Raw genomic sequence first — 62677 nt, forward strand, 5'->3', positions numbered from 1 at the left:
CATAACGAATTCCTAGTATGTATGCCAAGTGTTTGTGAAAATGGCAATTGGTTGCAGGTGCACATTTTACATGTAGATTTTCTTATATATGCATTTGAAAAGACCCAAAGAAGTGCAATTGCACGCAGTTTCTTTCTAAGACAATGTAGTGTTAATTTGCAAGCATTTGAAACCATTTTGAAGCAATCAAAAATTAATATGAAAACAAATAACAACAAATTAGAGGTTTCATGGTAAGTGTTTGACAATATTCATTGAGTCTTAAATCAACAAGTTAAGGGTAGCTTTGCAAGGGATGTTGTAGTGGTATTATAGTGGTTTCCTACCATCATGAGGGGGAAGCCTCTTACAATCAGGACAAATGGTTTATGAGACTAATGGGTAAAATGAACCCTAAGTAAGATCTTATTCCATACTTATCTCACAAGATTATAATTATGTCTTTTGGGATTATAATAATGAAAAATTATTAGGACCTTGACAACACCTGGAGATTTTGGATCCTTTTTTGCAAACAAAACAGAGGAAAATGCTTATCCACATTCCAATAAAAATCATAAATTTTATGAGTACCTTTCTTGAGTGTAATCATGTTGTTGATGGCATTACAAGAGTGGGGAATGTTGTGAGTGTTGCCTTGAGTGTTGAGATGTAAGATGGGAGTGACAGACATGAACAATTCTCATAAAAATATAACTTATCACGATTCTTATTTTAACGATAGTCACGAGTGGTATTTGTATTATCCTAGGGCAGCAATAATATATCAGGTGGATGACATTGATATTTGAAATTTAGGTAATCATGATGCAATTTTTTTAGTAAATAGATTTTTCACTTATATTAACTCTTCAAATGCCCAATATTTCTAAATAATGATTTATTACAATAGTTGGGAAATTATGGTTAAATGACTAATTTCCCTCTAAATTTATAGGTATAGCTCCCTTATGGTTATGATTTGCAACAAATTTGTCTGTTCCTAATTCTAAATGGGATTTGTTCTTGACCAAAGAACAGGAGAGGTAAACCAAGTTAGGCCTAAAGAGGAACTAACTTAGGCAAGGATTTAGGTCTTAATTCTAATCAAATTTGTGAACTCATACATCTTATGAACCCACAAAATTTGATGATGCAATAATGAAATATATCTATGAATTAGCTACTTAATAGAATGCTTCTAACTCTAACATGCAAGGGACTAACTTAAGGAATGATGCAGAATAGAATCTCTTTTAACCTTCAATAACACCACTATCATCTTTAGTTTGCTACATTGAACAAGGGAACAAAACTCTGTTTATTCCATAACTCAAGTCAACTGAAAGAGATATCTTAAACTATCATAAACAATGGAACAATAAATAATTGATATAAAACACATTCATCTTGTCTCTGCAACATGAAGTGTTTCACATGAAAAATTATTCCACCTTTTCATTAATTTTTAAATGAGTACATATAGGATTCCGAGATGACCGTTACAAAAATGATAAGTTGGTTCATCTCCTTTTTCAAAATTGACAAATGGAAAGAAACCAATTATCAGTTACAAATATATGGCCAAAATACAAAAGGGCGAGAGAAAGATCACTTCACCTTCTTTCCCTTTTCTGACTTCACCTTATAGGCCTTGGCAACGACAATGATTGGAATAAGCTCTTCATGTCTATGGACAAGAACATTGGTGTATCTCAAGAGCCACTTGGATTGTTCTTTGGCCAAGTCTTTAACTACATTCAACTATTCTTGTGTTTTCTCCATCACCACGTGTATACACCCAATGAGATGTTGGAGATCTTACACTATGTTCTGATGATTAGTAGATTTCTCTGTTAGATTATCCAAATAACTAGAGAAATTCTTTTGCATGACAGAAACTCCTACTACTCCTTTCCCTTGTCCACTATTTTGAGAGTTAGTGTGTAGGACTTTTAGAAACTCATAGTTCTTGTCTTGTTCCTCCTTAACTTTTATCTCTGTTTCTTTTGAGCCTACTTCTCCAGCCAAAATCATTTCATCTTTGAATTGCAATCTATGTTTCCATTCAAACAAAGGCTCATCTCCTTTTGGTAGAATCTTTTCTTCCACCACTTCCTTGGTCTTCATTTGGATGACCATATTCAAGAGGGAGATGCAATCCTCACTCTTTTCCCTTTCTGTTGACAAAGTAGCGTAGTTGGACACGATGTTATCTTTTTATGTTTCCAACCTCAGCACTATATTACCGAGTTGCTTCATGATTGGAAGTCCTTCAAACTTGAGATTTTCACTCCTCTCTGCCAATTTTCCCAAAGTGCTTGTCTTCTTGCAGTTGGGAGATGATAGCATGAATATATGTGGCTATAGGGTCACTAGTAGGTGGCACTCCTGAAAGACTTACTAGTGGGGCAATTAGTTGCCTAATAAAGAAATTAAATTCATGGATTTTTGCCTTCATCCTAACTTTGGCAAGTTTGAGACCTTTGAGTTGTCCCTTTATCACTTCATTTGTTGATTTCCACAGACCCACTTTGGTGTCATGCCTAACTTCTCCAAGATCCAGAGACTATAATGTGAAGTCATCTATGGTTAGGTCTTCAATCCTACCCTTCTTGTTAGGCTTCGCTATCTCCATAGTTAAGTGCCTAGTATCTAGATCTTGGATGAGGATGGATAAAGTCTTCTCCTTCTTCACCTTGCCCAATGTTGATCTAGAACGGATGCCAAGAGATAGAGTCTCTTTGTTTGGGGCTCCCTCCTCTATCCTCTTTCTCTTTGTGTCTAGGGTATTCTCGAGCCATGATTCAGTCCCAACTACCTTAGACACAATCCCAAGTATCTCCACACAAAAAATTTTCCTATTAACTAGATTTAATGTCTTTGAAGCTGAAGAGAAAGGATTCTTTGGAGCTTGGGAAATAAGTTTTGAAGCTTCGGGTCCCTTCTCTACTTCTGTTTTCTTCCTTATTGCTTCATCAAACTCTGTAGATTCACTCTCACTACTTCCCTCATCTCTGAGGTCAACCACTTGTATTTGGGGGCTACTTGTTAGGAGTAATGGGATAATTATGGATGGAATAGGATTGTTCTCAAGTGAGAGAGCCATCATGACTACACTATCCTTCATCTCCTCTACCTTCTTCTTTTCGGCCTCTATTTTTGTTCCAATCATTGGTGTTGAACCATCCTAACAAGTTATATCAAGTGGGATGTTGTTGTCAGGAGGTTGTTGACCTCCACTAGCTAGTTGGGAAATTCCTTGAGTGATAGGCAATGAAACCAACATTTAAATCAAGAAGGAAGACATGTAGAATGTATTTTGTAACTTGGATGTCTAGAGAGAATTGGATAGAATCTCACTTACCTCTTGCACCCAATTAATGTATTGGGTTTCTGAGCATATAACTTAAACTAGAAAGAAGTATTGATCAATTAAATTTAAGGCTTCTACCTCACCTATCAACCTATGCAGAAGGACAAAAATGTCAATTATTTCTAGCTTAAGATTGGTTGTGAACAAATTTTTAGGAACTTTGCTCTTATCACTCTATGGCTTCTAAAACCAAGTTCTCATGATCTCCTTCCTCTAGATCATATTCTTTGCCAAGAATTTTGAGACAACTCCTCCAAAGGTTAAGTCAAAGAACTCCTCCCACTTTGGCAAACCAAGGCAATTTACCACTATTTTCCTATCGATTGAAATTAATATTGTATCATCAAGCAGAACAATTTTCCTAGTTTTTGGATTGTAGTGATGAATGCATTCATAAATAAGCTCAGGGGCATGGACTTCAATCAAAAAACCAGTGGCCTCGAGACTAAACCACATCCTCAAAGCTTTTCTATGATAGGATGAATCCATTCAGATTTGACCCTCTAAAGAAATCTGCCATGTCATAGAAGTGGAGGGAGGTGCCTGTGAAATTCTGAAGTTGGGACTTGATCCCAGTCAAACCATCAAAAACCGTGGACTTGATTTCCATAATCTTATGAATAAAATTTTGAATCAAAAAGTTGAATAAAATAGAAAATGCAACAATCACAGGCTTTCAAAAGGTTGTGTGTATTGATAGAATAAGAAATCAAAGAAATGAGGTATCTCTTCCAATTGCTTGTGTACCTTTATATGAGAGTCTCAATTCATCTGTTATTCTTCAAAATTCGTGCCACATGGATGAAATTTAAGGAAATACCTATTGGATAGTAAATGCAAAAGCTCAATGGACATTTAGGGGTCTTCTCATTGTTTCATTAAGGAGAATGGTAACATTCTATAAGCCCATTACTTACTTTTTCGTTTTCTTTTAAGTTTCAGAAAGTTGTCATTGGGGTACTTCATTGATGAAAATCTGTCATGTGAGGTTCTAACTATATCATCTTTCCATTATGGTTTGATTTGTTCTAATACCATTCTGACATACTCCAAATCTAGTGCAGGCAACAAATTCACTTGTTAGCTTGATTTTTCTTGTACAAGGAGAAAATTGCCTACATGGGTTGGAAACCCACCAAGGAGAAGGAAACTTTCATTTTTCCACTAACACTTCCTTATAGGTTGAATCTTTGACAACTACATTCCTAGCTGTCAAGGATGCTTAATTAAGGCATACAAATCTGTTTGAGTAACATCTAACATCCTGTTTTTTTCCTTTAATTGCTTTGCAGAAAACCATCTTCATGGGTTGGGAACCCACCATGGAGAAGACATTTTTAGGTTTTTCGCCAAGGCTAAATATTTGAGTGATGAAAAATTCAAATCATGTTTAGGAGATTCATCTTGGATTCAAACCTTGATTTCCTATAGAATTCCATGCCATTTTCATGCTTTTAAGCTATATATGTCTCAGAGTGGTCTTTTGCAGGAAATCGCCTTCATGGGTAGGAAACCCAACACGGAGAAGGTAATTTCCAAATTTCCACCAAGGCTTTTTTATCAAGAGATGGTATTCCATGAGCAAACAGAGAACGTGTTTGATCTGCAACGAGTAAATTTGATCTCTATCAAATCAGGTACTAACTTACCCGAACAACCATAAGGTAAAACAAACACCCACCTGGCAATAAAGAAAGAGAAGGAAAAGTGGGAAAATCCAATAGAGATCACCTAGCCTTTAGGGATCTAGACCTAGACTCAAATAATAATGAGGACTAGAATCACTGCATCTACTACTAAAAACTCACTTTTGTTGATAGGTTAAAAAAAAAAAGTGGTGCAACAGTTGGCTCTGTCTGGGGACTTGGACAATCTATGTCCAAGCAAGGAATCCAAGATCTCTAGTTTTGTAGAACTAAAAAAAAAGGTGGCTACACAACAAAACTAAAGTAGGAAAAACAAGGGAAACCTAACTCAGAAAAGCAAAAATGGGAACTTAACATAACTATGATACAATACAGGGGTTGATTATTTTCAATTTGAAATTTGATACAGGTTCAACTCCTGAGCATTGTGTGTCTAATTTCCCATGTATGTCTTTTGGTGCCCTTCATTTATCGCATAGCACCATAGCATCTCCTATCATTAACTTTCATAGCCTAGTCTTCTTGTTGAACAAATTCTTTACCCACATATCATGTTGTGTAATATGATCCACAATTTCTTCTCTTTCTTCTTCAAGCTTCCTCAGAAGGATCCTTTTTCCCTATCAATCTTTATAGATGTCATCTTTGATAACTATCCTTAATCTTCTTGTACCCAATTCCAGAGGTAAGGAAAGACTAGCTTTCACCCCGTAGACTAGTTCAAAAGGAGAAATCCATATCGCTCTCTTTGGGGTCACTTTTTCCACCCAAAGTGCCTCATGAATCTTCTTGTGCCAAGTCCTTTGATTATTTGATACCATCTTTTGCATGATGTTTACCAAGTTCTTGTTGATGGACTCAACGTGACTATTCCCTTGTGAAAAATAATGAGATGAGTGACTAACTATTATGCCATACTCAAAACAAAACTTAGTAATTTCAACTGAAGAAAAATATATTGCGTTATACATTACTAGTTTAATGGGTACATCAAACCTAACTAGTATATTTTCCTTTATGAATTTGTAGACTACTTAAGAAGTGGTTTGGTTAGTTTCCTTATCCTCCAGCCATTTTGTGAAGTAATTAGTTGCAGTGATGATGTAAGTGTGACCAGTGCTAGATGTAGGATTAATTGGACCAATGAAATCGAAGCCCCACTATTGGAAAGGACTATCGATTACAACGGGGCTGAGAGGCAATGCAACTAACTGAGGTCTGCCCATGAACATTTTGCATTTTTCACATTTTGACACCCAGTAGTAGGAATCTTTATACATTCTAGGTCAATAATAACATTGCCGCAATATCTTAAAAGCAATGACTGAGGATGAGAAATTCCCGCTGCATGCTTTATCGTGAAACATTTTTAGCAATCTCTATTGTTGTTGTTTATGTACGCATCTGAGGAAAGCTCCATCTATGGATATTTTGAAAATTTTATCATCCCAAATCACATACTCAGCAACTTTTAATTTGAGATCTCTTCTTTGTTTTGTTGTCAATCCTTCAGGACATTCACCATATCTTAAGAGGTATGTAATAGTTTGAACCAAGAATCTTGTAGACTCACTGCCAAAACTAATTTTTTTTCATCTGATCTTCAACATTTCCATTTTATGTTATAGATTTGCATAAGGTGTTACCTCTTACTTTCTTTGTAGGCTTAATTTCAATGTCATACTCTTGTGTTTTAGTTATCTGCATCTCTCTGGTATTGTATCCTACATCTTGTTGAGTCAACATGCTATTTACTTTCATGTCAGGTACATAAACCACAAAATGAGAGTGCAGAATATAGAATCTAAAAAATTTCAAATCTTTAACCATGGTGAAGGCATTTTTTTCAATCTAAAATTATTTTAGCTCATTACTCTTCAGGGGTATACTCATGAAGGCAATAGAGGCTTGTACTCCTTTGTTATCCTGCATGAGGATAGCTGACAAGGTGTGTTCAGAAGCATAACAATAAATCATAAAATCTAATTTATAATCAGGATAACATAGGATTGGGGCATTAGCAATGGTAGTCTTTATATTCTGGAAGGCTTATTTTGTAGCATCATCCCATTTAAAACTTGAATTCCCTTTCATCATATCTACAATACATTTAGTGGTTTCAGTGAAATCAAGCACAAACCTTCTAAAGAAATTCACTTGACCAAAAAAGGACTTTCCTTCTATCATGCAAAAGATGGATTTCTTAGGATTCAAAGAGATTTCATGCTTTTGGCATCTTTGCAACACTTTTCGCAAATCTTCTATGTGATTTTTCCTCTTCTTTGAGAATACAGTAAGGTCATCCAAGTATATGATGATGATTCTATCCTTTAGATTAGAAAAAGATGTATTCATACACATTTCAAAAGTGGCGCCAATGTTGATAGGGCCAAATGGAATCCTATGGTATGCGAATGTACCCCAAGGAGTGGTAAACATTGTCTTGTGTTGATCTTTCTCTTCCACTTCTATGTGGTTGTCACCATTTGTAATAAATGGTCTATATTTGGGGAGTGTAATTATCCTTCAAAGATGCCTAGTTTAGATTTGTAAAAGCAACACAGATCCTTATCTCTTTGTTCTTCTTTCTGATTGGTACTATGTTTGCTATCCAGGTAGAGTGAAGAATAGGGTAAATGATTCTTTCCCTCAGCATCTTGTCAACCTCTTGAAATATGGTGTCAGCTACCTTCATATTATAGTTTCTCTGCTTCTATCAGAAAGGAGTTGCATCAGGTTTCAAGGGAATCTGATGTTTCATTTTCATGTCTCTATAGCTTTTCAAATCCTCATAACTCCATGAGAATACATCTTGATATTCTATGAAAAGTTTTATGGCGGCTTCCTTTTCCACAGACGTGCAACATTTTTTGATATTGATCATTTTGGGACTTTGCATGTCTCCAATGTTTACCCCCTCATACTCAACACTAGTAGGTCCTTTTCTATCCTATTTTCCTTAATGTAAGTATCATGTCTATTAAACAACTTTTCCAATAATAAAAAGTATCGAGGAATGATATTCCCTTGTAATTGGATTGCATTAGTTCCATCTTATTTTTTCTTCTTGCGAGGATCTTTTTGAATGGTTTCATTAGAATGATCTTCATGAACAGTTCTAGCATTTTCTAAAAATAACTGCAGACTTTTTCATCTTTGAATACTTGTCAGGCTTCTAAATTGTCAGGCACTAAAGGTCTATATACAATTTCTACCTAATACTATTTGTTTTTCAATTATGGATGAGGAAGCAGTAAGGAGGTAGAAATGACCAATGAATCCACTTTAGAGTTCATCTCCCTTAGCACTAATTCAATTAAGAATGTGTCCAACCCTTCGATTTCATCCCAGACCCTATTTCTATAATTCTTCAATTTATAATTCTTTATAGAGTATTTCCCTTTTATTTGTCGCACAACAAGCTCTGCATCACCCCGTGCTCTCAGTAAATTTATTCCCTTTTCTTTTGCAACTATTATCCCAAGTAACAAGGCTCATATTCTGTCGTGTTGTTCATGTTCCCAAATTCTAACTTCACCACCATAGGTTGAGGTTCTCCCTTAGGTGATATCAATACCACTCCTACACTAGAACTAGATGAGGAACAACTTTCGTCAAATTCTAGTGTCCATATTGATGATGATTCTTCTTCCTCAATAAGAATTTGATCTCCTAGCCCTTTGACATCTTGGTCATTTGAGACCTCTTCAATGAACAAAATATAATTACCAAATTATAATTCTTGGTAGAGGATTTGAGCTTTGGGATCATCTAACTTTAGAACTGTGAACTTGGCTTTCTCTTCAAGGTCTAACTTTACTTTCTTGCTCCCTATAGGTATGACCACCTAAGACCAATCCGGTTTTATTTCTCCTTTGAGGGCTCTACAAATAAAATTTCTTAGAAGAAAACATAGTTGGTCGGAATATCTATGACTAGGATAGTTAGCGGCAATTTCTTTTTTGCGTGGGAGGCCAATGCTACTTGCGTATCTTTGATTTTCCCAAGTAGCAGGACTTGTTTGACATCCATAGAACAACACCTACCATGAACTTTGGTAAGAGTAAGGCCTAGAGCTTTAGCTATAGGATAAGGGAATCACATTTTCTGAGGTGCCTGAATCAATTATACAATTGCTTAGTTTGCACCCATTAATGTATAATGACACATAAAATGGATCGGGTTTCTATCGGAGAAAGGTTGCTAAGATTGTGGACTCTTCTTGATCAAAAAGGTTAGATGTCAAGGATTCATCTTCTTCTTTAGTCATGACATTATGATTCGGGTTTTATATCATCCCCTTTACAACAATCTACCAATCTTTTTAATTCTAAGGGATGAGACTTTAAGTAATCTATAGGCGAAATTTGAATTCTGGAATCTTTACAAAATTGAATGAAATCAAAAGAGGCCTTTTCCTTACTAGACTGAGAAATCTTGGCCCCTTGGTCAACATTTGAAACATCTAAAGTAGAAGCCTCATCACTACCTGGATGATGACCATAAATATGACTCTTATTTTTTTGACTTCTAGTCAACATAGTATATGCAATCCCATCAATAGTAGCATAGCATTCACCTCATCCTTCTAAATCTGACTCACTCTAAAAATTAATTTTCGGAGTTGCCATTCAAGTACTAATCTGATTTGAGGCCAAAGGCTGCAACATTCATCTCATTAATGGATAGCAACTACATCAGACAGGTTTTCTCAGGACAAATTATGTTATCATGATCCATAGTTAAGTGAATGACACACATATTTCCCTTTCAGGGTGCCACTTCAATAGCCAGTCTTTGTGGCAGACCGGCAAGCTGTAGAGTTTTCCCATCAATATTCCTTCCAGGTTAATTTTTGAAATTTCATTGGTAAGTAATATTGAATCCGAGGAGTTGTCTCTTTATAGCAACTAGATCATTTGATAATTTTTGCAACATCTCATCAAACGAAGTGGTGTTACTAGTGCTTGCCTTGGTCTAAAATTCTCGATTCCACTTCTCGACAGAGAGCAAGTCGTCTTCTAGTTCAACTACTTTCTTCTAGGCATCTATCAAGTCAGTGGGATAGGATCTTCTCAAATCATAGTTAATATCTAGTGGCATCACAGCTATAAAGAATGTCTTTAAATTACCTACAGTAGGTCTATCAGTAGTAGGGATTCTATTAGTGATCTTATTGAAATTAGCAACAAAATCCCTCATACTTACAGTAGCATATTTTTTGATACATGTCAACTATTCTAGTAGGGCATATTCATCTTCTGTAGTTTTGAATCTCGTTTTGAAAGTTTTTCTCATCGTAGCCCAACTTGTAATTGAGGCATCATCTAAGTGATAAAACCAATCCAATGCGCTTTCTGTTAGAGTCTCCACAAATAGCCTTACAGCTATGTCTCCATGTGTTACTCCCAAGATATGAGTTGTTGCAAAGAAAGCCTTGATGTGTTCATCGGTAGTAACCTTCCCATCACCTGAAAACTTGGGAAAGTTCTTTCTTGACCTAGACGGGAGTGGATGATATGTTGTGAAGTCCAGCGGGCTAGTCGCTATAGCCCAGGGAGAAACCATAATTATCCTAGCAAAGTGTGGTGGAAATGACAACTAGAGGAGCAACTATTCCATGTAAAGCCAATACTTGACAAGTTGTGAGTGAAAAAAATTAATTTATTAGGGGTGAAGATGGCATGCTCCTACTCTTCTTGTCACCCTTCTGTCGAGGTGTTTCTAGGATGGGAAAACCAAGTTCTGCAAGTCTTTCAAAAATAGGGCCTCGCCCACCATGATATCTTCTTGGTCGTCTTGGAATCCAAGGTTGGGTTGGAGTACGTGGAATATGTTCTCATGGGGTAGCACCATCTTTCTTCATGTTATAGCTCTTCTAGTTTAGCGACTATTCGTTTCCCTAGCAAAGTTGCCAAATCTGTTAGTAAACAGATTTTTCACTTTAATTAACTCTTTGAATGTCCAATATTTTTTAACAATAACTAATTACAACAATTGGGAAATCATGGTTAAATGACTAATTTCCCTCTGAATTTTACAGGTATAGCTCCCTTATGGTTATGATTTGCAATGAATTTGTTTGTTCCTCATTCTAAATAGGGTTTGTTCTTGACCAAAGAATGGGAGAGGCAAACCAAGTTAGGCCTACACAGGAACTAACTTGGCAAGGATTTAGGTCTTAATACTAATCAAACTTGTGAACTCATACATCTTATGAACCCACAGAATTTGATGATCCAGTAATGAAATCTATCTATGAATTAGCTATTTAACAGAATGCTTCTAACTCTAACATGCAAGGGACTAACTTAAGGAATGATGCAAGAAAAAATCTCTTTTAACCTTCAATAACACTATTATTATATTTAGTTTGTTGCATTGAATAGGGGAACAAAACTTTGTTTATTCATAACTCAAGTCAATTGAAAGAGATATCTTAAACTATCATAAACAATGGAACAGTAAATAATTGATATAAGTCACATTCAACTTGTCTCTGCAACATGAAGTATTTCACACCAAAAATTATCCAACCTTTTCATTAATTTTCAAATGAGTACATATAGAATTCTAAGATGACCATTACAAAAAGGACTAGTAGTTTCATCTCCTTTTTCAAAATTGACAAGTGGAAAGAAGCCAATTATCAGTTACAAATACATAGCCAAAATAAAAAAGGTTAGGAGAAAGATCGCTTTGCCTTCTTTCCCTTTTCCAAATTTTCCTTATAGGCCTTGGTAGTGATGATGATTGGAATAAGTTCTTTGTGTCTGTGGACATGAATGTTTGTGTATCTCAAGAGCCACTTGGAGTGTTCTTTGGCTAAGTCTTAAATTGCATTCAAGCGTTGTTGTGTTTCCTCCGTTGCCACGTGTATACACCCATTGAGTCATTGGAGATTCGACACTATGTTCTATTGATTAGTAGATTTATCTGTTAGATTATCTAGATAACTAGAGAAAAAAATTTGCATGACAACTCCTACTACTCCTTTCCGTTGTCCACTCCTTTTAGATTCAGTGTGTAGGCCTTTTAGTAACTCATAGTTATTTTCTTGTTCCTCCTTAACTTTGATCTCTATCTCTTTTAATCCTACTTTTGCCACCGAAATCATTTCAGCTTTGAATATCAAGCTCTATTGCCATTCAAACAAGGGCTCGTCTCCATTTGGTAGAATCTTTGCTTCCACTGCTTCCTTGGTCTTCATTTGGATGACAATATTCAAGAGGAATATACAGTCCTCACTATTTTCCCTTTCTATTGACAAAGTAGCCCTGTTGGACATGATGTTATCTTTTTCCCTTTCCAGCCTCAACACTACATTACCGAGTTGCTCTATGACTGCAAGTCCTTCAGACTTAGAGTTTTTTACTCCTCTCTGCCAGTTTTCCCAAAGTGTTTGTCTTCTTGTAGCTAGGAGATGATAGCCTGAATATATGTGGCTGTAGAGTCACTAGTAGATAGCACTCCCAAAACACTTGCTAGCGGGGCAATGAGTTGCATGATGAAGTTATTAAGTTCATGGATTTCTGCCTTCATCTTAACTTTGGCAAGTTTGAGACCTTTGAGTTGTCCCTCTATCACTTCATTTGTTGATTTCCACAGACCCATTTTGGTGTCATGCCTAACTTCTCCATGATCTTGAGATTGTAATGTGAATTCATCTATGGTTAGGTCTTCAATCCTACCCTCCTTGTTAGGCTTGGCTATCTCCATAGTTAAGTACCTAGTATCTGGATCTTGGTCAAGGATGGATAAAGTCTTATGCTTCTTCACCTTGCTCAATGTTGGTCCAAAACAAATGACAAGAGACATAGTCTCTTTGTTTGGGGCTCCCACCTCTATCCTCTTTCTCTTTGTGTCTAGTGTATTCTCGAGCCATGATTCAATTCCAATTACCTTAGACGCAGTCCTGATTGTATCCACATTGAACATTTTCCTCTTAACTAGAGTTAATGTCTTTTTAGCTAAAGAGAAAGGATTCTTTGGAGCCTAGGAAATAAGTTATGAAGCTTCAGATCCCTTCTCTACTTCTATTGTCTTCCTTATTGCTTCATCAAACTCTGTAGATTCACTCTCACTATTCCCCCCATCTTTGAGGTCAACCACTTGTATTTGGGGGCTACTTGGTAGGAGTAATGGGGTACTTATGGATGGAATAGGACTATTGTCAGGTGAGAGATCCATCGTGACTACACTATCTTTCATATCATATGCCTTCTTCTTTTTGGCCTCTATTTTTGTTCCAATCACTGGTGTCGAACCATCCTAACAAGTTACATCGAGTGGGGTGTTGTTACCAGGAGGTTGTTCACCTCCACTAGCTGGTTGGGCAATTCCTTGAGTGATAGGCAATGAGACCAGCATGTAAATCAAGAAGAAAGACATGTAGAATGTATTTTAAAACTTGGACGTCTAGAGAGAATTGGACAGAATCTCACTTACCTCTTGCACCCAATCAATGTATTGGGTGTCTGAGCATATAACTTGAACTAGAAAGAAGTATTGATCAATGAAATTTAAGGCTTCTACCTCACCTTTCAACCTATGCAGAAGGACAAAAATGTCAATTATTTCTAACTTGAGATTGGTTCTGAACAAAGTTTTAGGAACTTTTCTCTTATCACTCTATGGCTTTTGAAACCAAGTTCTCATGATCTCCTTCCTCCATATCATATTCTTCGCCAAGAATTCTAAGACGGCTCCTCCAAAGGTTAAGTCAGAGAACTCCTCCGACTCTGGCCCACCAAGGCAATTTACCAATATTTTCCTATCAATTAAAATTAATACTGTATCATCAGGCAGAACAATTTGCCTAGTTTTTGGATTATAGTGATGAATACATTCGTAAATAAGCTCAAGTGCTTGGACTTCAATCGAAAAATTGGCAGCCTCGAGAATAAACCACATCCTCAAAGCTTTTCTCTAATAGGATGAATTTGTTTAGATTTAACCCTCCTTTGGGTATCTACCATGTCATAGAAGCAGAGGGAGGTGTCTATGAAATTCTAAAGTTGGGACTTGATCCAGTCAAACCATCAAAAAATACAGACTTTGTTGCCATAAGCTTATGAATAAGATTTTGAGTCGAAAAGGTGAATAAAATAGCAAATGCAATAGTCACAGGATTTCAAAACGTTGTGTGTATTGATAGAATGAGGAATCAAAGAAATGAGGTATCTCTTCCAACTTCTTTTGTACTTGTACAGAGTCTTGATTCATCCATTATTCTTCAAAATTAGCACCACACGGATGAAATTTAAGGAAATACCCGTTGGATAGTAAATGGAAAGATCAACAGACATTTAGGGGTCTTTTCACTGTTCCATTGAGTGCAATGGTAACTTTCTATAAGCTCATTACTTACTTTTTTGTTTTCCTTTAATTTTTGAAAAGTTGCCATTGGGGTACTCTATTGATGAAAATCTGTCGTCTTAGATTCTGATTATATTTTCTTTCCATAATAGTTTGATCCATTCTAATACTATTCTAACATACTCCAAGTCCAGTGTGGGGAACAAATTCACTTGTTAGCTCGATCTTTCTTGTATAAGTTGAAAATTGCCTGCATGGATTGGAAACCCACCAAGGAGAATGCAACTTCTGTTTTTCCTCTAACACTTCCTTATAGGTTGAATCTTCGACAACTACATTACTTTTTGTTAAGGATGCTTAATTAAGGCATACGGATCTATTTGAGTAACATTTAACATCCTATTTTAGTGCCTTTAATTGCTTTGCAGAAAACCATCTTCATGGGTTGGGAACTCGCCATGGAGAAGACATTTTTAGGTTTTTCACCAAGGTTGAATGTTTGAGTGATGAAGATTTCAAATCATGTTTAGGAGATTTGTCTTGGATTCAAACCTCAATAACCTGTAGAATTTTGTGCCCTTTGCATGCTTTTAAGCTATATATGTCTCCAAGTGCTCTTTTGCGGGAAATTGCCTTCATGGGTTGGAAATCGATCGACGAGAAGGCAATTTCCAAATTTCCGCTAAGGCTTGTTCATCAAGAAATGGTATGTCGCAAGAAAATAGAGAACATGTTTGATCTACATTAAGTAAATTTGATCTCTATCAAATCAAGTACTAACTTAAATTCAATCTCTATCAAATCAAGTACTAACTTACTCGAACAAACACAAGGCAAAATAAACAGCCACCCGACAATAAAGAAAGAGAAGGAAAAGTGCGAAAAATCTGATAGAGATCACCTAGCCTTTAGGGATCCAGACCTAGACTCAAACAATAATGAGGACTAGACTCACTGCATCTACTACTTAAAACTCACTTTCGCTGATAGGTCAAAAAACAAAAGTGGGGCAACAAATTTATGAGGAAGAATCATGTTGCAATGGGTTTGATTTTTCATATCAAACCTTAGAAGATGAATATGAAAATTCATTTATGGGTAAAGATTCCCAAGATTGTGACTTAAGAGGATTTTCAATTACATTGGAAGTGGGAGTGTGGAAGAGATTGTCATAAGAGCAACTTCCTCTTTATCAAATAATTCATATGTTGAGATGCTTAGCGGTAGCACCTATGTTGTTGATGTGTGCTCTTATGATACCACATGCGATGCTACTTGTTATAAGGTGGTTGGAGTTTGCAAGTTGTCACAACTTCCATAGGGTCATGACATCATTATATAGCTACTGCTATGTTTCCCCAACATTTTACGGAGAGTTTAATTGTATTAATTAATTGAAAAGAGAGAGATTAATACTCAAGAAAATTCAAACTTCCTCTCTTCTCATACTTTTCTCTCTCCACGTACTAAAACCTTTAGAGAGAAGTACGGGTTAAGGTTTTGGGTTTGAGTTTTCACTCTCTCTCCTCCAATTTTTCTCTCTCCACGTACTAAAACCTTTAGAGAGAAGTATGGGTTAAGGTTTTAAGTTTGAGTTTCACTTTTTCTCTCTCCACGTACTTGCCATACTCTCTCTCCCCATACTCCAACTTTTTAACCTAATTCTAACCTGAACCTCCTAACCTAAACTTCAACTTGAAAATAACCACTGGCTGGAAGCAAGAAAAACAAGCACCAAGTTACATTAAAATGCATTTGAGATGGAGAAATACAAGGATGGATGATGATGGATGATTTCGTTTATATAAATATGAGTCCTCAAACAAATACACAGGAGTGTTGAGCAACTCTGCAGGCGGCAATCTCAGAAGATGGCTGAGTAGATACAGTTTTGACCGTTCCCTTGTATTTATCGATGATGTCAATGAAAAAGAGTGGTTTGAGTTCCTCCTATTCAAGGACATCTTAGGATTGCGCAGTCTAGTTATTGTCACAACCTGCGACAAAGGCTTGCTAATAAGCATTGGTATTACTGCTTGTTACGAGGATAAAGAAATGAGAACACATGCAGGCAGCAAACCTTTTGTAGGCACGCATTCGGCCATCCTCGCCCAGACAAGGGTTATAAGAATTTGGTCTTCATTTCGCAGAAGTGTGCAGGAGAAATTGTTTCATGATTAGAAGGACCTCGTGAGACTTGTCTGGGACGTGCCACAAGGAGCACAAGGTGGTCGCAAATGTTAGCACCAAGTCACAAAAAATGATAGCTGTATCGTTTCTCAGTATTATCATTCAGTTGTCTCCCATATTTGCGGCATTTGAAAATGATTTCTGTACCACTTTTTGTGTATTTCCTCCAAAGGCAGCGAAAGATTGTTTGCAGACATGTTCTCAGGATTGGAAAATCATGGATTTCATTGAAGAGACAGATACTGAAGGCGATACCATACAGTCAGCGGAGTGAATGAAGAACACTTGCATTCCATTGTTTGAATAAACTCTGCCTTGAAGCAGGCTTGTCTAAGCTGCTAATAGAAACCTCGAACCAACACAAGAGCGGACATTTGAAGATAATTTGAAGACCAAACAAAAGTAGGCAACCCGTCATCAGGAAGAAGCGCATATTTTTAAAGGTGCCTACTATCTGTTTGACAAAATGAATAACCTGATTGCGAACAGGAACACTTCTAAGCTACCGCATGTTGGAGAATAAATGTGGAAATATTGAAGACCTTAGCCAAGCATCATAATTTAAAGTGGTCAATGCTATCAAAATAAAGTGTTTTGACATGTCTTCATATAACCCGCACTGTCCAACAAAGAGGTAATATGTCAAGAAGAGAAAGCATGTGAATTGTTTGACAATTTGATCTCTCATTTCAGCTTTTGTTAGAGGTCATAGGAGTAGTAATGGTGGAGTATCTAATGTGGCTTATGAACCATTTGATGAAATGTTGCACTCCTTAAGAAAATTAGGAACTAATCTATGCTACGAGAAAGCCCAATTGTTAAAATATCAATCTTAACCTTGTTCCAACTGATAACTTGAAACAGAAGAAGCAAAACCATACATATTTCAAGAGAATTGTTTGATGAAATGCTTGCATTTGTGGCATATGAGAGTTGAATTCTCCAAATGAAGAAAAGATTTTAATGAAGTTGCATGGTTGCCTGAAGAAAACACAACACCAAGTTTAATACAAAGAGAAGTGACAATTGACTCTGCACTATTGCCGGGACAGCCCTTGACAGGTGACAGTATGAGGTATAATTTTCAGGGTAAGGAAGAAGCACATATTTTTAAAGGTGCTTACTATCTGTTTGACAAAATGAATAACCTGATTGTGAACAGGAACACTTCTAAGCTGCCGCATGTTGGAGAATAAATGTGGAAATATTGAAGACCTTAGCCAAGCATCATAATTTAAAGTGCTCAACGCTATCAAAATAAAGTGTTTTGACATGTCTTCATATAACCCGCACTGTCCAACAAAGAGGTAATATGTCAAGAATAGAAAGCATGTGAATTGTTTGACAATTTGATCTCTCATTTCAGCTTTCGTTATAGGTCATAGGAGTAGTAATGGTGGAGTATCTGATGTGGCTTATGAACCATTTGATGAAATGTTGTACTCCTCAAGCAAATTAGGAACTAATCTATGCTACGAGAAAGCCCAATTGTTAAAATATCAATCTTAACCTTGTTCCAGCTGATAACTTGAAACAGAAGAAGCAAAACCATACATATTTCAGGAGAATTGTTTGATGAAATGCTTGCCTCTGTGGCATATGAGAGTTGAATTCTCCAAATGAAGAAAAGATTTTAAAAGTTGCATGGTTGCCTGAAGAAAACACAACAACAAGTTTAATACAAAGAGAAGTGACAATTGACTCCGCACTATTGTCGGGACAGCCCTTGATAGGTGACAGTATGAGGTATAATTTTCAGGGTAAGGAACCTCCTGTAATACTAAAAAGCACGCTCCCTGAAATATCTGACACAAAGATGGGGCATTTAGAAATTGCAGACTTCTGGAAGGTGATGAGCAAAGAAGATAAATCACCCCTGGCACGTCGAACGCTGGAAAGTGGTTTGGCCCATGCAAGAGGACATCCACTTGCAGTTCAATGTGTGGAATTGGTTTTAGAATGTATCAAGGCATATGATCAGAATTTGAGGGACATCAAGACTGCAGGAGGTAATGTCATAGCAAGGTTGGACCCAATATCTATATCCATCACTTTCAGATTGCCAGTAAGAGAAGAATTTATAGAAATTTTTAAAGAAGGTGCCTAGGGTTATTTCCATCAGAATAAGAAAACATGGCTCAATGTTATTGCTAAAAGTCGGCTCGATCAACCCAGGCGAGGACAATCGCAGTTGCCAAGAATGTTACGCAGGAATATCTTCAATGAAGACATTTCTGATATGATAGTTCTTCTCAATAGAGTGGTGGGAAATCAGGCAGCTAAAGATTTTCAAGATTGGATGTTTTTGTATATTAATACCATCACCACTGGGAAACAATTTATAGACTGGGGAGAAATGATTAGCGATGCTCTCCATTACCAGTTGACAGGATTCAATGCAAATCAAGGATTACATGTCCTCATATCTAATGTACGCAATTGCAAGTATAAAGTCATGGCCCGGTCTAAATCCTTATGGGGAGTATAGCTTAACGACTCAAATTTATAACTATTACCCCCAGTTGCAATTGAAACAAAGCAATGCACACTTCCGCAGGGTGAATGATGATTTTTCTATGCTCACTGCCAGGGAACTACAAGGAGACATAGGACTTCGAATTTCTCCTGAAGCGACCAGTCTCATTAGTATTTATGGTAGCTTCTTCATACAATATCCTTGATTCACTTACATCCGCATCGGAGGTTTCCAAGATTGTCCTCTCATGTTGCCTCGCTTTGTAGATGACAGGTTGGTACTTTCAGAAGTCTGCAGGCAAATTGGTCAAGTAAACAAAAAGTGCAGGAACAAAAGATCAATCCCTTTCCCAATTGCCATTGGACATTACAGTTGTTTGTCTTCTTCGGATGCTCAAAATATTGAGAGATCCATTGTGAACATAACTCTACACTCTTTCTACAATCGCTTTCCATTTGATGGTAGCGGGTATGTTAAAAATAACTTGGCACTTGGACCTGGCTATCTTCATTTTCCCACATTGGAAGATTATTGGGTGAATTGTGAGAATGATTTTGAAGTTAGAAAAAGGGACTGGATGAGATTTACAATACAACAAATCATTGATTACAAAATGAGATGGGATGTGACAGGCGTAACGGAGGACGGGTCAAACTTGATTGATCCTTACTTCTTTGAGCGGATACAATTACTAGAATTGCCATATATCAATTGGTCGCTGCCAGAACTGAAAGACCTCAAGGAAAGGACTTTCTTTGTGATTCAACGAACTGAGACTTGGTTAAAGAATAAAGTCAAAGAAGCCACTACTACTACTAAGTCAACAAGAAGTAGTGTAAATAATAATAATACTTCTCAAGAAGGAACATCAGTTTCATCCATTCTGTCCTCTATTCCTACATCCTCGGGCTCTTTGCATAGCACACAAGGGGGAGATGATGGTGAAGATCCAGATGAACGAGTTAACCTAGTTTCAGCATGTGAACTCAATGTGATCACTAGGAAGAAGAGATCAAAACCCAAGGAGAAGACCTTAAAGCCAATTCAACAAATGATTGATGAAGCTCCTGAGATGAATGCTTTACCCTCATTTGTAGATGAGATGATTCAATACATAGCATCTCCTTCATGCTCATTGTCTCCTGAAAGCACAGAAGCCATCCAAGAGGAGCCAGTTGTAGAAAATGTGCATAACTTGAACTTATCATCTACAGTGTTACAGGTTCCTTCAGTAATCGGCTCATCCGCTAGTATTTCAACATCTTGGTTACAACAAAGCTTAGAGAGAAAGAAGAAAAGGATGATTCAATTGGAGGCGCCCAATCTAGATGTTGTAGCTAACTTAATGCACAGAAGTACAAAGATAAAGAAGACTAAAATGGATTCCAGACTAACAATGAACCCAGCTTCAGGTAATTTATCTGTTGAGATTGCACAACCAGTCACAAAGACGGACATAAATAAGACAAATGAATCTGATTTTAGCATCACTAAAGTGGATCTAGGCCGGACTACCCGTGAGGGGAAAGAACACAATTTTCAAGTGTCAGCTGCTGTCCTAATAGAACAATCAAGGAGAGATAAGCAAGTTAAGAATCAACTCAAGTGTCAAGTCCGAGCTCTTTCTTCATGCATCAAATTGATGGTTGGTGACTCCTTTCCAGATCCTAGTTCATCCATAGAAAGTACAGAAGATCCAAAGAAGATGTTTGATGAAGAAACCATTCAAAACATAGGAGAATGCCAAACGTATGGTAAGATGGTGAAAGCATGGGTACAAAGCATGAAAGAACAAGCATCAAGTTTATTTCAGGATGTTCAAGGTACATTTACCAAAGCGGATCATATACAACAAAGCATTCAAAAAGAACTGGCAACTCTCAAGGAACAACAAACATTCTGGAGAGAAATTGATGCCAATTTAGTAGAGATTAAAAGCATGGATAGCAATATAATCAAGTCACTAAGGTTAATCAGCACTGGAGAAGAAGAGCAAATTGATATATGGCTAGAAAATATCCGATGGAAGAATGATAGTATGAATGAACAATTGAGTGAAGGAGAACAATTCTTAAACTCATGCAAGTTACTAAAAAAGAGGGCCTTGGGAGAAATACCAATGATCATAGAAGGTATTCCTATTAATGAACATACTCAAAACCCAGACATATCTTCCATCTTGAAATGCATAGAAACAAAAATCAACACCGAACTTGGCAGTAAACAAAGTTCAAATGCTAGTGTTATGATGAAATTGAGCAGTCTCTCAGTAGCATTGAACTCCTGTACTCAAAACTTGTCAGGTTGTGTGACAAAATTGGATGAAATTAGAAAGAGACATGAGTTGTGTAAGCTAAAGATGCAAAGTTTAATCGTCATTAAGAACAAAACTTTGGCTCAAGTCATCAAATCATTCAGAGCGTACAAGGCAAACTTGACTCAATTGCTGGTACCACCTACAGATCAAGGAACGAGTTCAAAGAATTAAAAGTTAGAAGTATTTCTATCTAAAGTTGTCTTAGAATTTTATTGATGTAATTTGTAAAAAAGTCAACTTTAGAATTAACTCTAGTTTTTATTTTTCTAACCATAATTAAGCTTCAAGGGTTAGAGTTGGTTATGAATCATCTTCAAGTAGTCCAAACTCTAACTTTTTGGGTAGTTATGAACCCGAAAAGTTGGTTATTCTAGATTGGCTATAAATTTTTAGAGATCAATGTAATAAAGGACTTTTTGGACTTGGATACAGGGGGAACACTTATGCTCTGATCATAAAGCAATTTTTGGAAAGTGTTTACAATTGTTGTTTTTGTGTAATCAATTATTTCTTTCTTTCTTGGTGCAAGAAATAAAATGAAGTACATTTAGCGTCCTCTCTCCAAGGGATCAAAATTGTTAAAGTGTTGATTCATCTATGATTACTTTCATGGTATGATGTAAGTATTTGTGGATGATTGAATTAGCATTGTGTTGGTGAAAGTTCTCAAGCGTAGGCCTTGATAGCTCTCATTAATAGTTTACATCATTTTTATGAAAACGTTGGAGGCATATGGTGCATTCGTTGTCAATGGTTTTCCTTCCTATTTTCTAAGTTCTTATCTTTATTGAAAAATCTAAAATTTCATCTTACGAGGGAGTTGCCCCTCTAAACGCAGAGGAAGGCCGAATATCAAAGGCCTATCCAACTGTTGTGAACGATTTGCCACATACACTCCGTTGGGCAATTTCTTTAGTGACAAATATGTTTACCAACATGCTATAGCGAAGGAACAATTTGCATTTCCAAGTGTAAGGCATGTTTTGCTTTGAGGTTGTCATCATCACATTAGAGAACTTTACATTTCCAAAGGGTCCTCTTCTATCGGATTACATTTTCAAGCATTAACATTAGACAACTCATATTACTAAGTTCACCATATTATGTGCTTACTAGATTCGTATTACAATATTTGCACTAAATAAAATTGTAAGCAAATTGTAATCAAAACAAGTTATATGGTTGCACAACAATTGTTTGTTAGAAAGTCTTTATAGTCATTCATTACAATTCATTATTAGCTCCTAATATGCATAGCAGGAATTTGTGAAAATGATTGTCATAGATGCACATTTTACATGTAAATTTATGCATTTCAAAAGGCCCAAAGAAATTACATTTGCACCTAGTTTCCCACTAAGACATTGTACTATTAATTTGCTAACATTTGAACATCATTTGAAACTATTTGAAACAATAAACTATCAATCTAAAAACAAATTATAGCAAATTATAGATTTCATTACAAGTGTTTGTCAATGTTAGGTTAGTGAGTTCTTATTCCATGACTCTCAACCCCAAGTCTAAATCCAAATGAATTCTTCAAAGAAAATTCCGATACTTAAGTTCATAAATAGGATAGGATAGACATGCATACAGAAATAAACATATTTGTGTACTTACAATTTCTTGATTCCCCCTTATCATTATTATAATGTTCAAACCGACTCCATTCCTCCCGTCATTCCGACTTGGCAATTCACAAATAGCTTTGTTTGGTATACAAAAATTGCCCTTTCCGATTCAAACCTTTTAACTTAATATGCTCGACCATTTTTCACAAATTTTAAGTAAAATATTAAAAGTAATACCACGCACTGCAGCCTCTTTGGTTTCTATCATAGGACTATAGACATTTCATTTATTTGGAAGCATACACAATAAATCCATTTAGACTTGATGGTATTGCATTTAACTTTAAAGATAATTGTTTTCCTGATTAAGCAAAAGCAGAAGGAAATGAAAGCCAATCTACAAAATGCCAGTCGTGCACACAAATCATGTTCAAATATCAAACACCATACCATATAATTAAAGGCATACAATATACATAGAATTTCTAACATATCTTATGTTCCCCAGTCCAATATGCATATTAATATATAAATAAAGTCAACAAGCAAGTATATCGCAGCTCTTGACCCTCAAGGCCTCCTACTGGAGTTCTTTCAAGAAGTCGGCATTGTCAACAAACACCTACAAAAGAAAACATAACTCACAGTTAATTCAAATGAGCTAAGATACAAAATATTGATTTCTACACGAACAATATATTCATTTGTATGAAAATACAAAAGTGAATTGACAAACACCTACATAAGAAAACATAACTCAGTTAATTCAAATGAGGTAAGATGCAAAATATTGATTTCTACTCGAACAATATATTCATTTGTATGAAAATACAAAAGTGAATTGTGTCCGAAACAGGATATATTTACAGTTGATATGAAAAGCTTACTAGTCAGTGATATCTGTTCATGCTGTGCAATTCAAATGCATTGATTGCTAGTAAGTTGTTCAAGATTTCAGCCACATTTTTTTTATAGTTCACAGCACTTTTCACAATCTATGCAAATTGAACCTAATTGCTTCTGGATTCAATTGTGATTTTTTACATCAACATTTGGATCACATCCAGATTACCCTCCGTGATCCATCATCAGAATGTGTTAGAGCCACCAGAATGAAGAATGATTGTGTGATTTTTTGCATTTTCAGATCACACTCTGCGATCCATCATCAGGATGTATTAGAGCACCAGAATGAAGAATGATATCCATTTATGTTCATATTGGCTCAGATATCCATTCTCAATCAGTAGGCACTTTCTATTGTTCATTCCAACCATATACATACTGTACACGTACACACCATATACATAATGCATGCACATACAGAGTTGCCACAATTTTAAGTGTCTCAAGCATTCACTTCTATGTTCTTATAATTAGTGAGGTCTAACTGCAACCCTGTTCCTATGCATTTATTTCAAATGGTCGGCATCTGGGTCCCCTAAAATATCAGCTCATTCAGAAAGAGAGGAAAATTGATGCAGGAGCATCCCCGGTTAGAAAGTGAAATTCCACTTCTGAATGAAACTGAAGATACACGTGTATAATAAATCGAAGGTTTATATATATGATTTTCTTAATTTTATATATATATATACACAAAAAAATTGTTAAATCATTTTATAATATAGCACTTCGTCATTGATCAATGGCAATGCCAAAGATAAATATTAAATATCATTTTATAGTTCAAAAATATTCAAATTAGCTTGTCTATATCCATAACTTGAAAGGATGTGTTTTATAAAGAGTTGTGTATATTTTCATAATTACCAACTAATATTTACTATTCTTAACAATAGTAATCTGACATTAGCGTTAATACTTTCCAGATGATATTATTTGCGGCTAACATCAACGGTCATTGTTATGTGGAATCTATATTGAATTCGCTGTGGAAAGTAATATTTGGCCAATCACAGAGTCTGAATTCCACCATGGGTAAAATAATTATTACCAATTTACCAGGCCAGAATAAGATTTAAGCAGTTGTGTTGGGATTATCATCATACACTTGAATTAGGAGCTTTAAATATTATATTGATGGAACAAATTAAATAAACATCTCCAAAACCTGGCCATCGGGAGCTGCCTCTCTGCCTGCTCCCACTACATACGGCATATGAAATATATATTTGATGAGATTAATCATTAATATCATGCCAATAATACTAAAGCCTGTAGACTGTCCAGCATCTGAGCTGTGTATCCCGTAACTTAGTTTCAAATACTAATTTTAGCAGATCAAAGAATAAACATTGGGGACATTGCCTTAAAAAGTTGTCCGATTTAAGAGAATCCTTCCCTTCGACCCAAACCAAGGCAGGAGAGAGAAAAATGTGATAAGATCTAAGGGTTAGAGAAAAGAGAACCGGGAAGATTACTGAAAAAGGTATCTGAAGAGACTAGTAGTATAGATTCAAATCCAAAGTCAATCACAACATTTAGGTCAAACTCGTAATCAAAAGATATCAAAGCATTCAACCTGCTACAAATAACCACATAAAGGAGGAAGTGGATGCAAAACATCTTCACTTGCCAAATAAAGAATGCATTGACCTTGCAAGCCAAGTTAATACAAAGAATCAATATTGCGTCCTCTAAATGAGGGAAGTCTTCAACATGAAAGACTTCTTCACAAACAGAAGGAAGCATTAAAGAATGGTTAATAGAAGCGGCTAAGGCAAAAAATATAAGAGAAATGTTGGAGCGTACAAAAAAGAAGCAAAAAAATGCTGAACAAATGTGCTCAACAAACTCAGTACTGCATAATTTACACAACTTAGCAAACATTGCATACATAACATTACATCTACTTTTTTTTGAACAAATGTGCTCAACAAACTCAGTACTGCATAATTTACATAACTTAGCAAACATTGCATACATAACATTACATCTACTGTTTACTGATGCTCAGAATCGTATAGAAGCGCAAGAGCAGAGCAGACAAAAATATTTGGAGACTCTCTAAGACCCTATAGTAAAGGAGACTACAAGACTTCATAATCTCTTTGATGTCTCAAATGAGCTCATGAGGCCTCCGTTTATAGAAATTCTAGGCCAAGGGTATATGAGTGGTAGTTGAATAACCAGTACATGTAGGTTTGAAAGGATGAGTAACTAGTACATGTAGACTTCATTTAAAGGATGATGGTTGTGGAAAAAATCAAAATGGCGTGGTACTTTGCAGATTATGTAAGCTCATGTAGGAGCATTTTTTATATTATACATATTTAAAGAGAGTCCTTAAAAGTTTAACTTTTCCCCAATGACCTATTATTATTACTATCACTTTTAGTATACCCATGAAGTGAGAACAGTCAGATTAACATCTAGAAGTGGCTACAAGTGTCTTAATTCTTATGATAGGGTTGCATCCTATTATCAGATCATAACTGGGAAGCATCACAGCACAGACAAACATATTTGCGAGTCCAAGCGGGAACCAGTGGCAATAAATTATTTGGAAGAGATTTTAAAATATTATCCCAATCTTGCAGTTGTCGTTAATGTAGACTAGATCTATTTCAGATTAGAATATGTATATCTTTTAATTTTCTTGAACAATGATCTTACTAATTATTTGATTCTTCTTCTTGCAGATTATAATCAGAATGAAGATAATTATTATATTTCACCATATTGAAATGACTCTCAAAAAAGAATAGTGAATTCTGATTATTCTATTGCAAAAGAAAATAGGAGTATCCGAAGATGATGAATAGTGAATTCTGATTATTCTATTTCAAAACAAAATCGGAATATCTGAAAGATGATTCAACTCGAAGAGACTTTCACTAATTGATTTCTGTGTGTCCTCTATGTCTGATCTCTGATATATTCAGTGTTACACCAGTACTGGGGTACGTTGGGACAGCAGGATGCCAGGACGAGTTTCCAAGACGCGGAGAAAATGAGACTCATTTTTGGGACAGCGGGGGCACAGCCAAGGGAGGGAGGTACAGGGAGGGGTATTGTATAGTATAAATATAGAACTTGAAATTCTAGTAATGAAATAGTATTTCAGTAGAACACACCAAATTAAAATACTTGAACATAGCAAAATTGCAATGTGAACTATAACCATTGAACATTCAACATAGTGACATATTACATAACCAATAGTAACATTCAAAAATAAAAATTCAAATAGAAATTCAAGTACCCATCCCAACGGCAGCATGGTTGCGGAATGGCAGAGGTTGGGGTACTTGGGTACTCCAGTACCCGATGCAAGGACGTCTCGGGGATCACTACTTCGAGGTTTAGGAGGGGGTGCAAGCCCACATGTTACAGTGGATATATATAAGAATATAACTTGGAGGAAGAGACATGTTAATGAATAGACATGCCTCCACATAAGTGGAGACAAGTCTATTCATGAACATGTCTTCTCAAAGTGCCCGTTCATAACTTTAATTATGCCCGATGATTATCAGTTGTTTTATTAAAAAGTGCAAATGATATTCAATCAATATCATAATCGACGTAGATGTGCATCTCTGAAATATCAATCCGTATGTAGATTGATTATATTTGGAACACAATTAGTCAATATATTAATCTGCGATATTAATTTCTAAATACAAATATTATACTTGGAATAAATATGATGTTTCGATCTGATTTATGAATGATAATTGGTTTCAAAAATGAGATCAATATAATGATATCATTTCAAACATTTAAAAATGTGTGTGTGTGTGTGTGTACGTGTGTGTGTGTATCATTGTATTGATAATTATCATTCTTAATCATCTGACCGAAGTTATCATTTTCAAAACTCCGTCTTAGCTAGGGAAGATAAAATCTTACCAAGTATAGATCACAGCAATCTCACCTTACTTGTGATATTAGAAGATATAATGTGTCTAAGAATATCAAGTCACATTACATTCTTCATATAACACAAACATACATAGTATGGTATGTGTACTAAAATTAAATCTCATGATGTCTACCACAATAAATCATGGTATATCCATAGATACAATATCCACCATGATTATCTCTTCAAGATCATACTGATCTTCAAATGGTATCAAGTTTCATAATATCTATCAAAAAATGTCCTGGAGATATTAAACATCATGAGATGTCCATGGATATCAAGTCACATGATATCCATCCTGGTAGTAAAACAAATCATTGTAAAGTCATCACCTTACAAAGTCAAATACAAGTGTTCATTATCTGAAAGATCGTCACCTTTCAATAATGTCCACAAGGGCCCATAAAGTCATGGAGTCACAGACATGACAAAACAGTTTACATGTTAAACATATCATATATATATAAGAACAAATAAATAATAATCTGAGACTCAATCTCAAGTTTGACTTACATTTTCAACCATACCAAGCTTATTTTGAAAGTGTTCATCTTTCACCCTCGAGAGGCTTGGTGAGAATGTCAGTTGTTTGATCACTTGTACAAATATACTCCAACTAAAACACATTCCTTTCTACCATGTCTCTTACATACTAATAGGGAATCTTGATGTGCTTTTCTATCATGGAACATTGGATTCACTAAAAGCTTGATACAACTTTGATTATTACAGTAGAGAAAAGTAAGGTTCGAGGGCTCACCAAACAATCCCACAAGCAATTTACGGAGCCATACTACATCTCTTGCTCTCGTAGAGGTTGCAATTTACTTGGCTTCAATAGAGCTTTGTGCATCTGATGATTGTTTCCGACTGATCCATAAGATCATTGTTGATCTTAAATTGAAGCAACATCATGATGTGCTTTTCCAATCAATTGCGCTTCCAACCCAATCTAAATCAGTGTATCCATGTTGATCTAGGTCTATATTTTTGTATTCAAAACCATATCTAATTGTACCTCGAAGGTATCATAGAATATTCTTTGCAGCAACAAGAAATCCATGTAGATCTAGGTCCACGTTTTTGTATTTAAGACCATATCTAATTGTATCTCGAAGGTATCTTAGAATATGCTTTGCAGCAACAAGATGTATCTCCTTTGGTTCACACAAAAACTGGCTTAGAATATTCACTACATAACACATATCAGGTCTTGTGTTAACCAAATACAATCAATGATCCAATTACCTAAGGGAGTGGGATCTGCAAATTCTAATTCTGTTGTTGCTTCCTTCAATTTGTACAAACTAGTTTTCATAGGTGTAGACATGGGTCTACAGTCCAACATTCCAAACGTTTTGAGAATGTCTAAGGTTTACTTTTCCTTGATTAAGAATGATACCATCTAATTTCTGCCAAACTTCTAATCCGAGAAAGTAATGTAAAATGCTCAAATATTCATGTCAAATTCTAAAGCTAGAACTCTCTTACTTGAGAAATTACGTGATCTCCTCCAATTAGCAGGTTATCAACATATAGAATAAAAGTATTAACATATCACCATTAATTACCTTAAAGTAGAGGTTTGGATCTACATCATTCTTAAAAAACCCTAGTCCCACAATATAGTGATGAATCCTCTCATAGCAAGCTCTGGGGGCCTAATTAAGTCCATAAAAAGCCTTCTTTAATTTGCATACATGAGATTCAGCATTATGTATTACAACACCTTCAAGTTACTCTAAATAGACTTCTTCAATTGCCCCATTCAGAAATGCAGTCTTCACATCCATTTGGTGAATCTTCGATCATTTAGACGTTGCGGTAGCTATCACTACTCTGACTGAGGTGTAACGGGCAACAGGTGCAAAGGTCTCTTCATAATCAATACCCTCTTTCTGTGAGAAACCTCTGGCAAAAAACTGGGCTTTGTGTTTCTCAATACTATCATTTGCAACACGTTTGATCTTGAAGAGCCATTTTGAAAAAACAACAGACTTCCCTTTCGATCTTGGTACTATGTCCCATACATCATTCTTTACGATGCACTGATACTCTTTTGTCAAAGCATCTTCTCATACTTGATGTTTGAAAGCATTTGTAACACAAGTTGGCTCTGATTTGATATATCACTCATCAATGCAATATAACTAGAGAACATGTGGGGTCCTTTACTTTCTCTAAAAGTTCCTTTGGGTGTTGCATAATTTCCAACTTCCTCAATCATCTTTCTGGCCTAAAGTGATCTCTTTTTGTTATCATTAGATTCATCTAATCGTATAGTCTGATTTTCATTTATAATCTCTTTGGGAGACTCCCTTTGAACCTTAGGAGAACAATCCTCCATATCTTTAGGAGGATCTTGTATTTCTACCTCATGAGAGCTCTTGGATATCCTAAAAGCGATGTCTTCCTCAAAGATGACATTTCTGCTAATTTCAATCAATTTTTGTTTTATTGTAGCCCACAACTATCCCTTTCTTGCTTGTGGTTTCTAACATAGACCTATTTGCTTTAGGCATGTGAATGTAGACAAGACGACTTATGTCAAGTTTGACACCGGTGAATGCTTCTTTAGGAGTTTTTCTATCTAGTAGAGAGTGAGGACATCTATTTCAAATGTAGACAATTATCCTAGAGGCTCCAACCCAAGATGAAGTTTCTATGTTTTGATCGTACAACATTGCTCTAGCAGCTTCTATAATGGTCCTATTCTTTCTTTCTAAAACTTCATTATGTTGTGGATTGTAAAGTATAGTAAACCCTCTCAATCCCACCATTGACACAAAATTCTTTAAAAAGTTCTGAAGTGTATTCTCTCCCATTATCTGTTTTCATTTTGTTTTCTGCAAAATCTTTGAATTCCTTGAACCTTTTACAGATTTCCTCATACTCTTTACATTTAACAAAGTATATCCAAGTCTTTCTAAAGAAGTTATCTACAAAGATTATACAGTATAAGAATCCTTCCATGGAGGATATATACATGGGTCCACATAAGTCAGAATGAACTAATTCTAGTACTTTTTTAGTTTTCCTAATGCTATTTTGGAAAGTCCCCTTTGTATTCTTTCTTAGTGCACAACCTTTGCATGCTCCTTCATGGGATTGATTTAGTTTGGGCAGCCAAGTCGCCATTTTCTCCACTGAAGGTAGAGCGCAAAGCCAAATTTCATTTGAGTTAGAAGACAAACTGACTGGGGCTTGATTTGAATCAGTGCATAGTTTGTAAAGACATCCTTGCCTTATTCCTATCTTTGGCCATTGTAGTGGTGGAAATGTGAATCAAGGATAAAGGCCTAAGTACATCATGTAGCCAACACATACATATTTCGATAGAGGGAAGGAAGTCAAGGAGAAGAATCCTTTCAATCCCAATTCTAGAGAAATAGGTCTAGGAAGATTAGTGCTAACCAAATAAGCAAGGACCACTAATGAAAACTAGATCTAGGAAGAATAGGGGAAAGGTGTCCAAGTCCTTGAAAACCCTAGATGAATGTAAGAAACTAGAGCTAAATGTAAGTAAATATGCTGAAAAGACAAAGAGGATAAAGAACACACTTCTAAAGTCTATTTTATGCTGCTTGTTCTAATCAAAATGAATGGTAATCTTCATATACGTGCTTGAAACTGTGCAATAGACAAAATAGAGAAATCTTTCAATGAACTATCAGGGGTGAATTGGATCTTTAGGGGCAGAATGGGATCATTAAGGGTGCAACATACCTCTAATTGAGTATGTGTGATGCTGATTTTGACTTCGCAGTCCCAAAGACAGCCGAAAAGGGTACTCATATCTGCAACTTGTTCATTGATTCGATATTTGTAACCTATAATAGAAAGACGGTTTTTGTTGATGGGGGTTTTGCCTTGGTCAAACCTTAATTTAGGAATTAACCTTGAATTGAAATAATTGAAATAGCATGAATGTAAAGCAAATGTACGAATTCACCTTACAAACATCGACTCTTGAATCAAATGCAATGTTCTTATGGATGTAGAAGATGCAACAAAGAATCGTGAATGGATTGAAGAAGATCTTGAAGACAAACTCCTTCAATTGCTTGAATGCATAAATCCTTAATCTTCAATGGAGAGATAGCTTGAATGCCTTGAATGCTTGAAGAACTTGAGAACTTGAATGCTAGAGTGCTTGAGCTTGTGATTTGATGGATTGCTTGAACACTTGAGAATGAGATATGAAAATGGAACAAATGGAAGGATTTATATAGAGCTTGGAATTGACTAACTCCCGCAAGTTGATCTGCCTAGAAATTAACACCCCGAACGTTGTTGAACATGGGACCCGAAGAGGAGACAAAAAACAAGGCCTAATCAGTGGCGCACTGCATCCCTGATTGGTCAAGGGCACATTGTGCCCATGATGATCAAATGCAAAAACCCCCAGGACTATCTCAGGACTCCAAAAATAGGTCGATAATCAAAAAATCAAGCCTAGATTCCGAGGTAATCCCATTTCGAGGTGGAGAGCACATTCCAAGAGGATAGATAAATGAGAAGAATGACCTAGGAGGACAGATCCTACCTCAAGCTTAACGCCATGAAAAAGAGGATCTATTAGGTTTTACTCTAATTTCACCTAGGTGAAAGGACATCAAAGGGAAGAAGGGGTGAAAGACACAAGGAGATTGATGAAGTCGCATTAAATAGGTGCTAAACCTTCATTAAATTGAAGTGCGTCCAATTTAAGACGATACAGCCATGGCAAAACTTTTCCATCCATAAAGGTTACTCTATACCTTTTGTCTTCAAGTGTACAAATGGAGACTAGGTTTCTTTTTATCCTTGATACATATAATACTCCAAGGAGTTGAGGAGATATGCCTGATTTCAAATTGATGGTGCAAGTTCCAATCCTCTTTACTGGATAGTCAAAATCATCCCCAATAAACAATTCTTCATCAGATTCTTCTACCATACTGTCTAGATGTTCTCTGAATCCAATAATATGTCATGAGGATCCACCACCAATCACCCAGCTGTTAAGTTCATTTGACACTTGGCTTGATAGGGCTGAATAAAAAACAAGTTTCTCTGAATCATTTTCTAAATTAGCTTTTCCAACTTTAGCAAAAGATGCTTGTTGTTTTTGTTCTATGGCACTTGATTGCATAATGTCCATACTGATCACATCTGAAACATTGTATTTGAGATATATTCTTTCTTTTCTTGGAAGAGTCTTTTCCATGGGTATTTTTCTTCCTTTTGAAATTCTTCTTCTTTCCTTTTTTGTAAGAGTTAGTTCTTAGTACATGGAAATCTTCATTTATAACATTTTGATTATTTCCTCTCGTGATCAGTCTGGATTCTTCTTGTAAGCAATTTATTTTCAACCTATCAAATTTAAGGAGTTTTGACCGTTAACTTATTCCCTGGGAGGCCACCTGGAGCTATTAATGTTAGCTCTTTACTGTCAATTTGATTTCCAACCATTGAAAGTTGATCTCTCAATTCAAGGATCCTCATAAAATATGTTGTGATAGATTCTCCTTTATACATTTGCACGTGGTTTAGTTGTCTCTTCAATGCGAGGGTTCTGCTAGTGTTGTTTATTTCATATGTATTTTCAAGAAATTTAAACACATGGTATGCAGTATCACATTTTGATAGAATAGGTACTATATGGTCCCCATCTACATCCACAATAAGTTTCATAGCAGCCCTTTCATTGTCCTTGATCCATTTTCTCAGGATCATTCTCTAGTTTATGTTTGTTTTCTTTCGCAAATGAGTCTAGTTCATTTTCTTTCAATATCATCATAACTCTCAACTTCCATGATATGAAATTGGATGCTCCTTCAAGACAATCCTCAAATCTAATTAGAAATGACATTATGAAAAATGGAATGTGATTATTCTTCTAATTTTCTTGAACAATAATCTTACTAACTATTCGATTCTACTTCTTGCAGATTATAATCAGATGAAGATAATTATTATATTTCACAATATTGAAATGAGTCTGAAATAAGAATGTGAATTCTGATTATTCTATTGCAAAGCAATATAGGAATATTTGAAGATGATCAAACTCCAAGAGGCTTTCACTAATTGATTTATGTGTGTCCTCTAAGTTCGATCGGACCTAATATATATAAGAATATAATTTGGAGGAGGCATGTTAATGAATAGACATGCCTCCACGTAAGTGGAGACATGACTGTTCATGAACATGTCTCCTCAAAGTGCCCATTCATAACTTTAACCATGCCCAGTGATTATTGGTTGTTATGTGAACAAGTGCAAATAATATTCAGTCAATATCATAATCGGCATCCAATGCAAGGATATCGAGACACGGTCTGATGTGGATCTCTGCACTATCGATCAATATGTAGGTCAATTATATTTGGAACACAATTAGTCAATATATTAATCTGCAATATTAATTTATAAATACAAATATGCAGATCGATATTATACTGGAACAAATATGATGTTCCGATCTGATTAATGAATGATAATTGGTTACAAAAATAAGAACAACATAATGATATTATTTGAAACATTTAAGTATGTATGTATATATATATCAACATACACAATGCATATTGATATATATATATATATATATATATACATGCATATAATTATATCATTGTATTGATAATTATCATTCAGTCATCGGACCGAAGCTATCATTTTCAACAGTCGTCCATTGCAACTTTGCAAGCATGAGCTATTTTAACTTCTTCCCTAACATACATAATCCCATTTTGTGTGAATAACAAATTAGGCAAGAAACAGCCTTGGTTTAGCATTTTCAATCACTGCCTTTGTTGGATAACTTAAAGAAGGATTTAATTTCTACCGACTTCCACTCAATTCTGTCTTACTAGAGGCATCCTAGGAGGTGGTCTGAAAAGTTTGCTTGATTTGACTGGGTGGAACTGTCTTCTTACTACTTAAAGTGTCCTTGACCACCAAATCCTCTAGGTTGAGAGTTATTTTGATACCATCTAAAAATATTGTCAGGTCTAAGGCTTTAAATAACCTTGTTAGTGGCTCAGCTAATCCTTCTACAAAGAGTACTATCAACCTCCTATCTAGCATATCAAGCACATATTACTGCAAGTTTCTAATATTCTGATACATAATCTTACATTCTGCCTTCTTACTTTAGATAGTACTAAGTTATGGAAATGAACTTCAGGGTAGTATCTATCAGACCTTTCAATAAGTCTCTAACTAAAATCTTCTATGGTGGAGATTGAATGATGTCCTTGAGTTACAAGTCCATGGTACCACCACTAATGCGCTACTCCTTCCAAGTGTAACATGGAAAACTTGATGGCCTCATCTTCCTCGTTGAGTTTAATGAGTATTCAGCTTATATAACCATGACCGATGTTGCTTGTTTCATCAAAATTAGGTTAAGTAATTTTACCCAAGCCACATTGAATGTCTCTTTTCTTTCCTTGTACTCCTCCATCCTCTATCTACTTTTGGATTTCAGTCCATAGTACTCAAGTAAAGGCATGTAACCTCGTTCAACATATTATATTCCACTAAAAGGCAGTCTGAACAAGTCATTCAATCTTGAGCACTTCGTTTGACAAAAAATTGCCGCAAACATTATAGCTGAGTTCCTTTCAACGCCATGGACTTATTTTACTTCATTGACAATGCTTCCTCCACCCTGATTGTTAGACTTTCCTCTATTAGCAACACTTCATCACTCTCATTGGTAAAGTTTCCATCATCTTGGTTCAGCTTAAGCCATCTAAGCAATCGGACAACTTCCTGTAATGTCTCTGATGAGCCAAGTTGCCTTCAGAGCATTTAACAAAGGCCTTTGCTTCTTCATTATTGTTACCCATGTTGGAACTCTTCTTTATCTCTCTCGGATGGTACCGTTGCTTCCTGTCACTCAAAGCAATCCCAGAGCTAGTAGAACTGAGGCGAGCTAGTAGAACTGAGGCTCTAATACAACTATAAAGACCTCAAACTCTGTATGATATATATCTTTGTCTTTCCTTTAAACTATCAAATTCAAAAAGAAACTGAGTGCACAATATAAATTAAAAAGAAGAAAATTTCAATGCAAGAGCCTCCAAATTGCTTATAGATAATTCAAATAATTAAGATTTCTTACATAGATTCAAAGCATTAATAAACAAGTTTATTGTAGAAGCTACAAATTCAAGAATCAATATATTCATAGAATTGACATAAAATCTTTTAAAAGCAAACAATTTAAAGCTTATAGATTACATAGATCTCTTGAGAGTTTCATCCAAGATCTGACGTGCTCAAAGGCAGAAACAAAATATTCAGCGTACCAAAAAACCAAGGTCACTGGGAGACGGGGAGACTTTGAGGTCTCTGGTACTGGTACTGGTACCGGTACAGCAATTTTTCAAATAGGAGACAGGGGTACTTGGAGACGGCAATTTTTTTTTTTTTAATTTTTTTTTAATAGTTTAAAGAGTCTAATACTAAAAGTAAATACAAAATTTGAAAATAGTAATACTATAAGACTAAAGTAAATAATAATAGTAATGTCACATTAAAAATTAAAATAGACTCATAGAGTCAAAGATTTCAAAACTCACATGATCACAATATTGTATCTCATAGACATTTGTTTTTCGAATATTGCATATGATCACCATCATATCAGATTGATAATCGCTGACATTATCATTACATATTCAAATTTTAAATTCAAAAAAGTATAGTTTGATGCTGAATTGCTGATATGCAAACAAAAATGAACACTTTGTACAATAAACAAAAAACAGAAATATATCTAGTATTAGTATGTCGATGGTACTATCATCTACTCCACAAGGTTGTGATCATCCATCTCGAGGTCTTCAGCTATCATACTCTCCAAAAAATCATCTCTCTCCAAAAATATTTTAAATGATTTAATCATTTAAATTGTTGAATAAAAATAATTTTTTAAAAGTGTTTCTAATGTTTTTAAAGTTATTAATTTATTAAATAAAATATTTTAAATGATTTAATCATTTAATTGTCGGTGGTCTCAATTTTTGTATTAAAAACATTCAAATGAGGGCTAAAATATATAAAATTATTTAATATTATATTTTACATTTATATTTTACCAAGAGACTTCGGGGAAACTTCACTTTTTGGATTAGGAGACAGGGAGACTTCAGGAGACTTCGTCATGAAGTCTCCAATCTTTTTTGAGGTCTCCGGAGATGCGAAAAGTCTCCGAGACGCGTCGACGCGTCTCGGTCTCCGAGACGTGACTTTTAGGGGGGAGACGGGACTCCCGATAACCATGCAAAAAACAAAGCAGTCTTAAATATATACCCACTTGGGGTAGTATATTAATTTGTAGTGCAAGGCAAGTAAACAATTTAATTGCATTCGGTGAAAAGCTGCCAGTCTGTAAAGAGCCAAGTAAACCTAGAGACACATTTCTCGCCCTAAGCCCCAAGTTTTGTAAACCATACCCATTTCACGGACATGGGGATAGCCAAAGACATTTCCAAGCGGTCCCCACCCAGGCAAGAAAAATAGAAACATCCCCAAACTTTGGAAATGGTCCATTCATCCTAGGGACTGAGAAAAGTTTCCACTTTTAAAATAAAAAATTAAACCAAAAAAACATTTAAAAACTATTTTTCCCCACACAGCCCACACATTGGAACACAAGAAAACATTAATAATAGAAGAGCATGTTACTTCGGGTTTAAAATTAACATTTGTTAGGAACTTTATTTTTATTCCTACAACACGCAAATGAACAACGGCAAGGTTCTTGCTCAGGTTGCAGGATTTTGTTATTTTGTAGAGTCTGGAATTTTTAAAACAATTGGGGCAACGTTATTTCAACTACAGGGGCAGCATTAGGGTTATTTCATAGGTTGGAAGCAAGTGGAGTTGCAAACATGGACACAGGCAGAGATTAGACTTGGACATAGGTTGTAGATGTTGGAAGATTGGGGAGATTGTTGAAAGATTGGTTGGAAGCATGAATGCTGATGATATTCCTATGAGGGAGTACTACTATGATGATATGTTACATTCGTGACTAAGTTTTTCATTGATGTCAACATAGCAATTTTCTGTGGTATTTGACAAAAGAACAACGGAAAGATCAAGTTAGTACGGATGGCTAGTTGAGCATTATAACTATTTGAAATTATGGGAGATACTTCTAAGTATCTAGTATATGCACTTAACCCGGACGAAGAAAGGATAAGTCTAGAAGAAGTTATGTAAGTTTTGGTGATGTTTGTTCTAAGATAGAGTTTACAGAGGCATATTCTGGTAAACTTGTTATATCTCTTAGCAGAGTTACTATCTTGAGAATCAAGGTTGAGGACATAAAGACATGTTGAGGATGACATGGCTAAGCTTGCTCATCATAATATTGCATGTACGGAAAGTTATTCAAGTTGCAAGGCAGAAGATTAATGTCATCGCTAAGTGTAACATGTTCTTAATGTGGTCCTATAATAATTAATTGAGAAGGTCTAATAGCCGACTCAAGCAATTGTTTTGTGGACTCCGTATAAAGGAAGGGCATTTTCCTTTATCATGGCATGAGATGATATGATTTTATGATCGATGATAAGCAGCAAAGAGTGTGGAATGCAAAGTTGTGCAAAGCAGTGCAAAAGTGAAGGAAACTTCATTGCCAAAGTTTTGTTGAGTGATCCGAGGTTTGGTATTGGATCCGAGGTTCATGACCTGGTCTGCAAGGTTTGCCAGTGAATTGTCCAGTTGACAAGACAAAGGAAAGAACAGAGGAAAAAGAAGGATAACAGTAAATTATTTCTTTGAGCAGTGAGCTCTTCTTGTAGTTAATATTGCATGTTTGGACAAAGTGCTCTTCTTGCATACATCATACCACAACTCCTAACAGGGTTGGAATCTCCTAACAGAGATTCAAAGTCTCCTAATAGGGACTCATTATACTAAATGTTGTAATAGACTATTAATAGGGTCCATCCTCTAACAAGGAATATTCATATTAATACATCATCTTGTGGGCATCATTCCCACGGGGGTTTTCCCTCTAATCAAGGATTTCCCTAGTCAACATATCTGGTGTAATTGTCTATGTGCATCTTGTTATGGTTGTTTATTTTTGTTGAATGGTTAAGTTTGTTTAAGGAAGATAAATATTTTAATTGTTGGATAATTGATTCACCACCCCCCCCAGTTATCTTGGTGGACTATTGTTTCTAACAATTGGTATCAGAGCATCAAGGCCTTGAAGAAAACGTCTAACAAACTTTGGGAGATCCATGTCGAACATGTTTAAAAAAGATAGTCCGAAGTTCAATGGAACAAATTATGAAAGCTGGAAAGAAAAGATGACACATTTGTTGTGTATGGTTCTGGGATATTGGATCTTGACAAAATCAGCGAAGACAATCATTGAAGAAAAGGATTTGTAAATTTGCACCAAGGCAGAAAGAGATCTTTTCATGTGTGACATGAGAGCTAGAGAAGCACTATTGACTACAATTCTGAAATTGAGTACAATCAGGTAAAATCACTTGCTACTTCACATTTGATTTGGAAAGCTTTGAAAAATAGTTTCGAAGGTGATGCACATTCTAAGAAGTTGAGGTTACAAAGTTGGATTTGTGCATTTCAAGATGATAAAATGATGGAAGATGAATCTGTAAGAACATATATAGGCAAGATATCAGAAATTACTGCAGGTATTAAAGCCCAAGGAGGTACCAAAAAAGATGATGAGGTTATGTGGAAGATTTTGAAGACTCTAACTCCACCATTTAAGTCAGCAGTTCACATGATACAGTTGTTGATATCATGCACCAAATATTTCACAAAAGAAACATTGCTTGGAAGACTTGAAGCAGTTGAGAATGAACTTAGACAGTCCAAAGAATTGACCAAAATAGAGACAGCCTTCAGTGCTTTGAATATTCGACCTAACTTATCAAGGAGCACAAGTGCTAGAGGAGATTTTGCTAGCAGCAGCAGATCTGAAGAAGACAGAAAGATTGAAGGAGTAGCCCTTTTGGTAAGAAGAGAAAAAGGAGGTAAAAAAATCTTTAAATGTTGGACTTGCGATAAATATGGTCATTATGCATATAAGTGTCCTAAAAGGGAGAAAAAGTATAAGGGAAATCATAAGCCTAGAAAAGATAGAGAATGTTTGTATGCAAATGAAGATAATGATTCTGATGAACAAGCATTAAGTGCTACTGATGCTGAAATTGGATTTGTGGCGATTAAAGAAGAAATTCCGCAGAAGGTAGCTTTAGTATCACAGGTTGAGAGGAAATCTAATTGGATAATTGGAAGTGGTTGTTCACATCACATCACTGGTGACATGAACAAGTTTGTCAACTTCAAAAGTCAAGATGAAGGAATTATCAGAGTTGGAAACACTGCAGCATGTCAAGTAAAAGGTATTGGATCTATAACTCTTGAAGATAAAACGAACACTAAGGATGTATACTTTGTTGATGGTTTAAAGCACAATCTTTTGAGTGTTGGACAACTAGTAGACAAAGGTTATCAGTTGCAGTTCATAGAAAAAACATGCATGATCAAAGATAAAGATGGAAAGGTAATTGGAACAAGAACCAGATCTAGAGGTAATGTATTTCAATTGAATCCTACTTAAATGACATGTTTGGTTACAAAGGTAGATGACAGTTGATTATGGCATAAGAGATTTTGTCATATAAACTTTGATAGTATTGTGAGGACTAGTAGAATGTTTGCAGTTAGAGATTCGCCGAAGATTGTAAAGCCTACTATCACAATTTGCAAAGAGTATGCTTTGGCAAAGCATAACAGAACTTCTTTTCCCAGCAAGAAGTTTACTACTACAGAAAAGTTGGAGATTGTACACACATATCTCAGCGGTCTTACAAAGACTAAAGGTTTCTATGGTGAAAGGTATTTAATGATTCTAGTTGATGATTTTTCTAGAATGATGTGGGTTGCATTTCTTAATGAGAAATCTAAGGCATTTGACAAGTTCAAGATATTCAAGAATAGAGTTGAGAATGAATCTGGTACGAAAATGTAATATTTGAGATCAAATAGAGGAGGAGAATTTACTTCAAATGAGTTTAACATGTTTTGTGAAGTAAATGGAATTAAAAGAGAGCTACCAGCTCTGAAAACCCCTAAACAGAATGGTGTTGCTGAGAGAAGGAACAAGTTAGTTACAGAAGCTGCACGAGCTATGTTAGCAGAAAATGATGTATCCAAAACATTTTGGAGAGAAGCTGTGAATACTGCTAGTCTACACTATGAATAGAGTGCAAGTCAAGAAGAACACAAACAAGAAAGCTTATGAATTGTGGTTTGGTCACTCGCCTATAGTTAAGTATTTTAGAATATTCAGAAGTAAGTGTTACATAAAGAGAGATGATGACATTGGCAAGTTTGATGCCAGAAGTGATGAAGGTATGTTTCTTGATTATTGAAAAGCAAGGCTTATAGATATTATAATCAAAGAACTAAAACTATTATGGAAAGTGCAAATGTGAGAATTGATGAGAAATTCATAATACAAGAGAGAATGGTTGATTACTATTCAGATGATGATATTGTTACTAAGCCAAGGAATGATGAGGTATTTCTTGAGACTAACAATGATTTGCAAAATGAAGGAGAGCCAAGGCACGAAAAAAACTCGGAACCTTCAATAGAACCAAGAGTTGAGATAACAACTCCTACTTTAGGAAAGAACATGATAAAGAATCACCCATTTGAACAGATCATTGGAAGCAAGGACAAAGGTGTGATGACAAGAAGCAAAATAAATGAAGAACTATGCTTGATATCTCAAGTTGAGCCTAAGAATGCAGATGAAGCATGTAAAGATGACTATTGGAAACAGACTATGAAAGAGGAATTGGATCAAATAGTAAAGAATGAAACATGGGAATTGGTCCCTAGACTAACAGACAAGAATGTGATAGGAACTAAATGGGTATCTAGGAACAAGATGAATGAGCAAGGAGAAGTTGTAAGAAACAAAGCAAGATTGGTATGTAAAGGTTACAACAAGAAGGAATAGATTATAAGGAGACTTATGCTCCAGTGGTTAGAATAGGAGCAGTAAGATTATTCTTAGCGTAAGCAGCACAGAAGAAATTCAAAGTATATCAAATGGAGGTCAAGTCAGCATTTCTAAATAGAGAACTTGAAAAAAAGGTATACATTGAGTAGCTTGAAGGATGTCCTTTGACAGATGACAAGGATATGGTATGCAATCTAAGAAAAGCATTGTATGGATTGAAGCAAGCACCTAGAACTTGGTATGCAAGGTTGGACAAACATTTGACAAAGCTTAAACATAGCAAAGGTATGGTAGATAGCAATCTGTATTGGAAAGAAACCAATGATGGTTTGATGATTTTGGTAATATTTGTTGATGACATCATATTTGGAGGAAATGATTAAGAAAGTAAGAAGTTTGCAAAAGAAATGAAGAAAGGATTTGAAATGAGTATGATAGGAGGGATGAAATATTTTCTAGGATTGCCAATTATACAGAATAAAAAAAGAATCTTTATTTCTCAGACTAAGTACTTAAAGGATTTACTAAAAAGGTTTGGTTTAGAAACATGCAAACCCATTGAAACACCTATGGTAACTGGACATAAGTTATCTACAGAGGATGAGACACCTACTATTGAGCAAAAAAAGTACAAATCTATGATTGGAGGATTGCAATATTTGACTCACAAGGCCGGATAGAGCAAAAGCAATTGAAATTGTTGCAAGATTCCAAGCTGATCCCAGAGAAGCACATTATGCAACAGTGAAAAAGATATTTACATATCTAAAGAGAAGATCTAAGTTTGAATTATGGTATTGATAGATTTAATAATTTTATTCTAAGTGCTTATACTGATGCAAATTGAGCAAGCAGTATGGATGACAGAAAAAGCACCAGTGGAGGAGCTTTCTTTCTTGGAGGAAGATTGGTCTCTTGGTTAAGTAAGAAGTAGGATTGTACATCTCAAAGTACAGTATCAGCAGAGTATGTTGCGGCAGCAAATAATTGCAATCAAGTGATTTGGATGAAACAGATTTTGAAGGATATAAAGATAGAAATCAGTGAACCTGTTGTTATACATTGTGACAACACAAGCACGGTAAATGTCTAAAAATCTAGTGTTGCATTTGAAAACTAAGCACATTTCTATTTAGTATCATATGTTGAGAGAAAACGTTGTAGAAAAGGAAATCAGACTAGAGTATGTAAGCACTCAAGAGCAGATTGCATATATATTCATTAAGCCTCTTCCCAAAGAGACTTTTGAGTATTTGCAAGGTATGCTTGGGATTATGCCCCTTCCTACATCAGAGTAAGAAGATGCAAGAGTATCAATCCAATGTAACAGAGCACCATTGTTGTCTGGACTGAATGCTAATGCTTCCTGTATGGTGGAGTATCTGTGATAGACAAAATCATCTAGGACTCTTGTTGATGTTTTAAACAGTGTCTTTTGACACTCGAGCTAGTAAGTTGTTACAGATGTTGATGCAATAGAGTTGGTTACCTTTGACATTGATGTTAATAGGGGAGAAGTTTGGCATGAAAAACATTATGCTAAGGGAAGATGTTCAGCATAAGCACAATAAGCGGAATAACAATTTGTTATTGAGCATATTGAGGTATATCAATGGGAGAGTATGATGAAGAGGATTTGAAGATGAATAGTCTTTTGTTGGTATTCTTGGAACTAGATTTTTTCATCTATGTTGTCATCAATGCCAAAGGGGGAGATTGTTGGAAGATAGGGAAGATTGTTGAAAGAATTGTTGGAAGCATGAATCCTAATGATATTCTTATAGGGGAGTGTACTACTATGGTGATAAGTTACATTTGTGACTGAGTTTGCAATTGATGTCAACATAGCAGTTTTTTGTAGTATCTGACAAAAGAATAGCAGAAAGATCAAGTTAGTAGTTGAGCATTATAACTATCTGAAGTTATGGGAGATACTTCTGAGTATCTAGTATATGCAATTAACGTCAGAAGAAAAGATAAGTCTAGAAGAAGTTATGTAAGTTTTGGTGATGTCTATTCTAAGATAGAGTTTACAGAGGCATTGTCTGGTAAACTTAATATATCTCTTAGCAGAGTTAATATCTTGAGGATTGAGGTTGAGGACATGAAAAAAACATATTGAGGATGACATGGCTAAGCTCACTCGTCATAATATTGCGTATACGGAAAGTTGTTCAAGTTACAAGGCGGAAGATTAATGTTATCGCTAAGTGTAACGTGCTCTTAATGTGGTCCTATAGTAATTAATTGAGAAGGTCTAACAACCGACTCAAGCAATCGTTTTGTGGACTTCATATAAAGGAAGGACATTTTCCTTTATCATGGCATGAGATGATATGATTTTATGATTGATGATAAGCGGCAGAGAGTGCGGAATGCGAAGTTGTGCAGAGCAGTGCGGAAGTGAAGGAAACTTTATTGCCGAAGTTTTGCTGAGTGATCTAAGTTTTGGTATTTGGATCCAAGGTTCGTGATCTGGTCTACAAGGTCTGACAGTGAATTGTCTTGTTGACAAGACTAAAGAAAAAAGAAAGATAACAATAAATTACTTGTTTGAGCAGTGAGCTCTTCTTGTAGTTGAAATTGCATGTTTGGGCAATGGGCTCTTCTTGCATACATTATACCACAACTCCTAACAAGGTTGGAATCTCCTAACAAGGATTCAAAGTCTCCTAACAAGGACTCATTGTATTAAATGTTGTAATAGACTCCTAACAGGGTCCATCCTCTAACAAGGAATATTTATATTAGTACATCATCTTATGGGCATCATTCCCACCGGAGTTCAACATATCTGGTGTAATTGTCTATGTGCATCTTATTATGGTTCTTGTTTACTTTTGTTGAATGGTTAAGTTTGTTTAAGGAAGATAATGTTTTAATTGTTGGATAACTGATTCACCACCCCCCCTCCAAAGGAACAAAGAAATAAATATGCCCTATTTATTAATTATTCTAAATGTTTCCAAGACTGTTTTTTCCACAGCTCAGTTAGTACTCAATAGTCATACTGTTAGTTGATAGATTATAAATGATACTTTAAAAGTCTTAACTTTTTCAATGTTCTCATTTTGTTGAAAGCATGAAACTTTAAACTTGAAAATTGCACTCTTGTTGTTAGAGTAAATAATTAATTATTAATTATTTATTCTATTTACTTAAGCTTACTTAAGTAAATGCATTTCATTAATTAGTTGTAGCCTAGGAGTTTGTTATAAATTGTTGACAATACGGGAGTTTGTTCTCTCCTAAGTCATACTTATCCTCTCACCTTGTTCGAGGACTTTCCACCTCATGTGGATGTATGCTTAGCTGTCACACTTATCTCCTAGCGTTTTCTAGCTTGTTCTAGGAGATTCCTTGAGCTCTTTATATTCGAGCTCCCTCATTGTATTTCACAACTCATATCTCATTCTCATTGTAAATACATATTTTCTTGTGTTTGCATATTTTCTCTCTCATGTCCATTTAGAGTTTTTCCTTTGCTCCACGCTCTTCTCTCCTTGGCTTCCCTTTGATAGGTTATTTGCATGCAGGTGATCCTGGACGTCTTCGGAGTTGGATTTCATCAACTCCAACACTTGTGATATGAATCAATGATGTTTTTTGTTCTCTAATTTGATTCCTTTGATCATGATGTTATCCTATGTTCCTATTCTTAGACTTGAGTATTCTTAGATGATGATGGAAATTGATGCTATGTCTATGATGATTAGATTTGATGCTATAATTGCTATGTTCTATGATGATTTGATAAATGGAATTTGCCAATTTTAAATTATGTTGCTATGATGAATCTGAAAGGCATAAATATCTTTGAAGATTCAGATATGTGTGTGTGTGTGTGTGTGTATGGTCATTTCCTGCTCCGGCCCAAAAAAATTGTCCCAAAAACCCATTTCCCTATCCCCCCTTTCCCCGTCTCAGAAACTTGGGGGGTAACACAGGTAAAGAAGCAAACCACAGTTTGCAGAGAGTGAGCTAAACTTGGTAGAAGCTTCCAGTTTGCAATAAGTGTCAGAGAGTTGGCAAAGAGAAACAGATTTGATTTTCCTCTTGCGTCTGAATTGGCCCCTTAAGAAGTCGGTTGTCACTAGAAGGCAAATAACAAAATTTGTTTTTTGACGAGAATTAATAGGGGGCAGCCAGCACTGCTGTCCAGGCCAGAAGGCTCCATTGCTGTGAAGACTTGAGGGCATGAAGTGCCTAGAAAAATTGTCAAATACACTCTTGACTCTAGAAGATATATTTGATGAAGAGTGAGCATATAATTATATATGGTTGAACTGAAATTTCAAATTCTTGTGACTTAACCTTAAGAGTATATAATCTAGTGTTTTGAGATCAAAAACTACAAACTGCATTCTATGAAAGTACAAAACAAAGTTATGTTTCTTGAGTTCTTTTCTGGAATAATTATAGAATCAACTACATAGATATATCTGTCAACCTGTATATGCTATCTGCTCTGAAAACAAAGGCTATTAGATATTTCCTGAGGGAAGAATAAAGCATAAGGGCATTTCAACCTTTGGGAATATCAAAGGACCCTGAAAAAATCGAAGGCAATCAACAACATCATAACAATGTTTCCCAGTATCATAACAGATTTTCCCAGCTATGAAGGAATCATAGTTGTTACAGTCATAGCAGACTGATTCTCCCTATCAGATCAAAGTGGAAAGTTATGACCATGTTATATCCTTTACCTATGTGAACAATTGCCGCATATCCCTTTCACTCTTAATGAGTCATTTCTCAATATCATTAGATAGCTTCTCTAAAATCAATGTCTAAAGCTACAAGCAACAATACACAAGAGACAACTCACCACTTTCCAACCATCAGGATCCAGGAAAGAGGTAATTTTAGTATTGAGCCCTGGAATTGGTCCTGGTTCCCGGGTTATTTTCCCACCAAGTTCCTGTGTAACTATACGAATAGCCTCTGCAGACTTGTATACATCATCTGTGCCAAGTGCAATCTACAAGCACAAATTCCAAATTTTGATTATCAAATAATAAGGTTAGTCTCCAAAAACCGTGACTTGAGTTATTTATATGATATGCTCTTACTTGTGCATATGCATTGCCTTTGGTGTATTCAGTGACACCATAATTGTATGTTAGCTCCAATACAATTGTCTCTTCCTCTTTTGCATATCCCATCATTGCTATCGTGTACTGCAAGGCATTAAACTCCATTAAGGCCATTTGCTTGCCCCGAAAAATGGAAAACCAACATGTTCATTAACAGGGCCACTTTATTATATTCAAAGAAAAACCATGCCGTGTACAGAAAAATCCTAGTTACCTTGTAGTCAGGGTTATCCTTTTTCTTCAAGAGTTTCATTCCACAAGCCTAAATTGAAAAACACAAAGAACAATCAATTTTTCTGACTATCAGTTGTATAAATTAGAACAAGAATTTAATACATTATCTGCTTATTAACTCTAAAAAATAGCTTTTGCAGAGTACATTGAAACAATAATTCATTGCTGAAGTTAACACGTTATTTTACCGTATGAGCCACCTCTTCCAAATTTCACTTGAATCAATAACAAATATACAAAGAGCATGTGAAGCTGCAAACAATTTTTGGTCTTCTCCCCAAAATTATCATATCAAGGAAAAATCATTTTATCATACACAAAATCAAAATATAATTATTCAAAGATACTACTAAACTGACAAAAATATTTTATTGTTCTTTTTCAGAGATGAAAATCTGTTTTCGTCAACGGTAAATATGCAATCTTGCCTGAACAAAACTGATAATTATTTTTAAAACAACCAACAAAACATGTTCATAAGGAAAAGCTTGAGAGTGGATAAATCAGCAAGTACCACACCACAACAATGTTATTTTGTAGAGTGGGATATGCCCAAAAGTTTATACACTCCGTTACTCTATTTGAAAGGGGCACAAAGCAATATGTTTGGGTTTTAAGAGCTTATAAAATGGAACAAAACTACCTGCCTTTCACATTACAACTACAGCATTATGTTAATTCAAGAAATTTCACAAAGACATCTTATCCACAAGTGGCAATGGTGTTCTAATGGAGTTCTGTGTAATCTTCAGTACGGTTCCGCATCAATCAAACATACAAATCACCCAATGCAGGAGATTCCAAAAACTTCACAGAAAAGTCATATTCAGTAGGGTGGCCAAGTAGAAGGCATTAGAAATTCTTCTGCAATCCAATGACAAATAATCCCATCTTTTGTAATACAGTAGTTTCTATCCAGAATCTTTCTTAATACATTTGGAATTGTCAATGTGCTGCTTCAGTAAGAAACGTTTTCTTACTCTTTCATAAAATGCAATGGACCGATCAAGATCTCCAACGCGAAGCATGACTTGACACAGTGGTTCTGGAGTAGGACCCCTTTGAATAAGCTCGAACACATAACCATCTGGATCCTGCACAAATGCTATCACTGTTGTACCCCCTTTTACAGGGCCTGGTTCTCTTGTGATTTTTCCTCCCTTTGCCCGGATATCCTCAACCAGCTTGTATACCTAACAGCCAAAGAAACTTTAGCCATGTTTAATTGATGCCATATGATAGATTGACAAAGAAAGAGAAAAACATTGTTCACTTTTAATTTGCCAGATTTCGACAACCATAACTTATATGTTGTAAAATGATACTTACATCTTCTGTTGCAATTGCAAAGTGTCCAAACCCTGTGCCAATGTCATACTTGTCAACTCCATAGTCTGCCAGGATGAGAAAACCCTGTAATAAGTGGGAATTCTAGCAGCACCTTCCTAGAGTATTTAAAATTAATAGAAACTAAATACTGTTGCAATATAAATGTATAACAGAAGCTTAAGAAGTCAAAAAGAACAATTGGAGCATTAAGCTTTGATATTTAATTGCATGTATAACAAAAAGAAAGACACATAGGAAGTTATACAACCAACTAAAGAAGTTTATGCCTTAAAATTACATAATTGCACAATTCTTGGAAGCAACAATCCTTACTGTAGGTCAGTTCCACTACAAAATGAGACTCCTCAGGTCCAAATCCAAGAAAAGCATTTGAATACTTTTCCTCTGGAATGTCTCTCTGTCTCAGTAATTTCATCCCAAAGCACTCTGTGTAGAATCTGAATTCAATTCCAAAAACACATCAGCATTACATGTTTTGCCAAATTAAATAGCTTTTTAGAATGGCATCAGTTCACCTAACAACAGTTCAGATAATTATGGAATCTTGTATACTTGATGGTTTTCTCCAGGTTCCCAACTCGATAAACAGCATGGAGAAAGCGGTGTTTATCATTTTGCACCCATTCCAATACATTCTGAGAGGATTCCTCTGAAGCCATGCTTCAAAATGAAGGTACTTGGAATATTATAATTTCTGGAAATAAGAATTTACCTGCAGTATTGGGCATAAAATCAATATTACTTTATTTTCATTCAATCAGTACAAAAGTGTCATTCCAAGCACACCACTGGGGTATACAAAGAAACATCTCTGCAAGTAATAGAAACATATATATGCATCACTGTTCTTGTGATTAATCTATAGATAAAAGTGCACACTGCAATAAATAGGATTTCTCTTAATCATAAAAGTTTCCACAGATCTCGAGTCATGTTATGCCTTCAAATATACAGAAGTTTCTGTGATAAATAAACTAGCCTCAATGTAGGAAATCATTGCAATAATCAAGCTAACTACACATACCAAAACAAAATTTTGATTATACATCATTTTATTTTTCTGAACTTGGAAAAAAAAATTCACTTAATTTCAATTCCCTTATTTCTCAAATGTATTAATAGCCTCTTCCTATTATTACGAGTTATTTAGACAGTAAATCCATTCGACGTCCACCACAGGCAATGGGAACCCAGGAAAGAGGCGGATGCACCTTCAATTAACAGAGATAGAGAATTATTACTACCATGATAAAATATAAGCGAAGTTTATTTACTTAAAGTCATACATCTTGTCTCAAGAGTAAACCGTGTATGATCTAAAACTGTAATATTCCTAGCAAGAGGTATCTTGTATGTATTTTCATGTTTATTTGAAAGTATTTACGTTCGTCAATACATTGAAGATGAAGTGCACCAAACATTATATGTTATACAGCATGTCACACAGAAAAGGGTAAGCTCCCAACCCTAGAGGTACAGCACAAAGATTTACAGTTATGCAGAGTTTTACTCGATAAGTGATTAGAATAAAGAAAAGCGCAGCTAATAACAACTCACTCCACCACAATGCTGCATCACTAACAGAGCACATTGGGCACTTACACAGAGATCATAAGGACAGATGATATCTCATCATTTTTTAAATATTCAAAATCTCTCAAAAAGGTTTCAAATTCATCCATGCAGCAAAACTACAGATTTTTTAGGTTTGAGCTATATCGTCAAACTTATCTTAAATTTTGCAAATGGGTTCATGCAGTGGCATCAGATATACTTTTTAACTTGCAGATGAACAATTAACATCAATATTGTGGATATGAAGTTATCGCCAGAAATATTCAACAGATTAAATTAAAATTTTCTTCAACATTATCATAAACAATCCAAGGATTGCTTCACATTACATGTCAAAGGCAGCAGCATGGACACTTCTGCCAAGCTAAAAGCATTGAGCTCTAACAACGATTGCAATTATGTAGACCATAATGATCAAAATAAATTCAACATAGCATTTCCTTTCCAACATAAATCCCTGAGCATAAAACACTAACAAATAAGTTATAAATCATGTAACATCATCACAAGAAAGTTAATTAACAGAGGAAAGGATAAGAGGCTTAGCCCAAGTTTTATATAGGTGAGAATCACTCACAAGATGCATACAATTCCCAAACACAAATTCATAGGCAAGATACTTAGGCCGAGGCATACTTTAAGCTTCAATTTTTAACACAAGGTTTTAAAGGTTTATGGAAACTACAAATGTACATGGCCTTGATTAATTAATATCTTAGCTCAACTCCAATATGGGATATGAATTATAATCATTGTGCCATTCATTTATTCCTTAAATGAAGAACATTATCCACTCACCACACCATGCACATTATATTAAGAATATCAAAACACTAGTACTCATGCCAATTCACTAATATCTCAAAATAATTAATAGATAAGTTTTTATGTTCGGGGATTTTAGCCTTTTTCAGACTCCTATGCCACACAACTCTTTGGCTCAATCTAATTGGTGATTGCTCAATAGTACAATCTTGTAGATGGTGTTGTTTTTATCCATGCACACAGTCTTCTTCAGACTTAATTTAAGCATTATATCTTGCAATTAGTAGACTTGTGCTATCCATAACTCTTGATAACTGTATTTTTTGCTATCTGCTGACACCATTTTCCTCCTGCTAACTTTACTCATGTTGCACCCTAAGTCATGATACATACCTCTTAACTAACACCTATCTACTCTATTTTTCCTCTGTAAAGACACCCAACTGTCCCTAACCACCAGTCATAATGTATGAAACCAGGCTTCCTCCTTCAACCTGGTTTGACTCATCCGTAACAGCTACACATGCATGGACAGACAAATCTGTCAGGGCATCAGGAGCTTCTTACAAAAATATATGTATTACTTATATAAATGTTCTATCAAATCGTGAACCTAACATTAGCCTGCAGTCATTTATCAACTTAGTGTTTTATATTTTACTTTGATCTCGTAATATCAGGTCTGACTGAAGACAGCTCTAGGTCCTTTGATCCTTTATCGAAGGCATTGTCTGGCTTAATGTCAAGGAAAAAATGTCAAGTTATTCAAATCTCATATAGTTACTAGATCTTGATCAGCATATTTATCATTCCATCATGCCATGTATTAATATCAAGAGGAAACATGGCTTATCAAACCAAAAACAACAACATTAGTCCTCTCTTTTCCTCTATTAAATCCTTATGATTTTACCAGTTACTAGACTTCCAAAAACTTGGAACAAGAAGGTTTAGCCTCAATGTCCTGACACAATGCAAGGCAAGAGAATACCCAAAAGAGATGTCTTGGCCCCTAGCAACCAACCACACAGTGTTATATAAACAATAACACAAAGATTTAGATCCGCACAATGCCAATTCTCATAATAGGATTTTCATCCAACATGCCTGGCTATAAGGCCTTCTGGGTTACGGTCAAATACATCAACAATAATAATAGAAGTTCAGTAAGATCTTGCAAGATCCAAACCACTAGCTAGCCTTGATCCACAACCTAGTAGAGAACTCCAAGAAGAATCTCAACTCGTGCTCGCAAGCCACCAAGCAAACTTCTTGTTTCCCAAGCCACACTCAGCTTCTAGCTCTGCTCCTCAACCTTTGCTCTTCTCAGCTAATCATCTTCCTTGTGATGGATGATAATGACTCTAGACTCCACAAGACCCTCTACTTATACTAAACCAAGCCACAAGTCGGCCTAGCCAATTACATTAATTAAATACAACTGCATTAAATATACCCATCAAGCCACAAGTCGCCTTGGCTATAAACATTAAATACATAACATAAATTAAATACTTAGGACAAGCCCCAAGTTTACAATGCATAACTAACTCATAAGACCCCATAAGAATACGCACACTTAAACATAGGTCGACATGCCAACCATCCAAATCCAAGAGCACACACACCAACTCACTCAGATTGAAGCTCACAAACACAATCTCCAAAGCTTAGCTAGTAAACAGGAACACATTACCAACAACCATTAAAAATGGCTCTAACTCCAAGACAATGACTCCAAACATCATGCACACTTAAGGAAAGGTTCCCCAACATGCCTCGAACAGATCCCCAACCGCACAAATCATAACTCCACAAACTCAAGCACAAAGCCCCTACATACAAGATTGTCGACTATCCCAGTATGTTCCTGCCTCAAACACCCCAAGTGAGAAAAAAAGATGTTCTTAATAGCTGGAAGAACATCTTTCACGGTTCAACACATAACCCCAAATTGGTTCTTCACATACATATCCTCCACCACATCAACTTGTACACTCCTACCTTTGTTCTTCTTCTACAACTATCTATCTTTACATTTGTCTTCGGTGCACAACAAGTTTGCTTTCCACGTTGATCTCTAACCCTTTCGAAATCTCCCAACTCAACTCAGCTACCAAAACTCAAGTTCCTATTGAGCTCTATTCTGCAAAGGAATCAGGAAATGCTTCTTGCCACCCTTCTCGACAGTAAACACATTCTTGACACAATCATGCACAGTGCTGCAATCATACTGCCAAGGTCTACCAAGTAATATGCGACAACTACTCATGTCAACAATATCACACAACACTTGATCCTTATACTGCCCAACCTGGAAATCAACAAGACATTGCTCCCTCACTTCCAAAACATCTTCATCTTGTAACCGGCCAATCCTACAAGGACAAGGATGTCTCATTCTCTTCAAACAAAGTTTCTGAACCATCTCCTCAGCAACTAGGTTATCAGTACTACCACCCTCCACAATCAAATTATAGATTTTACCTTCAGATCTACAACGAGTCATGAACAAATTCCTCCTTTGACAAGGTCCAACATCCTCTTACCAAGCAACACCCTTGGAATCAGCAAGTTATCCCCATCCTACTCAAGTTCATTCACCAAGTCTTTGACTCTTGCACCACAACACTTCTTCTGTCACCAGCCTTAGGACATTCAAAAGATCGATGACCTTCACCATATCTGTAGCAAGTACCCTTAAATGCACCTCTGTCTGTCCTCTTCCTCTGTTCAACATGTTCTGGTTCATCTTTAGCAATTTGTTTGTTCTTCACCAAGTGATTCTGCTTCTCCTTCCCTCGAGGATTACCTTGATGTCCCCTCTTCAGCTTCTCTTCTACTCTCAAAACATACTGATAAGCATCTTCAACTGAAGTAATATTCAACATACTAATCTCATCCTGAACATTGAATCTCAAACCATTAATACACCTAGCCACCTTCTCCTTAGACAATTCTCTATGTCCAGACCGAATAGTCAACTTGTAAAACTCCTCTGTGTAATCCTTCACACTCATATCTTTCTACTTCAGATTCTTCAACCTCTTAAACAACTCAAGTTCATAATTAACAGGAATGAACTTAGCCTTCAGTTTTGTCACCATTAATCTCCATCTAGTGATCTTTATTTCACCTTCCTCTTCTAATCTCTTTGAAATTCCTTCCACCAAAGAGCAGCATGTCCCTTCAGCTTAGTCTGTGCCAACCTCACTTTGAGTGTATCTCCAATAACCTCCAACTCAAAGTAGTCTTCCAATTCACCAATCCAATCAATCAGATCTTTAGGATTCAACGTACCTAAGAAATTAGAAACCTCCATCTTATGTTTCAGCTTCAACTGAGATCCAAAACTATCAAACTGACCAACCCTATTTCTCATAGGTCTCTCAACTCGATCAGTTCTATCTACACCACTCGATCCAACAACCTCAAAGTCTTTAGCCACTTCCTCGTAACCATCTTTGGTACCCATATGTCAAGGTACACCACCTAGAGCACTTATGATCTCAACAATCATATCACTCTTCATCAACACCATCTTATATCTGAATTATGCTTTAGTCTTCTCTAAGATCCTCGCTTCCACAGCATCACAAAGATCTTCAATCGCCCTAGGATCCAATTCTCTTGGAGGCATCTTCCAAGATCTTCGCAAACCTTCTGCAACAAATCTGCAAATCAACCAGATCCAACCTTCCCTTTGATACCACTTGACGCAGTGCAAGGCAAGACAATCCCCAAAAGAGATGTCCTAGCCCCCAACAAACAACCACACAGTGGAATATAAACAATAACACTGAGATTTAGATCCACACAATGCCAATTCTCATAATAAGATTTTCATCCAACATGCCCGGTTGTAAGGCCTTCTGGGTTATGGCCAAACACATCAACAATTATAATAAAAATTTAGAGAGCGCTCACAAGATCCAAACCACTCGCTAGCCCAAATCCACAACCTGGAAGAGAACTCCAAGAAGAATCTCAACTCGTGCTCACAGGCCACCAAGTAACCCTCTTGTTTCCCAAGCCACACTCAACTTCTAGCTCTACTCAAACTTCGCTCTTCTCAACTACACATCTTCCCCATGATGGATGATAATCACTCAAAACTAAACCAAGCCACAAGTCATCCTAACCAATTACATTAATTAAATACACCCACAAAAAATATACCCATCAAGCCACAAGTCAACTTGGCTACAAACATTAAATACATAACATAAATTAAATACTGAGGACAGGCCCCAAGTTTACAATGCATAAATAACTCATAAGACTACATAAGAATACATGCACTTAAACATAGGTCCACGTGCCAACCAACTATCCAAATCCAAGAGCACAAACACCAACTCCCTCGGATCGAAGCTCACAAACACAATCTCCAAAGCTCAGCCAGTAAATAGGAATTTATTACCAACAACCCCTAAAATGGCTCCAACTCCAAGACGATGACTCCAAACATCATGCACACTTAAGCAAAGGTTCCCCAACATGCCTTGCACAGATCCCCAACCACGCAAACCATAACTCCACAACCTCGAGCACAAAGCCCTTGTATACAAGATTGTTGACTACCCTAGGGTGCTCCTACATCATGTCCCCAAAAAAAGCTTGTATTAATTATCAGACTGTGGATAGAAAATGAGGCGCTCAGAAAATTTAGTCTAGCAATCCAGTAGCTTAAAACATAAGGACTTCAATCAAAACAATAATATCAGGTGATCCTAGTCTACAAATGCATACTGCTAACAATGTAAACAGAAGATACTAAGAACTGAACTCTCAAATCTCTAATTGTCCTCTCATTTAATCTGAAAACAAATTCACTGCACTGGAATAAAAGTTTAGAAACAGACTCTTTAAGCAGCATGATTAAAATTTGAAGATCTTCCTTTTAAATAGACAAGTACAATACAAAGGTATAATGTAAAGCTCCAAGTTAAGATTAATAGTCACTGTAGTGACAATTTGAAGGAACAATCAACAGGTCTAACTAATCAATCAACCCTGTCTACCAACTTATAACTCCTAATTAAAATAGTTAAGACTAAGTTACATCAACCCACTCGTGTCTCAACTAGTTAACTGGGTGCGTATCTCAAAAAGGACTCCCACAATACCCGAGTCTTATTATACCATATAAGTACATCCTCTCCATACTGATATCTCACCAAAGAAACCAAGCTGAACTCTTCCACCACTGCTACAACATGCTAATGCTGATGCTGCTCTTGAGCATGCCTCCCATTCACCTACCCATATATCAACAAAACTGCTTTGTATGCTTATTGACTAAGCTACATCCACAAATCACTCATCTCTCCAGCAGTTGACTGGGAGCTTATCTCAAAGTAGACTCCGTACAAAAATAGATGGCCCTCCTCCTCCTATACGATGACACCCTATCCATACTCATATCTAAAATGCACAGACACCGATGCGTAGTCTGCCATCATTGCTGCACCATGCTTGCAGCACACATCAGAATACCAATGTTTATCTTGAATGTGCCTTCAACACACCTACACACAGATCCAGGTTGCCAGCAGATATGCTTATGCACTGAGGAAGAATTGAAGAGTATTTCTGTGCTTGAAGGATGAACACTTTCAATCAACACACATAAAACTCTAAAAAATTCTCTATGTATGCTATGTTTCTGATGTGTTCTCAGTCCTATTCATGGTTGTGAATTACATTCAGATTTCAGCACTTAAAGTAACTCAACTGAGGGCATATAAAGGCTGTTTTCCTTGTGTAATTTGCAAAGAAATAACAAGTAAATCTGTGGTAGACAATTCTCAGATTCATGTCGGAGAATTAAGTAATGAAATATTCATTATAATAAATGATCAAAACTAGAATTGTACTTATTTACTTTTAGAAACCACAACTGATCGTTCATGTATGGATATATGGAAGATGACAGGGGCACATTAAGTCTAGCCATCAATTTGGCAACTAGGAAAACAATAAACATATACCGTAGATGGTAACTTGAAAAAGAAAAAAACCTCATTTTCTTATATTGCAGCATCCGTGTCCTCCAGATTGAATGCTTCCAAGCACGTTTTACTATTGTCAAACATGGGCAAAGCAAGATTTATGCCATGATCCTTTCAGATTCGAAGTACAATAGTTGTGTTCATGTTGGTTTCAGAAAATTTACCCTAGAATCAGTAAAATACTCCTTTAATATGGAGGACAGACAAGGCTACAAATATATATAAGCTCTGGCATATCCTATTATTCACACAAATATAATTGGAAGAAAGTCACGAGACAAGATGCATTCAAAATAAAGGTCTCTACACTGTGACCTCCTCTTCTCAAAATCAAAGCAAGTCAGGGGATGTGTTTTTCCTTATAGAAATTGCAAATCCCAATCCCTAGAAAAGTTTTAGCACCACTAAGGCAGCCACTGGACATCAAAATATGATTTCTAAGATTTGACCCATTATTGGCATACTAAAGAACATGCCCGGCATCTCAATATAGCTCGTTAATTAAAAATTTAAACCAAGAAATTACATTCAGATTTGATCCTTCACTGTAAGAGGTAAAATGGATAAATACAAATGGGACAGCATATAAAAGTCAATAACTCAATTGTACAGTTTGACATGTGATTTTTTTTTTAAATGAAACAATTGTGGCTCAAAGGCAATTATTGCTCACTCTTTCTGAATCTTCCTACCCACCTTGGGTACCCTCCAGACCAAATTCTTTGTGTATGCTTCGTTACTGATGTGTTCTTAGTGACAACCATTCTTGTGAATTTCGTTCACATTTCAGCACTTAAACAACTAAAAATAGTACACACAAAGGCTGTTTTCATTATGTAATTTGCATATAAACATCAAGCAATTTTATGGGAGCAAGTTCTCTAGTTTTGTGTTTGAGTAATGAAATATTTATTCTAATTAATCATCAAAGCTGAAAAAGCACTTATTTAGTCACCTTTGCCAAATTACCCCAGGAATATATTCATATGGTATTGCAAATACAAACGTAAATCCCATCTAAAATAGGGATTTAGAACCCAACTAAAAGTTAATGCATCATACAATTGTCATCACAAGTTCAACTACCTCCAGGCGTAGACAGAAGATAAATGGGGAAATTTAGATATATGCATCAATTTGGTAACTTGCAAACAATGTATGTAAATTATGGATTTTTAATATTTATTATTAACCCACAAAATTATTTTCTTTTTGTTGTAGGGAAAACACAAGTTCTGGATTGCATGCTGCCTTACAACTTTATAACATTGTTCTTGTAAGGAGAGGAAAGAAGCTTTTACACTCCATGATAGAAAGCAAGCTTTTGGGTCTACATATACTCCTTGCAGAAGGCACGCCAAATTACATTAGGGGTATATTCATATGGCATTGCAAATGCAAACGTAGACCCCAGCTAAAATATGGATTTAGAACCCAACTAAAAGTTAATGCATTATGCACTCGTCATCACAAGTTCAACTACCTCTATGCATATACAGAAGATAACCGAGGAAATTTAGATCTACACATCATTTTGGTAACTTGAAAACAATGTATCCAAAAATTATGGATATTAACCAAGGTTGCACGGGTTCATGGGTACGGGAATGGGGACGGGTACGGGAACGGGTACGCATATTTTTCAAAACAGGGGATGGGGGTACGAGTGTATGCCTATTTTTTCTATATTATTAATATTTTATAGAAAATATAAAAATCAAAATATATGTCATGAGTCATGACATTGAGCATTCAAAACAAAAAATTTGAAATATATATATATATATATATGCGATTGCTGAATGTTTAATGTTTAAAGTATTTTTCATAATAGGGGACGTAGGTACTTGGGTATGTCAAACTTATTTAAAAATTATACCTTTATAAAAAATCTGAAATTATGAGTCATGACAATGATTTTTCAAAACAAGAACAGTGATAAAGTTTGCAAATGTAATGTATTGTTTTCAGTTTCAGATTTGCTATATGTTTGAAATAATAATACATGATAAATGCTTAGATGCATAACAAAGAAGGCAGACTTTAAACATGAACAAGAGGATCCTAAATCATATAACAATGACATATTGCAAATGATAAACTTATGACTTGAACAGTGATAAAGTTTATTGTTAATGAGTATCAAAGTTTCAAACTGATTTGGTATTGAATTAAGTTTGATAAACAACAAGCTAATACAAAAATAAAAAACCAAAATCAGAATCTTAATCAAGGTCCTTAGCTATAATGCTCTCCACCGAGTACCCGGTACGTGGGATACGTGTACCCAGTACTTGGGTACGTGGGTACTCAGTGGGTACAAGTACCAGGGGTGTGGGTACGAGTACCCATGCAACCTTGATATTAACCTACAAAATTATTTTCTTTTTGATATAGGGAAAACACAAGTTCTGGATTTCATGCTGCCTAACAACCTGATCGCATTGATCTTGTAAGGAGAGGAAAGGAGATTAAGGCTGGGATCCCATGGGCACCCGCTTGCTTAAAAATAGAGCAGGTGCCGCTGAGCTTTTTTAGGAACATTTAAAAGGGAGCGGTCTCATGGGCATTACATATAAATCTGCTTTAAAAAATTAGCTCCTAAATTGAAGGAAATATTTTAAATATAAATTGTTGTTTTTAGAATTTTTGGCAGGATGATTTCAATTTGGAGGAAATATGAAGGGTAGGTTCTTGCCAAGTGGCAGAATTCTTCCCTAAACAGTAGGGGCTATTTCCAGCCCCCCCTTTTTGCATCCGCTCAACTAAAAAGTAGGGGCTCCTAGTTAATAGGAAAAGATTCCAAAGTAAGCTTTAGCCCCCCCCAAAATATTATCATGGGACCTCCAACTCCTTAAATATAGAGCCCAAGCGCCCCCCCCCCCCCATGGGACCCAGGGTTAATAATCCATGGTAGAAGAAATCTTTGGGTCAACGTATACTCCTTGCCGAAGGCACCTTTGCCAAATTACCTCAGGAGTATATTCATATGGCCCAAGGTATACACTGAGGTCCGTTTGGAAACTAGAATTAGTCTTACTTTATTCAAGTAAGTTCTCTATATTTCACGGTAAAATTATCAGAATATTTCTATTAATATAAAGGACCAGTCATGGAGACACATCTTTACAAGCTTTGGCATTTCCATATATTAGTATAACCAAACAAATGAAAACGGATGAAACCAGAAGTAATAGTCAGGGTTAGTAGGATTTGCCCTCCTTAAATGCAAAACAAAAGTTAGATATGCGTTGTTGCACATGGAAATTCCATATTCCAACTTTCAAATTCAACACCATAGGCTGACAACCGAACGCCAAATACAATTATAATCGATCCATCGTATGCACATATTTCCATCATAGGCATGTAGGATAACAGAAAAAGGGGGAAAAACATACACGTTATGACCACGCTGAGCTGAAGGTAAGTCGAAGCTGCTCCGACTAGTTCTACCAAGGAAAGGCCTCCGCACTCTATTTACAAACGAGATAAATTGAAATGGGCCTCTGTGTAACTCGCTGTTGTAATCCTTATCTTTCGTACCATCTGCTTATTTTTATGTGCGAGGTAGGGTCCCTCGCGGGACATGTGCCCTGTTTAGAGTCCTGATTTCCAGCGTCAGGTCAATTCAACTAAAAGTAACCCCAGAAATCTTCCCTTGGAAGTAAAATGTCGTTTAAAATCCGCCATGCGTGTGAGAAATGTAAAGAAAAGTAATGACATGCCATGAATCTTAAATGTAAAGAAGAGACTCATGAGGTATGAGCTGCCGTCATTTGAATCAAACATGCCACCTGTCACAGTCACTGCAGCTTTATCTGTGGAACATTCTGGACGATGCAGGCGAAAAGGATTGATTCTTGCAACCATTAGAGGACGGTGGGGACTAGGGACCAACGAGAACAATGAGGTGTAGGAATGAACCATGCATATTCCATCGAGCTATGGAGTGTTCTCTTGTCGTGGGGCTGAACATTGAAATACTACCTAAAACACATTTTTTAAATTGAACCTCTGATTTAAAAAAATATCCTGAAAAATATTCATATCACAATTTGACTAGCTGTGGAAATTATCTCCTACTTATCAATATAAGAATAATTTTATCTAATTAATTTAAATATTAAATCAATTAATAATAACAATTGAGATTGAAATATTATAGGAGAAAAATGAGATACATAAATTTAAATAGTAAATTTAAATGAGAGGAATAAAGTTTTTTAATAAAATAAATGAAAGTTATGATTTTAATATGAATTGGTGTTTATGTATTAATTCATTCAATTTAATTTTTCAATTAAATTGATCGATTAACTTATAGATTAAATGAAACTTCAAATGTTTATATATTTATCTAATTTTTCATTATTTTTTAAATGATATATATTTTGGGTAGGGAGAAAAATCAATTTTCTTAAATAAAAATACAAATATTTTTCCAACAAACCTATCATGCATTAATCAATGTTTTAATTACAACTTTATATTATTTCTTATTACACTATTTTTAAAAAATGTTGTCTAATCAATATTAATTATCACAACTTATTTTTCTTACCAAGTTTAAATATAGAATTAAAAAGTAAAGTATTGAAACAATTTTTGGGCCATGATGTTTTTGTGCACATATAACCAATTATAGTAATTAAAACAAAGACGCAATAAAAGTTGAATGCAATATGTTGAAAACTAATGAATATGAAATTATAGTAATTAGAGTGTATTTTTAAGATAGAAAATATGAATTATAGTAGAAAAAATTGCAATTGGACATAATCATACTATAATATTTTATATGATTGAAAGTAATATGTTGAAAACTAATTAGTAAGAATTGATGTGTTTGATTTTTTACTCAAAATCAATATATTATTTATATGTAAATTTATGGGTAGTATGATTAAAGATCTTTCTAGAACTTACAAACTTTTTAAACATAAATTTGGTTTGTAGATTTTTTAATTGTCTTTTATCAATTTTATTTTCTCACTTAGTATATTGCATAAAGTTGTCAAACGAAACACTATTAAACAACAATTAAATGCATAAAGTTGTCAAACAAAACACTATTGAGCAATAGTAGAATGCATAAAATTGAAAAAAAAAAACTATAGAATAATATTGTCTTGTGGGTTGGAAGATTTTTAAAACTATATACTTACAAAAAGTTCTAGAAAAATTCAGTATTATGATTGGACAATAGTTTTTTAAAATAAATTCTTAATTTTTATCAAGAAAAATACAAAAACCTCACTGACGACTATACCAACAATCAATTATGAAAAAATCAAATATATATGTATGTATAGAAACACACACATACAAAGTTCTTGAAAAAATCTGTATTATAATTAGACAACTAAATTAAATTGTTGTTTTTCATGAATGCAATTGTTTTTACCTACAACAGAACTAATACTTATTTAACATTTTTATTTATTTATATTGTGAAATTATTATTTTTATTTTTCTTAATCCTTCTTAATTTCCTTGTGAACATATATTTATTTTAAATAAAAATTTAATTGATACCAATCAAATAAATATATTTTAAAGAGTTTTATAAAATATTTAAGTGCTTTTTGTTTCTTATTTTAAATGTATTTATAAGTTTTAAATTGATGTTTATTTTTGCCAATTGTAAAATGCTAATTTTTTTTAGCATTTTACAATTTGTAAAACTAATATTAGCCCTCAGACTTACTAACTATTTTGGTGGTTTGAATCAAGTAGTCAACAATGATTTTTTTAATTAAATATTTCAATTTATATTTAAAATCATAGAAATGAATAGTTCATTAATTTAATTTAATTTAATATTTTTCTTTATATATTTCATAAAATAATATAATTATTAATCTTTTTTAAATTCCTTTCCAACTATCTATATCATTCTAC

At 35.4% G+C, this 62677-nt stretch overlaps 1 protein-coding gene across 1 annotated transcript; it reads right to left on the reverse strand.

The window, feature by feature from the left end:
* Window positions 1-23303: 23303 nt before the first annotated feature.
* LOC149571501 (lactoylglutathione lyase-like) lies at window positions 23304-60304 on the reverse strand. The gene is made up of 9 exons (XM_089813010.1): window positions 60175-60304; window positions 48972-49131; window positions 48732-48856; window positions 48399-48463; window positions 48050-48262; window positions 47050-47097; window positions 46812-46919; window positions 46568-46720; window positions 23304-23498 (listed from the first exon to the last, which is right to left on the reverse strand). Exons 2-9 carry the CDS (start codon window positions 49076-49078, stop codon window positions 23457-23459), a joined length of 861 nt encoding a protein of 286 aa, XP_089669136.1. The 5' UTR covers window positions 49079-49131; window positions 60175-60304; the 3' UTR covers window positions 23304-23456.
* Between the last annotated feature and the right edge of the window lie 2373 nt (window positions 60305-62677).

The sequence above is a fragment of the Cupressus sempervirens genome, chromosome 2 (assembly GCF_028749045.1).
Source record: "Cupressus sempervirens isolate cs-2001-9-10 chromosome 2, ASM2874904v1, whole genome shotgun sequence".
NCBI lineage: Eukaryota > Viridiplantae > Streptophyta > Pinopsida > Cupressales > Cupressaceae > Cupressus > Cupressus sempervirens.

Excerpts from the sequence above, each read along its gene's own strand:
- LOC149571501 (XM_089813010.1), bottom strand. The coding sequence starts at position 49,078 with ATGGCTTCAGAGGAATCCTCTCAGAATGTATTGGAATGGGTGCAAAAT. Across the intron at positions 48,263-48,398 it reads TTGCAATTGCAACAGAAGAT|GTATACAAGCTGGTTGAGGA; the intron begins GTAAGTATCATT and ends TTTGGCTGTTAG. Across the intron at positions 46,920-47,049 it reads AGGATAACCCTGACTACAAG|TACACGATAGCAATGATGGG; the intron begins GTAACTAGGATT and ends AATGCCTTGCAG.